A 72,089-nucleotide genomic window follows, 5' to 3' on the forward strand; every position below is an offset into this window, starting at 1 on the left:
TGCTAATAGCTCTGAAAATGGCAGCATCCACGTGCCTTGTGCTTCTGTCTGTAGCACCAGCGTTGACACTGCATGTCTGTCAGCATCAAAATTAATCCCACCATAGGCTTGTTCAATCAGATTTTGACACAGACAACTGACACTGAAAACAACATGCAGCTTGGTTTTGACTTAAACAATAATTTCCAATAGAATGGATATCCTCTCACTTGTGTAAGCTCCCCTTTTGAGTAATAGCTTACCTTCTGTGAAGCCTCTGACAACTGAAGAAAAAACAGGCTCCAATCTAGTCTCCTCTGCTGGTTATCACCATTTCTGGAATGCATAAGAGAAAATTATCTCTGTGACGTTGCTGAATATCTTTCTTACTGCTGCAAAGTGGAAGGAGATGTTGAAGACCTATATTTTGGGCCTTCTAGCAATGAAGACACATGGCCATCCAACAGAACACTGAAATCATCAGGAAATAAAAAATCTGTCAGAGGTTCTGCTTCTACCATTTCATGACAAGGCTGAGAGACTATTGGCCAAGATTTTCCCATCCATTGACAATTTAACATTCCTCTGCTGTGGGACAAGGTCAGGTATTGATGATCTGTCCCTATGATTTGTCCCTTAACAAATATCCTATATGTCCCAATATCCTATTACGTCAAATGACAAAAGCCCTTACACAAAATTTTTGCAGTGGGCATAATTAACACATTCAGTCATTAACACGCCTCTGGCTTCAGTCATGTTCTCTAACATCTCCTTGCTGCTCAACCCTGTCAGCAAGAGGAGGGGCTGGCAATATAAGGCCAGTGCTTTCCCCTACACTAAACCCACTATAAACCCAGTGCTTTACCCCACACTAACATTTCTCTGTGCCTTCATGTACATTATTCCTGCTCTGAAGATGAACTCTGAAATAAGCCTGTTCTGTTGTTTGCTAGTTTGGGGACAAATTGCATCCTTGATCTATGATCTCATGAAGGTCAAAGACCGCAGACATACCATGAACTGTCCAATGTTAGTGTAAAATAAAAAAATAACTGCGGTTAAAATGGACTTTGTAGAGATAGTGAGAGGATAAATTGATGACTGGAACATGCAATTGCTTTACACTCTCTTTAGCTTTAAATTTGTTTCTGTTCTCTCATGGGAAGCACAAATTATATCCCTGGCTACCATTTAAATGACATTTTGCAGATCTTATAAAGTTATATAAAAAACCTATAAAGTACACTTTTGGAACTCCAAGAAATTGCTTTCTCTCACCATAAATCATGATTTATAACTTTTCCCATTAAACCTTAAGGTTTCCACAACAGCTGTCTGGTTTTAATTGCACAGCCTTTTCCAAATTAAAGCATTAAAACTTGCTTGTTTTCTACTAATGTAGGTTTAAACTGATCTTTATCTTATTATTTCTGTAATATTGAGTAAAAGTCATCATACTGAAGAAATATCCAATATTTACATATTTATTATGCCAAGGGTCATTATAGTGACAATTAATCACAAGAATTTTCATTTTATGGTACTGCTTACATTCTGTTAGAATTGAATTGCCACAGGTAGTGGAATTAAAAGAGAAAATTGAACAGAATTAATTTTTGTGATAATTCCAAAAAAAGTGTGTAAGGCTGGATGGTATTTTAACTGTTTGGAAACATAGAATTAAATCTTTCCAAAGCAAGGAAAATTCTTTTAAGCCAGAAGTTGGTAACTCTAAAGGGTCATATGTTTAAATCTTCTCTTGATTTACACTCTGAGTGTGTTTATATAACTGCAATCTGAGAAATATCCTGGTAACATCAGTTACATTAATAGGGTTAAATGAGCTAAAAAATGTCAGATTCACATCTTAGTATAAATTTGGTTCCAGTGTTTCTAAACTTTGGAGATTTATTAAGAAGACATAAAACACAACCCTCTGCTACATCATCTATAGAATAATATTTCCTAGTCCAGAGCCTCAACAGATTTATTTTACTTCTGGGGCACACAAGAACATATTTCAATTCATGTCTAAAATTGTAATCTGTCATTAATTACAAACATTGAATTTGCATGTGTCTCCTCTACCTTATTCTTGTTCCTCAGCAGTAATCCAAATTAACTGTATCACTCTGATCAAATATGCCAGCCATCCAAAGTGATCACATGCATCTGAATTTTTTCTTGACTACCAAATGGCAAGTGAAGCAACAGTATATTAGAATAAATCTTATGCAAGCAATTTATTCACAAGTTATTTTACTAACTGGGCATCTCATGGGCCAGCTAGTAAAATAACTTGAGATCATACAAGACAATGGTTTGCTCTGGTTTTTTCAGGCTGCAGCGCTGCTGGGTTAAGACCATACTGTTCTCCACTCCTTGTCCATTTTCTTCCCTTCTCATCAACACCCCTCAGATCAGCACTCAGCACTAGCATAAGCTAATAGTAGAAGTGTTTTCTAACCCAGATAATTTTGCAGAAGCAAATTAGTAGGAGTAGGTGTGCTCCTAGTAAGTGGTGATAACTCTCACAGGTGATGATAACTCTCACAGATTATGATGTCATAGAAGAAGATATGAAACAACTTTTTAACCAGCTGAGCTTCATCTGGAACAATGCATTTGACTTCAAACTCAGAAATATTGTGAGTCAGCTATTTTGAGAATAGCTTTCAGATGCAACCAGAGATTACAAACAGTCACATATGTTCATTATAGATAATACATAACTGTCCCACTGGATAATGCCGTTATCTTTCTTTCTTTTTAATTATTCATTTGTTGGATGTTCATTATTAAATTAACTGAGCTTTTTTGTTTTCAAACAGTTCCAGGGTCAATCCTGGGAGTTTCACATATATTTTCTGAATATTCATACTTCAAATATGAAGAGTAGCTATTTCTAAAGCATTAATATTAATAAAGTATTTTATTACATAAGTGTCAACATTAGATGGTTTGACTCTAACTAAACAGTGATTTATAACCAGAAAGCTTTTAAGTTCTGGGATTTTTTTCACTTTGGCCTTCAGTCATTAAGGGTTCTGGCACTAAATGATACAGATGCCGTAAGTTGTATAATTTTTTTTGTATTTCAGTTTGGACAAATGGCTGGAAAATGAAACAGCTGTATTTTTTCTGCAAGCCTGGAGGCACTGATTCTTAGATAGAAAAAATTCTTATGATGGACAGGTTCAGATTTTAGGGACAGTCCTACAAACTGTTGCAGCAACAAATGAGCTTGGATTCACCTAAAGACCACTTAATATCAAAGATAAAAACATTACAATCACTTTGTGACATAATGAGAGTTTTCAGCTTCCTCTCAATGTAAGCACTACTTGTGAACAACTTATTTAATTGGAGAAGGTTTCAAGGAAATCAGAAGTAATTTGAGATCAACAGGAAATATTTTACACAGTATGATCTCAAAGATTTTATGAATGATTGGAATGCTTGAAAAAGGATGTGCACTCACTCTTTCTGTTCTAGGATGATCTTGCAGCAACCATTCCCTGGGCTGCATCCAAAGCAGCGTGGGCAGCAGGGGAGGGAGGGAGGGAGGGAGGGAGGGAGGGGATTCTGCCCCTCTGCCCTGCTCTGGTGAGGCTCCACCTGCAATGCTGCATCCAGCTCTGGGGCCTCCAGCACAGGAAGAACATGGGAGTGTTGGAGCAAGTCCAGAGCAGAAATATCAAGATTAGAGGGATGGAGCACCTCTCCCATGAGGAAAGGCTGAGAGAGAAGACAAAGTTCCAGGCAGGCTTTATTGTAGCCTTACAGCGTCTAAAGGGAGCTCATAAAAAAGATGGGTAGAAACATTTCAGCAGACTCTGTTGCAAAGGTTAATTGTTTTAAACTAAAGCAGGGTAGATTCAGGCTACCTGTAAGGAGAAAAATTTTTACAATGAGGGTGGTGAAACACTGGCGCAGGTTTCCAGAGAGGTGATAGATGCCTTCATCCTAGGGACATTCAGCCAGACTGGATAGGGCTCTGAGAACCAGATCTAGTTGAAGATGTCCCTGCTCATTGCAGGGGAGTTATTTTAGACAAACTTTAAAGGTTGCTTTCAAAAACTTTTCTATGATCTATCCAATTTGCTATTGGATTAAATAAAAATATCTCCTCTGAGGTCAGTTGCTGATGAGAGAGCACAGACCTAAGTATTTTGATCTTAATGTTACTTTTCTTCAAGTCTAAGTACAAAGAATTTGGATGCTATAGAAATGTCATTCTGAGAAATTTTTGAATTACATACAATAAGACTTGAAGGGATTATAACCTTTCTGGGAAAAACAGGTTAATGAGAAACTACAGGACAAATTATAGAAAAACTATAGAAGAGTAAAGTCTTTTTTTATGCAATGAGGCAGCAACTGTGATGAAAGAAATCTATCTCTAGGAGAAATTTAATGAGAAAAACAGTGGCACTAATACTTTGTTAAAGCTATAACTGCATGGTGTAATGACCACTGGGTAAAGTACTGCATTTTAAATTGAATGTGCTGGTTAAGTTCCACATGGTATAGGAATTGTTATGCAGTGTAAGAGGAAAAGTGGGAATTTCAGAATACCAAAACCAGTGGAACTTGTGGTGTAAAAAAGGAAACAATATAGAAGTTAAAATAGATTCATAAACATATTATTGCTGAGACCATCTAGATTACATATTGATGGAACAGCATAATGACTTAAAATTCTGGCTTTTACTGAGAAAATATATGAAATAATAAAAAAATCCATCTGCCCAACCAGAATAAGCATTCTCCAAGAATCATCCTTGATTTTCAATATTGCTTGGGCATTTTCAACTGTAAACATTATGTGCTTTAAAGATGGAACTTTAACATTATCTTCTCCTGAAACAGCCCTCAATTCATAAATTAATGTAAAGATCAGCAAGTTCAAAACATGCAATTGGACATTTGGGGTGATTAAAAAGACAGTTGATGATGTGCAGTAATCACATATGCTTCCTGAATTGCATCTTGTGTAGGCCATTTGCGAAGTTATCCAAACTGTTTAAGCACCTTTTTTCGGTGAACCTTCCAATTTGTACAAGCACAAGTTTTTCACAACTAAATAAAAAGAACAGAACATTTGGATCTGCATAGGAACAGATGAAAGAGGAATCTGGAAGGGTAATGCTTGGCATAGTTATAAACTCATGGATGATAAAGCTGTAGTGGTGAGGATATCATGAGATACAGCCAACTGACAAAGCAATGGAATAAGACATAAAATTTTATGTTATCAACAAAAGACAGTGTATGAGAACATGAGGAGGGCATAAAACAAAGAACGGGAAAAAAAGTTAAGGCCTTGGTGCTTTGTAAGAGCAGTAGATGTACATTTTTTTCTACCTGAATAAAATGTCACAGTAGATCATGAGGTCCTGAATACTGTGTTGGATTCTAGACAAGCTCACAAAACTGTCATCAGAAGAAATTCCCTCACACATATACAGGCAGAGTATTTGCAACATATTAAGTAGTGATTGCAAATAAAACATCAGCAAAAATACAGAACCTGAGTTCACTGGTGTAAGACAGAAAAGAAAGTATAGAAAATTATTTAACCATTTTACTTGCTGGAATTACATATGCAAACTTGAACAGCAGAAGAGATTCCTCTTATCTAAAATCTGCTTTGCAGAGAGAGAAGTGCATCTTTCTCTTTTCATTATAATTTTAATTTTCTACTTCGATTTCTACATATGGCATGCATGCACACTAAAACCCTCCGTCATGTGTTCGTGTTTTAAATACTAATTCAAACCAATGTAAAATGCTGGCTAAGAGGAGCCTTCTGTATCATTACTTCCACCATAATATAAATTCTCATGTGTACATTCATATATGAACATGCATCTTGTGGTTAATAGGCCAGAAAAGGACCAGAAATAATTTTGTATAGAAGTAGTTATTAGATATCAAAAATTATTAATAACAAATAATAAAATACTAATTAATAAGTAAACCCAGTTTGTAGACTGGCCTTGTATAAGATCAACACTTTGGAAGAAAGAATTTTCCATCTTCTAATTGTTGAATATTATTGTTTCAAGCAACAAAATAATTCATACAAAGCAACCCATTCATGAGCAGAAGAAAAGAGAACTCACTAAATAAAATACTTTTAAATGATCATTTAACTCACTCATATTTGATTGTCTTCTTGGATTTCATATTTGGAAATCCCATCTAATGAAGTTTTATTATTACCACTTTGTAGTGATTGAATACCATAATCCTCATATTTGTGCAGATCCCTAGTGCTCCTCATTTCTATTAAAAGCAGGGTTCTAATGAACCTCATGAGGTGTCACTAGGTAATTACCACTTACAGTCTGAAATGAAGCTCAGTTCCAAGCCATTTGCATTTATGTGCTAAAACTAAATTATTAATGTGGAATTTTACACATTTTTAGGTTTAATTTTTCAGTCTAATGAAACCATAAATTTCAAGCTTTCAAAAATATTCCTATCTCTTATTTAATTCAATATGTAATTGATAACATGCTTTTGCTACAGATGGAGAGGCCTTTTCAAATTTGAATTAATTTGGTGTTTTGCTGAGTTCGTAGATTAAGTGCTACAGATTGCCTGATATTCACTACATTAAATCTTAGCTTTCAAATTAATGGAATGAAATTTTGGAAATTCGCAAGGTCAAAAATATTTTTTGCAAAGGTGATAGCTGTGTTTTCTGCCCTTATTGAATGACTCCCACAAAGTGGCAACAGCTGGGAACAGTCAAAGGCAAAATTCTACCACACAAAAGTGAATAAACTCCAAGTTCATTTGCATATTCATGTTATACAATGTATTCAGGAATAATAATACACCATTTTAAAGAAGCAGATATGTTAGGTTTGGCTAGTGGTACGAACACCCCAAGCAAAAAGTTTACAACAGGTTTATCCTTAAAGTTCAAGGCAATGTACCAAGTTGTTAACACCAGACTGACACACAGTCTTCAGTGAGAGACTTTTGGGAGGAAATAAAAGAATTCCAAACAAAAAAGAACTTTACAAATAGCCACAAATGTAATTTTAATTTTTTTAAGTCCAGTATCAGTTCCTCAAATCTTGCACAAGTAGATCTGTCACTCATATATCTCTCAGTAAAAATAATGACCACCAAGGTGGAGTAAAAAACGCCAAACACCAACAATCCCACACTCTTTCTACAGCAGTATTCAGCAGTGTTGAAGAATGCTATTTTCTCTGCCTTGTATGAGTATTTCTCTAGTCTTCTGTTCCTCTCACCTAGGAAGGGTAAGCATATCTCATTACCTTGCCTATCTCAGCTTTATCCACCAATTTCTTCCAACGTGTTTCACTGAGCATGATGAGAGGTACAAAAGTGTTTCCTGCTTCATAGTGTCACTCATAAATGCCTGGCGCTCCAGTACACCTACTACTACACACAGTGTATATTTTGGGGCTATTTTATCTATCACTATTCAGAGATCAACTCACAAAATTTTACTAATGTGTTACAATATTTATTTCACAAATCAATTGCTTGATATTCAGTACTGTCATATTTTGCCTTTGACAGAAGAGAAGAGCTATCAGTGAGAAAATATTAAAGGATTAATTGCTGTATCCAGTTAGAAAATCTACAAAGAAAAAGTGTCTCAAAAATACTCATAGTTATAATTGCAGTTTAAAAAATTGCCATTGATGATTACAGTTAAAATGTACAAATCCCTTGGTCCAAATTTTCTAGTCATGGGGGTATAAAACTCAGGGTAAGACCTCATTTTTGCTCCATAATATCTGTGACAAGCTATAATGCATCACTGACAATCTAGTGATTCATGAAATGAAAACTCCTTCCTGTTTACATCAATGCAGACATTCCCGGGGGATTCTTCACAAAACACCTGTCCAGTTTACAGCATGCAAAACATGAGACATTTGCTATATTATGAAAGTCTCTTATTTCTTTTTTTTTCCTTTTTTCAGCAGCACTAGCCTTAGAGAAATTTCAGTATCTATTTCATAATCTGTCACCTGAATTTAAATATTCTCTCAGTGGGTGGAAACAGCAGACGGATAACCTCAGCACTGATGTTCTCTACAACTCAGTGAAAGACATGCAGCATGACATGTAATTCAAAAGGTTGCTTTGCATTTATTTCACCAACCTCTCCAGATTCTCTTCAAAAAAAACCTCTTTTACCTTTGGCAGAGCTACAGTTCTGAAGCACAGATCACACATATAAAACTAAAAGCATACTAGCTGATCCTAACCCAGAGAACTCAGAGACCTACTTGGCTTCCTATAAGCAGATGGAAAGAAATTAGCCACCTGCTGAGAATAATCCTAATGCACTAGCTGTGAGGAGAAAGGGAGGAAAGCAGCCTGGAGCAAACCAAAGGAGAATCATAAACCTATGCATGTCTCTAACTTCCTACCCTGCCTTAAAGTGTGGTGCCTGTGTTCACTTTGAATGAAATCCCTGCTCCATGCTGAGTCTCTGCTGAATTTCTTCTGACGGAGGAGATGCTGCAGCACAGCATCCTGCAGCTCCACCAGTCACACCCAGTCAGTGGGACCATTCCACAGCTGCACCACTCACAGAGTGTGTGGCACCTGCTGCTGCATCTATCTCATTTGGAAAACACTTCTTTGGTTTGGTTTCTCGAGCTACTGCAGTCCTTCTCTGGGTAGGCTTTGGATAGTTATTGGGTCTCAGTCTTCAGAGGGGAGCAGTTTTGGACCTGCATGCAGAGCTCGTGCACACCCCAGGGCTCATGCACACCTCACAAATGGAATCATCAATTGAGCAATGTTTATTTTAGGAGGTTAGCACATGCATAAACTCCTTTAGACGTTTTGGTCCCTTGCCAGGTTCTGTGCTGTCTAGAGGAGCTGAAGTGTTGTACAGTTGACCAATCTAGTTCACAATATATGCCCTGCATCTATTGTGCCCTATGTATGCAGCACAGCTGACCAACTCTCATAACTCATTAAAAAATAGAAAGAGCTAATTAAAGTTTCTGCCCACTTTTCATTTCTAGGGAACGTTCTTTCAACAATGCTTGAATAACTGACTGAATTGAGAGCAGTTTTTCTTCTGAAAACTGTAGAGATGGAATGATTGCAAATAAATTATATTAGACATACTGTTTTGATCCACCTCAAGAGCTCTTGTATTGTTTCACAGCCCTGTGAAATAGTTGAGAATTCATTCTTCAGTGCAATGGGACTACTCTTCATAATTGTGACAGTACTTGGCCCAGAGGGATAAATTTCTGGTAAAAACATTATTTCACTGAAAACTAAAATTTATGTTTCTTTGAAACAGAAAGAAGTATCAGCATATTTGTACCATGACAATCTGTCTCTGAGCTACCTATATTCCATGGACAGCAAATTAATATATTAGGAATTTAGTCAAAGACAGATAAATTTCTCTTCCACATTTATAATAATGTCCAGTATGGGAGATGAACAATAATGCAACACGAATTACTTCAGCCCCCACACAGAGACATATTGGAACATTTCCATTAATCTGTTCCATTGCACAAAGCACAAAACCATTCTCTTCCCAAAGCACGAGCTGCTACATCAGATTTGTGGTGAGAAGTATCCCTAAACCCACAATAACCTTCAAAGCAAAGCTGTAACTAGGATTAGGATTTGGGTGAGTAATTCTATACAGATTTAAAATTATGTGACAACTTTCATACTCTAAGGAAATCCAACTTTGGGTTTCAATTCACAGAATTATAGTTTTAAACAAAATATTTTATAAAGGACTTCACTGATTTTTTTTTGGCATAACTGAAAATTTGTTCTTGTAAAGACCTTAAGAATAAGTAAAATGCTGATAGAACTGAGAAGAGCAACACTTACAGATTCTACACTTCCCAGAGTTTAAAACATGTCATTTTTAAATGTATTAAACAATTTTCAGTTAAAAAACCCTCCTGACATTTTGTGTGCTATATGCAAGCAGAAATTCATTTGGACCTTTTGGAAAAAACCCCTAGTAATTAACATATTTGTCAGAATTCTCTACAGAAGAAACAGCTATGCTTTGTCCAGGAATTGGCCATGACTCTTGTAAGCATGCAACCCACGTTGTAACTAGGAAAAGGCAAAAGGCTTATTGTTGGTATGAGTTAGAAATGTAATGATATTCAATTTTCTCTTTTTTGTAACTTTGGAAAGCTCTTATAAAATACATTGATTCACAGTGCAGACAGCAGCTATGACAGGAACTTTTTTATCACCTAAATAATTATTCTTTTATACATCACAGAAATCCTCACTTGTAACATTATCTGTAGAGAAAATATATGTCTAAAAAATTCAACAGTCATGAGATTATGCTACTAAAGCTCTGCTGGAGGAGTGCCACTAACTAGTTTGGAAGGGGGAAGTGGAAAATACCTGCCTCGCCAGTGATGAGCAAGGGGATGTTGTGCCTAAACTTGAGGGAATGATCAATAATGGGATCCTTTAATCAGCCTCAGGAGGTGTTGTGGCTCAAAGAACCACCTGAAATGTTTCTACGCTAATGCAGGAAGAGTGAGGAACAGAAAAGACAAGCTTTGGCCCAGGGCCAGATATTTGATATCCCTGCATAAGAGAAACCTGGTGAGTGAGTCCTGTGATCAGAGTGCCATGCTGGATTGTTCTGGGGGGATATCCAGGACAGAATATAGCCAGGCATGGCACTGTGTGTAATAGAAGGCACAGGAGCTCACAGTAGGCATTGGCATAACTGAGAGCCTCTGGGTAAGAATCAAGTGGCAAACCAATAATGTGGATTTCACAGTGGTTTCTACTACAGCTCTCCAATTCAGAACAATGATGTCAAAAAATTATTTTTTGAGGAATCAGGAGACGCTTCCAAGTCAACTGCTCTTGTCCTTATGGAGGACTTCAGCTTGTCAGAAATCAACTGGGAGCATCACAGAGCTGGTACAGATTAGGCCAGAAGATTCCTAAAAAATCGGTCACGTATGCAGTGTAATATTCCTGCATCTTGTGGAAGCTTTGATAACAGTGTTTTTGTAGCTCTCTGAAAATAACTCACCTTGTAGAAGCTAAATCATTCCTTTTGGTCACTGCAGTACTGCTTTATCACCTTGAATAAGTGTTTTTCTGATCCTGTTCCTGCAAGTTACAGTGTTCCCATGAGCTTCTCTATGGATTTCTTGCTGTTATGGTGTAAGTTATTTTTCTAAATAGAAACTGAGAGATATTATTTATTTATTTTGGGTTTAGAAAAAAAACCCTATGTCTTAACTCTGCAGAGAAAGGCTTGCAAGGTCATGGCCTAGAATACATGTAAAATAAGTACAATGACACTGAAAGCTTTTTAAGTGCTGTATCGGAAATTACAGATCAGCATAAAAGACTCCAAATCCTACACTAAGATTTTTTTCCCTTAGGTTTGGATTATGTAAGATCAAACTCAGCCAGTATATAAACATGTGGAAGTCAGTAATACTTTCAATAAAAAATTCACTTCCATTCTGGCTTGATGTGGTTTATTATCTCTAAGTATGAGCAGAAGTTTACTATAGGTGGAAGCAGCCAGCTCAAATAACTTTCAATTTTGTTTTTCTTTTAAACTATCCTGTTTCTAAAGAAAAAGTCTATTCTAATGTCCCTATAACAGAATTAAGATTCAAATTATTTAAGATTAATTTTCTATTATTATTATTATATTCATAAATATTTCAGCTTTGGATGCATTTCTGTGTTTAATTGTTCCTTCTCATGTTGCAACTATACAAACATCTGTACAGATATAGTTAAAATCAAAAGATTGTTATTTATAACAAATGAAGGTGTTGAGCTCAATATAAATCGATCTTAGATCTGTGAAATTTATAGCACTGCAATATATATGGTGATACCATAAATTACTACTCTTTTAGAAACTTTAACAGGCCAATATTTGCCCACCTATTCATCAGCATATCTATTAAAAAGTCATTTGCAAAACATTTCTTTGTAGCAAAAATATTATTGGAGTACTCAAAACAGAAAAGATGATGATTCCTCAGGAACCTTATCTTGGACCTTCTTTCTTTTCCAAACTGTACAAGTTCTCACACTTATTGCATATTCAAGAAAAATGCATGCACAAGCCTGCAACATGACATACATGCAAAGAGAAAACTTGATTTGAAGAGGGACATCATGTGAATTTTTTTAGAGGATCAAAATTTACATTTTTTTTTCCTAACTTAGCATCGACTGGTGTTTTCACATGACAAGACCAATATAATAAACCATCTATGAATTTCAGTTTCAGAAAAGACAAATCTTTCTGTTAAATGCAGAAATATTCCTCATCTTATACAGAGTCAAGGATGAGAAGACGTGCCAGCTACTGCACATTTGCCTACTGAGCAGAAGTTTGCAATTTATAAACAATTATAAATAAATTAATTTGTTGCAAACAGTGTTTGCTATAAGCACCAAGCAGAGAAGTTCACAATGTTAAGGTCTATGAGCCACTAACTGAAACACTCACAGCTCTACTTATGGAAAAAAACAATCCCAAAACCAAATGGAAAAATATTTATCTATCTACATATTGTTGTTGCCTAAAGAGCATTCCATCAAATGGATACTTGTCTCCAGTTATTACTAGCCCATTCCAGATTCATCCCTTTTAGAGCTTCTGTCATGTATTAGATCAGACAAAGGAGGCTGTTTCCTTCTGGCGAGAGTATGATAGAATGACAGAACCATACTGCAGTTTCTTTAAAAACTCCACCTTCTTGTTACTTTTTATCATTCTGGGAATAAAATCATACCCTCATATATGGAACTAAAAGTGGTACAGATCGTTTGATTTTTGTACTGCTCTGATACTACTGCAGTGGATACAAAAGCATAAAAATATTTGTAAGGACACAGATATTGGAAAACGTGCTTTTGTGAGAAGCAAAAGACAGAGAATATTGGTTTATTTCAGGGATTTCATAAAGAACTGCCCGTGGATGATTTTATAAATCTGTCTCTAGGGATTTACTACCTTTATCCTCCTTTTGCTTCTACCCTCCACTTCAGAATAACCCTTTAAGGCTTCTAACTATTCAATTTCCATGGCACTTTGCTCTCTCTTTTCCAGAAACATGATATACTACAGCTCAGAAGCAATCCTTCTGTTATTTGGGTTTGGGTAGAGAGCCTGGACATATTGCAAAGAGAAACAAACAAAATATTGACTGAGTGCTGGCTTGGTTTTTTCCAATATTCTGTAAGGCAATTGAGAACAAACTGTACATCTTGGCACCTAGAGCAAGAAGCTGCAAACTCCTGTTTCATCCCCTGCTCCTCCCTAACTGGGAATGCTCTGGAAGTGCTTCCTAGAATACAGCACAGCATGTTTCTAAAAATAACCAAGAAAGGCACAGTAACAAAAGGCTTCACCAAAACACTTGGAGTCAGGGAAGAGTCCCCCAGCACCTACAATTTTTGTACCAAACCAAAAAAAGATCTATCTATACCAAGCAATGAATTAGTCTAGCACCTAGCACAATCCCATTTACAGTAACAATAGCTCAAATAAATACTTAAATATCTGGGGTGAAATTCAAAAAATGCAAAAATTTTAATTCTAACTATAATTAAAATTGTGTTATTTGCTACTTTATAATTTAATAATGGTTAATATATATTTCTGTCACTCTAAAAGCCTTCAGATCATTTATTGCTTTTGAATAGAGGTTGTCCAATACAAAATGACAGATAATCACTTGTATATCATCTCATTAATTTGTTATAAATAACTGAACACAGAAAAAGGCAGAGGGGAGTGCAAACTCTGCCATGCAATAAGGAAAATAGAATTCTATTGTTTTCTATTTTAATATTTGATTTATCAGGTTTGCTGATTCCTTTTAATTTTGGCTTAAATAGGGAAGGAAATGTGATGATGAGCAGCACAATACAAAGCATTACTTTCTTTGTTATCAAAGGATGCACAGGGGCCACAGGGCACCAACCTGTCTCCAGCACTAATTGTTTAGTTTTAGTTATATGTTGTCATGATACAGTATGGTAATATACAACAGGTAAAATCAATTTTTTCTGGGTTCTTTTATTTCTATTCCTTTTTCCCCATTTAGGTGTGTGTGCCAGGAAGAATGCCTTCAAATCAGAACACAAACACAATATGTCATTGTCTTTCTTTTCTTTTTTTTCTTTTCAGATTAATAATGTTTCTATTTTCTTATTTCTGCCTCCATTTGTTTAAGAAACAATTATTGTTCTTGTTGAAATCGTAAAATGGCATTGCTAACATCACTGGATTTTGAAGTCCACTTTTCATGTTTAGTTTTGAGGTGTGTTTTTAAAATATCTATAAAATATCTCTCTTTTTTGTCTAGTTGTGCAGGCAGATGACTGGGTGACTAGTGCCTTTGCAGAAAGTCCACATTTTCTGAGGGACAGTGTCAGGCTCTAGAGAAGTCATATTGTATTTTAAGCTGGTGATTTTTCTCTATTGCCTGCATATAAATCAGAATAACATAAAATTATTTTCCTAAAATACTGTAATTTAAGAATTTTAAAGTGTTATGGGCAGAAAAAGAGGAAAAAAAGAGTAAACTGTAAATTATTGAACAAATTGTACAAACCACATGTGGGGACTATTTTCCAAAGGGCAATCTTAGGTAGGCAGCCATTCAGCCATTCAGACTGGACCATACAGATAAAAAAATGTAACTTTCTAAAAAAAAATTTAGCACTTGGGCATCATTTTTCTCTTGAAATATGCTTGTAATCCTCAATGGAAAATGAATACTTTGTCAATGACCTTTCCAAAATCTCCTCCTGCAATATATGCTGCTTTACTGTTCTCTCATGATATTGCAAAAATCTTCTGACCTAACAGCTTTCCTCTGGAAGTGCTGATTCAGCAAAACTGGAATCAGCTGATTTCCAGTTTTTGAGGCAATGCTGATGGACATCTTGCCAGCCACCAACCTCCTCGTGCTAGAAGAAGTCCCAAAACATGGAGCTCCTTGACTTCATGGACTCCCAACCACTTATTTCATGGTGTCTTGGGAAGACATGGTCTCCAGTGTTTCCCACCCTGTGCCAAGCAGGAGAAGCAGCAGGGTGCTGCTGAAGAGCTGACCTGCCCTCTCTCACAGCTCCCAGCCACACCTTCTGGCTCATCAGCTGCCCAGGTAGCAGCAGATATAGGAAGCCTGGAAAGCTTGATGTCAATTTTGTGACAGCTTGGTTGTGTGTGAGCTGCTGAGGGACCTGACTTGCTGTTTATCCACTGCCTGATAAAAGGTAGACAGGAGATGTTTGGATGATCCACTCTTAAAACCAAACCTCACGTTTATATCTTAAAAATGGTCTGCACTAAAAGCTAAAAGCAAATCAGAAATTACAGATCTGTTTATATGCATGCCTTGTGAATCAGTTTTATAGGACTAGAGCTATAAACTCTTATAACAGGTGAAAGTTTTGTGAGCAGTGAGAAATTCATTTCAGCCAGAAGAAACTTTTTAAGGATGACAATGCAATTACAAGCGCAGCGACTCCTTGGAGAAGGCATTGGCTATGTCTGCAAGAGGCCATGGGGAACATGAAAAGCATAAGCGTTCTCAGCCACAGCTGTGTCTGCACTATGGCTAGATGAAAAGTTTTGAATAAAAGCAGGACGAGTATGACAGTCTTGAACAAAAGGAAAAGAGTGTGAGGACCCTGCTGTGCCTATTTTTGAAAGCCAGCATTCAGCAGACAGGGTGCTCTCAGGTAGATACCTCAGCTGCAAGTTACTTTAAAGGTCAGTGTAACAAGACATTAGGCATTCAGGGCAAAGCTTTTCCGACAAGGATTAATTAACTGGGTTTCAGAGATGGTGACTGAGTGCCCTTTTAGCAGTAAATTCCAAACAAGTCAACTGTCAGTGTCTCAGAAAGAAATTCCAAAGCAAGTCCTAGGTGTCAGCTTGTTTTAGGTCCCCAGCTCCTGGGTTAATTGGTTCCTGGTGCTCTCAGGCAGCCTTGCAGCTTAGGGCACAAGGTATTGTCATTCACTGCAGGCATTTCCAAAAAACTAAAAAATTCCACATCAGTTGTTAAAATATCTGGAAACCCCATAGAAGACAATGTGGTCTATGAGCTGACCTTTTGTTCAGATTTGTTATTTAAAAAACCAAAATAAGCAAAAGCCACCAAACCAAAACACATACATCTTAACAATAAATATTTGCATTTTTGATTTAGCTCTGTTGTCCATAACTTCAGAAAGTTACATCAATACTCAAAGCAATATGTAGTTCATGCTTCATACTAGTGATAAAAATACTTAGTGATAAATTCTTTAAAAAGGAATCTTATAGGGAAATCCAGAGTGTATAAATTCACAGAGCACATTTTACAATTTCACCAAGTTTCAGTGCTTGCCTGTTGCAAAACAAGACAGTGATTAGACAAGGGACATCATCTACAGCCTCTGTCCCTAAATGGATACAACTTTGATAAAAAGCTTAGCATCATTCATTATTTGTCAGTGAAACTCAAGACCCTGTGGCCAACCACTCCTGGGGAGGCTAATCCAAAGCCACACAGAGAACACACAATATTACTGCTTGCTTGGTTTTTCACAAAGCTTTTTTAGTGTGTAGGGAGCAGAAACCCACAGAGCCTTCATATACAAGGAAATAGAAGGAAATACAATTTGAGAAGCAGAGTGGGATATGATGAGACCTGAGCTTGGGAGCCATTCCACAGTCTGCAGAGGTATAACTGTGTAGCAAATATAAATTACTTGTCAATTTTGTGTTTAACATTTCTTAAAGGAACAACTCCTGGTGACAAGGATGTGCTCTTCTTCTCTCTCTCTACGTATGCATGTACATATGTAAAACCCTGCAAACTCTGGTGGAAGCTGGCACTAGAGATCTGATATTTCTTTTATACTGAAGATACAGTGGTAGCTAATGTACAGCCTGTTTACATTTCATTAAAGATGGCAGATTAAAAATAAGAGCATAGCACCCTGATATTTAGGAAAGCGATATGTAGCTGCCCAAATCAACAGGATTAATCACACACACAGCTATCTCTTCCCATTTTCAGTACACAAACAGTTCCTCTGCTCCATGTATCCCTATTTTGCTCAGCAGTGATTTGTTCGGAAAGATCCTGAACTGGCTATATAAATGCAGCCTATATATAGCCTGTAATAATAAAAAAGTGTAAATCCCAACATGAGTACACGAACTGCAAGTTTCATACAATTCAGTTAATAAAAAAAATATATTTATGACTACAGGATTTTGAGCAGGGTAAATGTTGTTGGATCTGCATACTTTGTATCTTTTCACTGTTTCTGAGATGTAGTCCATAAGCAAACTTGGGAGTGAACAATCTGCTCCCCAGCATTTTGCACAGACTGCCATCCATGCTCACTTTCTCCCTGCATCCTAGGTGACTGAATTAATACAGAAAATATGAGTTGGTTACCTTTTCTGACCATTACAGCACTTGCTCTGGGCTTCTTTCACCTCTCTGGCTGTTGATAACCTCTGAGTCACAAATCTGGATCACACTGTACTGCTTTTACATTCAATAACTTGGCATGAATGTCACTTCCAGCATGTTTGCAAAGGTGTTTGGAATCTCCAAATGTCTTTTAGTTAGAATTAGGAATGAAAAATTTCTGTTAAAAGAAAGATTTCTGAAAGTTACAACATTCAATTCTGTTCTCACAGACAAAGTCAAGTTACTTCAAAGTTTATCTTTGAAGATGAGAAGAAGAAGAGACAATTACACCTTAGGTTTGCTTACAGCTAATGGATAAACTATCAAACCATATCTTCAATGGATTGATGAAGCTGAAGTGTGGTTGAATGGCCAACCACCTTTTCCAGAAGTTCAATCCTCTCCTCAATCAATTAGACGTTTTAATTCTGCACCAGCTACAATCCTAATGAAACGGCATGATGTTATGTACATAGATACTACATTTATAAAATATTTTTAACAAAAATAATTCTTCAGAAATCTGTTATAATACAGAATACAGCATGTGAATTCATAGCACAACACTAAAATAAGTACAGAAGAACCCTTGTAGTGGTCCTAAATTTCCAAGGGGCTCCTGCAGCTAAGGACTGAATTTGGATTATAAATTCAATCACTGCTTTAGAATTTGATGTTGAGAACAGCTAAATAAAAAAAAAAAAAAACCACTAACATTATAAATGCTCAAAATGCATTGGTTTGTGCCACCAGAAATAAAGTACTCATAAGAGAGTGTTCTGCCTAAGGAAAAAGAACAGTGGCAACACAAAATTATTTTCAGCTGCAAGAGTAAAATAAATTCAGTTTTACCGAAAACATCCAAATAATTCCCTTATTGTTCATCACCTTGTTAACTGAAAAAAGATTTCAAATAGGATAGCAAAATAAACTGTTGTAATTGGTGAGTGTATTTTAGTACTTACTAAAACTGTAACACAAAGCGTGGCCTGCTTTGTAATAAATAACCTGGTTTGCTTCTTAACAGTGCCAAGACTCTAGGAAGACAGAAAGGTGAATCTGATGTGATTTGACTTTGAAAAAACATTTAAAGGGGTACAAATTCCACAGCCATCCTGTGTCACACAGTAATTTTCTCTGCATGATATTAAGAGATAATGGACTAGTCTTCTTTTACAGGGATATAAAAATAGTGCAAAGATAACAAGGGCCAGATATGTTGCAACTGATACACTACAGAATTAATCTTGAACCATATTGGTGTTACAAGCCACTGGGATGTGTTTTCACTTTCAATTTATAGCTCCTCTTTAGAGTGCCACTTCTCTTAGTCCTTAAAAGCAGGGGAAGATTCTGGGTGTGTTTATTTTTCTTTGTACACTATTTTCTAAACTTCAGTATATCCTATAGAGTAAGCTAAAGTTCCAGGAGCTAAATCAAAAGGTACTTGTGGACTTACTTCACCTGATTAACCACAAAATCTCTTTATTTTCTCTCTGGTAATAACATCAGCCCAAAGTATCATGTGGCTTAAATAAGGAGAGAATGTTGCAACAATATTTCATGCACACATTTCTGTCTGGGAAATAGAAATGTGAATCTAGATTAGACGTTTAATATTAATAGTAAACATTTTTAACTTTAAAACTGGGTTGAGAAAAATCAAATGCAAAAAGTCTTTGATGAAAAAAACACAGAAAAATCAGAAAATACCCTGGGGGTTTTTGCAACCATGCTAAGTGTCTTTCATAAGATTCATGGAGGCAGCAGTAGGAAACCAAATTTAAAGAGAGGGAAAACAAAGTAAATTTTTTTATGTATGTAGAAATTCTTGTGGGAATAAACATTCACAGCCAGTTAAAAACAAAAAGAATGGAATGTCTATACAGATACATGCAAATGTCTCTAATGAAAGCAGACATTTGGAAACAGTTAAAAAACAAAAAAATATATTTTTCAAACTTGACACTATACTAAAGAATTTACTCATTCTCTCCTGGCTTCCCCTTCTGTGGCTCCAGAGAAGCCAGTTCCAAAGAGGTCACTGGTTCCAACACAGCAAAAGTTGTTAGACTACACATTCTCTTGGCAAACCTTATTTTCCACTACTCTAAAACTTTGATCAACATTGTTTAATCTTGCAATGTTTACATTACGGTGAAAGAAATCCCTTAATTTTTATTCAGCATTCTTTATTCATCTCCTAGATGCTGTACCACACAAGCATGTAGCTAAAAAAAATTGCATTAAATATAAAAATTACATTCTATATAAAAATTACTCTGCTTAAACATTTTTCCATGTTCGGCCTAGCACACAAGGGCTGCTGAAGTCGTATCACATGAGGCTCTTAACAGCCTTGTGTGTAAAGGCTGATGGCATTCATGGTCTGGAATTGACACCAGATCCCTGAGAAAGGACAGTCTCCAACAGTCAGAGCAGAAGTTCCAGTCCCCTAAAACTCAAACGGTCATTTCAGTAGTTACACACCACCATCTTATGGCATCAAGGTTTGGATAAAAAGGCAAATAGCTCATTTTGAAGCATATGCAGTGCTTTCACCTGCAGCATTTTCAGTGTATACCTACTTCGGTGACTACTAGGTTCCAGTTCCTTTTAAAAAAAGGAGGCATCTTGCTTTTTAAAAGATGTTATATGCTCATCCCAGCCTGGGTATAATCAGTCATTTCTGTGTAAGAACATGAACAGCTGATGATAATAATTCTTTATTTCTAAATAGAATCAATTCCCACATTACCTACAGAAAGGCTTGAGGCTGTCATGAATCAAGAGTCACTCCTCCTTTTACAGATTACAGTTAACAACCTCTAGAAAGATTCAGCTTTGCAGGTGAGGACAAGTTTAAACTTGACAAATACATGTTATCCATAATAGACCATTACAGAGGCTTTTAAATTATAACCTGAAAATAATAAATAGTAGTAGATAAAAATGTCTACAACTTATTAAAAAAAAAAAAAAACAGCAATTTAATATGACTTTATATTTTAAAATCCTTACCTACCAGGAAGATTTTTTTTTTTCCAAAGAAGATGAGATTAAATCAAGTTCATAACAATAAATTAGTATTTCTGTAACTTCTGGCTCAAAATTATGAGTTTACAACTGTAAGTAATATTACATGTTTGGTGCCTGGATGGGATGATTATGGTTATCTAAAACCACACCAGGTCATCTTTAAGAAATGTGGCACTAATGAATATTTCATTTCTGAACCAAAAGTCATGTCTTGTGAGGGAAGAATGTGAATATAATGAGAAAAAAAAATCATTAGTCAGCAAAATTATTTCAAATAACAGAGTAAGGAGCTTATATTTTTAAAAGTGTAATTCACATTGAAGGTTTTAACTGAACAGCAGAAGGTCAGGAGTTTTACTGCGGTTACTTATAGTATATTGCTGGAAAGTCACTGATACCTATTATACTGGAGCAAAGAAAAAGATACCTTTATCTGTAGTTCTTACTATAATCTGTACTACTTCTTCTCAAAAGGCTTCGCTATTAAAATATATATGTATTTATAAAGAAAAACCAGAAATCTGGTACCATTACAGAATGCTTTACAGTGTTTAAGAGAGTGTCAGCATTTACTTTAGAAACCTTTGCATTCAAAGGTTTATGTCTGAGCCATAACAATCATTCCACTGTATAACTTCTCTTGTTCTCACTGTAGGAGTCTGTTCCCCCACCCCACTCTTTCTCTTTTGCTAAATAGCCAGATTTTCTTTCTCTGCTGAAGTTACAGATATATATTTTTAGAAGTACTCTTTTATGAGTGATTTTCTTCCAGTTAATTTCCCTTCACTATTGCACAATCAGGCATTTTAGATATAATGTAACATTTTCACATAAATATAAGATGATCTCTCAGCTTTCAAAGACACAGGTTTTTGTAACTAAATAAGTCAAGCACATTTAATTCTCAAGTTCTGAGCTTCTGTTTTAGGTCACTTGATTCATTAAAGAGTAAAAAGTCCCTTAGTTGTTTCTCTTTGTTGTAGATACAAGCCTCCACAGCGTCCTCTAAAACAGTCTGCCAACACATGTAGAAAGATGAGAAACAGAACTACATTTTCATTAAACATGTCCAGAAAAAAAACATATCTTCACGCTTACCTTGCCTCCTTGTGTGTCTGTGATACAGAGACAGGCCATAAGACTAACCTCACCTGTTCTTAGCAGACTTTGGTGTTCCAGTAGTACCAGCATGTCTGGTAAGCTTGATCCACTCCATATTGTGAAGAAATTTCATTCAATTTAATATGAAATTCTTTAAATTGCAAGTCCTCAGTGGCAAGCAGAATGCAGAATACATGGCTGCCAGCCATAGTTACCTTCCACACCCATGTTCCTGCATATGTGTGTTACCAATTTTGCTAAGAACTCAGGTCCCTGTTATCCAGAACTCTCCCCCAGCTCTCTCTGACTGCTCTATCCCAATCAGCACTGAAAGGCAGACACCAACCCGATTGTTGTTGGCTCAGCTGGAAACAGCCCTGTGGTGAAACAAATACCTGGCCTATAGCATCTCACTCTTTGCAAAAGGTTTCACTTGTCAGCACCCTCCTTTCTGATTTTCTAGAGGCTATTCTAAAACAAAGAGAATAGCCATGAAATTCAGAAAGAGCTGCCTGAGTTACATTTGATTAGGCAGAGGGAAATGGTGAGAGGAGGAAAATGTTCTCACATGAAAAGTTCTCATCAAAGACAACCACTCATGCGGCTCCACCTTGTGCAGCCTCTACATGAGACAATCTCATGTCTGCTGCTGGGTGAGAGCCTCAGACACCCTGTGGGTCTGAAGCAGGACACAGAGGAGTTTTACCATGCATTCATTCCCACTGCTGCATTCCTGACTGATCTAACAGGGCACCGGTTTTTCCTCAAGGAGAATGTCGATGTAATATAATAAAAAGGATTGTCTTGTTTTGGCTGTAAAATGCAAAGATAAATTCACTGACACTCCCAGAAATAATGCAGAGGTCTGTTGCTTCTTTATGTCTGAAGGGAAAACACATCACATTTCCACACAGTGAAGCTTCCTATTTTCATTCTTTCCTATTTATTTATGTATTTATTTGCTCTCAACCATCAAGTTGCCTCAGCTTTCTCCCCTGGGACATGACACTTTCAGCTGGCCTGTAGAAACTAGTTCTGTGTTCAAGACAATGATGATTGAAAGCAAGTAAAATTAGGCTATTTAGTTGTTTATGATATGTTGACACTCTCCTCAATTAAGTCCTCTTAGGAATAAGAGATTCATATGTCTATATGTGTCTCGACATTTCTAAGTAACTATCTGGACAACTGACATAGAATCAAATAGACTGATTGCTCTTAGTTTTCTATCCTCATCCCTTCCTGTAGTCCATGGCAGAGTTGGAACTCCACTAAGGTATCAGATTTACATATAATATTTCTAAAAGCACATATGAGGCTCAATGAATAAAAGAACTAACAAGATATTCTAGGATCACATTGCTTTTCATTTAGTGTGATCTACAGTATCGGCACAGCTTGAATTATTTTTGCACAAGTATCACTAACTTCTAGAGTAATATCTGTAAATCAACCCACCATATTTTTTCTTAATTATGAAATGATGATAGAAAAATGACAGAAGCAACAAAATACTTTTAAGGCCTATGTGTGATCATTATTATTTAAGTAGCTTTTAGTTCAGTCATTCTACTCACAGAAATATATGTACACCAAAACAAACAAAGCAAAACAAACCACAACCAACAACAACAAAAAAAATCAAACACTTACGACTTTTTTCAAGGTTTTTTCTCAGTAATTGAAAGACACCAATCCATCAGTCTGTAGCACATGGAACAAGAGAGCACAGTTTCATTAAAAAGACATCATCAAATGGCAGGGGAGGAATCCAAAGAAAGTTACTGGTTTTAGAAGTCCTTGGATGAGGCCATGTATTTTTATTTCAATACTTAATAGGTCATGAGCTATAGCTTCAATGCTACAATATTTCTAAAATCACAAGAAACGTAAACCTGAGTATTTCTGCTAATAGATATGTACAGTGATTATATCACAACTGGGAAAAAGGAAAATCAAAATTGAAGCTGTTGCTAAATTTCCAAATTAACATGCTGGGATGAAATGCGAGCAAAATTTACTAATAATATTCTTATGAAATTTGAAGCTCAAAGATAGTTTTACCTACAGACAAACTACATCCACTCTCTAGGAAAGCCAGCCTTGAAATCAGTATTTCTGGATAATTTATTACTGGCAGCTACTTTTCTAAAATTGCTATCTCTACTCTAGAAAAACAAGGATGTGTTAATCATACAGTCAAAGAACACATCGGCTGGCTGAAATACAAGAAAGCTTACAAAACAACTTTTTAATTTTTTGAAATATTTTCCTAATTGCAGAGATGAGTAAAGCAACAAAGGAACCCAATTTCAGAGCTAAAATTTTCCTGCACTAATATCAATTGACATTTTTCTTTTAGCAAGTCAACAGCCAAAAGAGGCTGGTTCTGTTCTGAGCCATCTGCTTTATTGTATTTAAAATTACACATAATGATTATATGAATTTGGACATTTAACATTTCTGGCTACTCTGAGAGAAAAATGCAATTTCATAGCACAACTTTTCATTTATAGTTTGGCTTATGCACTGACAAGGGAGAAAACAGTTGCTCTGCAGCAGTTGTTTAGGTCCCCAACCATAAAGCGAGTCAAGATTTTGGAGAATTACATAGAAGACTTCAGGATTGCTTCAGCCTACACTAAATTACCAATAACAGCAAATGAAAAGCAGCCACAAATGAGATATTTTTACCTCTTTTACCAGGGAAATGATTCAGGACCAGTGCTCAGTTCAATGAGATAAAATAAATTTATGGTAACCATCATTAGGGACTTGGTACAGGCAAGACTGTGACTTTCAAATATTTATTTCTACAGAGAAATCGTTGCTTTGACATCTAGCCAAGTCCAAAGGTCTGAAAACACTACCAGGTCTTATATATGAATCTTCCTTGTCTTCATTTTCTGGATTTCCATTTTTCTTTGTTAGTTTTTCATCCTCTCCACTCCAAATATCACCAAAAGTAGCAAGACAAAGTAGCTCAATAGAGGACACGGTCAAAAAATGCATTCTAGTGCATTGACAGGAATAATGCAAGTGAAATAATTTCTAGCCATTTTATTCTTCATCTTCAATTAAAGTAACCCTAGAAGTACAGCAAATCAAACAACTTTTTTTTCTTAAATTGAAACATCTCTGTAAACAGCTTTGATTTTAACTTCTATTTTGATTAGTGTATTTATATCAATAATTAGTGCCCTAATATTTCTTTGGATCTCACCAATCCTATTCTTACTTTTAATTCCATTTTGAGTTTGATGAGATGCTACGGCAAATTAATAAATTTACTGTTAATAAATGAAATTAATCACAGAACAAGGACTTTCACTGTATGGATATACTGGTAGTTAGTAACTTTTTAAATCATTGGTTTAACAAATTTTGCTGTTGAGTCAAAAGTGGGCAGAAGGCACTTAGGACTCTAATAAAAACCTGCTAAGACACATAGGATATGGCTAGATCCTTGTTGAGGATTCAAGGAACGTTGTTTGCAAGAGTTGATGCAAACAGTGAACTGTTGCTTGAGAAAGCATCTCTCCATTAATGTATGCTACATATCAATCCCATATTTTTAACATTTACATGATTACATTTAAATTTCCTCTTAAAGGTTTCCTTGCCTTTGTATGACTAGCATATTTTCAAGCAAGGATTTTTTTTTCTGCTGCAAGGAGGTTACAGAGTAACAAAAGTTGTTTTTGTTAGGATTTTGAGACACAATGAAGTTTATTTATAGATTAAGAATCAGATTAAAAATGTTGAAGTAGGGGCCTTTTACTGCTGCTACGAGACAAAAGAGCTACAAAAATGAGCTTTTCTCATAAAATATGTATTGATAGACTGTTTCAGATATTATATGCATTATAAAACACTATTACATTACAGTAGTGGAACTACAGTATTGTGTGACAAAAGAGAAGATAATGACTAGAAAAAGTATTTCCAGTACCCATTTTAAAGTGCTTAAGCACTGTTTTGGAAAAACATTATGATCTTTATCCTGATATGCTACACAGTGTGAATGTGCAAAGGAGTTATAAAACTTCTCTGGATAAGCAGCTAAGGGGATCCCTTAATGACCAATTGATGGCAGAGATGTCACTACAACATCGGCTTTGTGGCAGTGACATTTTTGTGGAGACTTGATGGCACAGACATGCCAGAGTGCCACTTTGCTGTAGCTGTTCCAGCCTGTGTAATGATACTTTGAGTACACTTAGAGACTGACAATATTATGTGGTATCAAGACAAGGCTAACTGAAGATTGGCATGAAACCTTTGCCCCTGCTGCACAAAGTCAAAATGTGTTGAAGCTGTTTCTGAATTTATTTTGACTTTGCAGTAGAATCACAGTAGAACTGAGTCAAAATTCCAGACTCTTCTCATGCCTCTTACTAAAATAATATTACTTAAACTTTGTGCTTAAAACATCTTCTTAAAAGTACCCACTACACAGAGGGAAGAATTAGAATAGTGATGAAAATGTAATCTAAATGCAGGAACAAAGAGGATGCTAAACTACACAGAATAATCTCGAGGTTGTTTCCTCATTTGGTTTTTGTGCTAATGTATCATAACATTCAACTGTCTCAGTGATGTTACTATTTCATAACTCATCTAAAAGAAGAAGTAAAGAGTAACTTGAAAATGTTGCTTAGAAAAACAAATTATATTTCTCTCTCAGACATATTGTCACTGTTTTAACAATTTGCAATCTTCTACTGCATATTTTCCCATTTGCTACACCATTATTGTGGACAAGCAGTGTGAATTCATTAGCTTTATGAAAATGATAGTTACTATGCATGATTTTCTTCCGGTCCCTCAGGACTGAAATGAAAGTGAGATACTGCATCTCTAAAGGCTTCCCTTTAGTAAATTTCATAAATAAATACCTTAACCAAATGTTTGTTAAGTTGGAACTAATGTATACTGACTAATTTGAAGAAAATCTTAGCAAAATTGCCAAGAAAGGATGACCCAGCTCCTGAATTTCCAGTGTTACTCTAGATGATCTTTATGTAGTGATGAATTTGTTCAGAATGCTTTTGGTTTTATTTGCCTGTGACTGTAGACTTGTTGACACTAGAATACTTAGTATTGTTCTTATGGTTAATATTTTTTTAACCAAAGCAGCATGTTGCTCAGAGTTGTATCAACTTGGAAAGTTTCTGACTGGAAAGTTTCTGAAGTTGGATATTTTCTGAGAGGAATACAGAGAGATCTGAATAAGAAACATTTCTGCTTCCACAACACACATTTTGACATGAATCTTTCATGAAAACAATTAATTATTTCCATTATTGAGCAAAAATAAATGTGAGTCATCAAAACATTTAGTCCCCTTTTTCAGTGAATGGCCTTGTAATGACTGAGCACAGTTAAAAATAAAACCACTTTGAACAGTTGTCAATAAAATCACTGCTGGTATGAAGAAATAAAGTTTCATGTAACATGACATTTTATATTTTAAAAAAACCAATATTTTCCAATTTCAGTTAAAATAAGTCACTACTTTCTGAGGAAACTTGTATTACTTTCATGAATCAAATCTAGTGTCAAACTTTCAAAACTTCTTTTACATATTATTTCATTTCCCTTAACTTTTGTTCAGCTACTGTAGAACAGGAATTTATTTGATGGGGTGATATGAATCTTGAAAGCCAGAACTAGTACCTCTCAGAGATGGTGTCAGAGAAGAAGCCATTTAGCTGTTTTTGGAAATTGTCTGGATGACTTAAGGAAGGAGGAGAAACAGAATATTTCTGACTGCTCAGTTAAATTAATAATTTTAATTAGGTGTACTAACCTTTTTCTCTTATGAGGAGTGTCTTCTGGCCGTGTAACTGAGCAGCATGAACAAGACAGGCAGGAACATTTTCCTAGCAGACTTAAGAGCCTCTCCCAGCCCCCTGCCACATTGAAGCAAGCGCCATCCACATATCCTAACCTACATCCTGCTGTGCCAGAACAGAAACAAGTGTAAGAGCTTCATGAGCATACCCCAGCTAGGTTTGCAGTCCTGATATGCGGCGAATGTTGATTTCCAGGTCATTCTCTGATGTCCAGAAATCTATACAAAACCAATTCTTGGCTTCTTTTTTTTCTGAAGCTTTTGCTTTACTCTTACTGTAACAGCACCACAGATATTAATTGCTTACCTTTGTAGGCATTTACAAAGTCATTAGTCATCACAATACAACCACATTCACTGATGCAGTGGAAGAGACCAAGGAAAAACTCAACCCAAAAGCAAGTAAGACATCCAGATAAACTGGATGCCCACCACCACCATTAAGATTAACAGTGAATTTCCTTTTTTGCTTACACCACAGCTGTACACATGCTTTCAGTTCCATTACCATATAATTTAAAAGCTGTAGTTTACACATCTGTCTCTGGCAGACCTCAGGCATGAAGGGATGGCTAAAGCAGGCTCTTCCACACAAACATCTTCAGTGCTCTGGGCACTTCTGCACCTCAAGGAAAACAACATGGGGCTAAGAAGGTGTGGAGACAGTAATAACATTAACAGGGACAGATGAGAAAGACTGATATTGTTTGATGCAAAGAGAAGGATGATGGGGTATGTTTGAAGGTCTGTAAAATCACAAGGGTGAGTGAACACAGAACTAATTATTGAATAAGCCCAAAGAGAAACAACTAGCTCTTAATTTATTTATCATATCAGTTAAAAGTTTTTAAAAGAAAATATTTTGATGCAGTACCAAGTGAATTTCTGAAATTTGTTGCCTCAGGAGCCTCTCAGAGACAGCATATTAAAAAATTCAGACAAATTTAAAGACAACAGGGCCACAAACAGATACTAAAGTGAATTATCAAAAAGTCACCTTCTAATATTTTAAATCTAATAATTGTGGATTTATAATTTCTCCGATTTCAAGAACTTACAAGTTCTTACAATTTCTATTCTGTTCTTACAACTTTTTAATCTGGTTTTCAAGAGTTGTTTGAATAAAGCCCTGAGTAACCTGCTCTCACCTCACAGCTGATAGTGCTTTGAGTAGTAAATTGCATGAGAATCTCTCCTGAGGTCCTTTCCTGTCTGAAATATCTTATGATCTTAACTTGTGAGTTGAATAATTTAAGAATTCAGGAAAAATAAGATCATTATTGTTCTAGTGTGAGTATTGTCCTCAGCAGAAAAGCTTCATCAGAGAGAAAAGCACAGCTGTATTGAAAGGCTGTACTGAAAAGACAAAGGCTGTATTGAAAGGCTGTATTGAAAAATTAAAAATCTGCTACAAAGTTTAGCACATATTAAAATTAATGGGGCATATTTTGAAACTGCTTAAAGTCCATTCATTGTCACTGTAATAGTTAAAATGGGTAGAGGATAAGTTTTAACTTGGGATTTCAGGAGCCTAGCTAGAGGGCAAATCTTAGCCCATGGAAATGTTCCTTTTTCATTTGGAAGGAAAGCAGTTGAGCTTTCTTGCTTAACAATAACCTCATTAATAAAACTCCACAGTGAGAAAGTTGTTTGTGCACTGATCCAAGGGTAATGCAAATGGGGAAACCAGGCTGTCCATGAAATGAAACGCTTTCACATCTTGTGGAAACAGGATCCATAAAAGTCTATCCGTGTTTCCCAGGGAGGGACTTTTCTTCTTTGCCTCTTACCTGCTTCTTTTTCTCCTTTTTCATCATGTTATTAAACAGTAAAGTTAAAATAGATAATCAACTTTGTTTCTGCTTCTTAGTCTAGATTTTTCTTGCCTGGGGGCTTCCTGAGCTCACAGTAGGAATCACAAAATCTGAAAGTGGGTCTTGAAAAACCCATAACTGCTTTTCCTACTTTCCAAGCCCATTCATGCATCCTCATGCATGGGGTTTGGCTGTTGCTATTGCCACATTCAGTTTGGAAAATGGCATCCCACACCCACCTCACAGAAAAAGACAAAAAATTGCATGCATATTTATCAGAATAAATATGGTTTTACTGAATTTAGTAGTAACACTATCTGACAGTAGTCATATTTCTGCAAAGGACTTGGTAGTACAATTCAGCGTGTGTCTTGTGAGGAATGAAGGGGAAAAGATTTGATTTTCTCCTTCCCTGCTTAGCCTTTATAAAAAGCAAGAATTCTTCCTAATGCTATGCAGCAGCCCACAGTTTACTCCACAGCCCTAAGAAACTTCACATTATTCAACTACTTTCTAAAAAGCTCAAATATGAGTCGGGTTCAAAGTGATACTGGGTGATAGAGAGAAAATCAACAGATTCTATCACATCCAGAATATAATATCCCAAATTATCTTCAATTTTGAATACCAGCATCTGCCCTTTCCATGTCAATTGTTCACTCTTAGAGGCTCATGACTGAAACATTTATATCAACCATTTTATTTCCTCTGGGAGTGAGTCACAAGCTGGTGGTGAAAACTGGTGTCTTTCCATTGATTTTAACGGAGCTGTTCCAGCTGGCACCATCTAAAAATTTCATGCCTTATCTCAGATTCCACACTTCATATGACTTAGTTCATTATGAAAGCAAAACCTTGTGGGAAGAAGCCATGACTCTCTGCTCCACTGTCTCATTACTAACACTTACAGAAGATTAAGTTTTTGAATTCATTATAAGCTGAGTACTTCAAAAAGAAAAAAAAGTTAAAATAATAATACCAAAAAGAAAAAGAAATATATTTTCCAATTTCACTGATACCATACAACGTTAGAGAGGCGTGAAGAAACTACTTGAAAAAACCTATAGAACAACCCAAAATTTACACTTCATTTTTAGATAATCTCCAAGTTTGTAGGATAAATATGAAATGGAAGAGAAATTTGGACATTTCTCAGGCATTTGGACAATTTCCATGATGTTTTCTTCTGATTATGACTATTGATGTAGAATTCATTATTAGGGAAAGCCTTTATATCTGAGACAGATCTTAGATACAAATTTAAGAGAGATTTAAATTCCCCAGCACTGAAATATCTATTTTTTTCTTGTTTGTTCATTTTAATGAGGTATATACCGCTGATTTAATTTCCTATAATTCAACTTAAGAAGTATAGGGAGAAAGAGGAGTCTGAAAACCCACAAAAATCACAGAGCATAGCTGGAAGCCAGCTCCATATGATGTTTGTAAAGCAAATGGATTAGACAGTGGAAAAGGCACTCTGCAGGCTAGAATGCAGCCTACGGTGAGGGATAAGTTTGAGATAAATGTTCTAACTACTTGAAGCAAGATCAATGAACAGGTTTGGAGTCTGCATTCCTCCTGCCACAGCCTCTAAATACAGCAAACACCCCTCTTTAAGAATGCACTTATGTTCACATTCACTCCACATCCTTCCTTTGACCTTCTTAACTTCTCTTGACCTCTTCCCCTTCCACACACACTTAGGAACCAGAGTACAAAGCACTGCTCCTATAAGGGCACTTCCACCAAGTTAATTAGAAGTACATCTGATACACAGATGGTGTGAAACTCTTCAATGTCCCACCCACATCAAACACCCCTCAGTGCACAAATTATGCCTCAGCATCTGACCAAAGAATGGAGCCCTTAGTATAAAAGATCAAAAGCCTTTAAAATTAAAACACAGCAGAGGAGTGAGGCTGAAGTGATGAAGGATACTGCTTAGAAATTCTGCAACAATTTCTGATGAAACCCCCCGATGTTCCCTGAAGCAAGATAATACATAACACAACCAAGCAAGATATTCTGACAAAAAGGAAAACTTCTTTCCTTCAAATCATAGAAGTGGTTGTGTGGGAAGTGACCATGAATATCCTCTAGCAGTAAACCCCTTGCCATGAGAGGACTAGAGACTGTCACACCAGCCTGCTGCATGCAGGTTAGAGCCCTAAAGGGTCTAAAAGTGACTGCAGCCAGAGGCTTTCCTGGCATCTGTCCTCACCAGCTCCCAGGGCTGCTCTGGTGCCTTGAGAGGCATGGCTTTTTCAGTGGAGAGCAGCGCCAGCCCCTACCCCAGACAACATCCCAGTACTTGTCCCCAGACCAAATCACTTACTGAATAAGAAGATATTGCTTTCTGAGCCAGAAATCTTCAAAGACAGCAGTAATTGAATTCAACACTGATACAAAGGAAGAGAATAAAAAGAGTGATCATATCTCCTTTCAATTTCTGTGTGGTACTCGTGTACAGGGTATGTGCCTTCCAAACTTACTGACAGTGAAGAGAGAGAAAAGGAGGAAATAAAAAACATCAATTGCTCAATGTGCCACCACAGTCAAGAAATTACCACATATCCATCTAAAATGTCATCTCCTCCAGAATATTATGTGCAGCATTGATCACAGGGTTTCAAAAGAAGTTTCAAACTGGCAGAGGCTAGGAGAAGGAAGCTTGAAATTCTGAAAAAAAAATCCAGAGAAATTAATAAATGGGTGGGAAAACACTCAGTAAGCTTGGAATAATTTTAATTTAAAAGGTGATACAAAAATATCTCTTTGTTTTGATGTAAGGACATCAGAATAAAAAACTCATGCAATGATAGTCTGGAAATGGTTGGGAGCGCCTCATTTCCATTTCTTGTAATAAATAGATATGAAAAAATTCATAATAAGTACCTTTTCTTCCACATAGCAGAATAGAATTCACTGTTCCTTGAAGCTACTAAGGCCAAAATCTTAGAGATCCAAAAAAAAGATATCCCCAATCAGCATCCAGAATTCTTACAAGTGTCAATAATCTTTGTTTTGGAATATTTATAAAACTGCAGGAATAAGGTTAAGAGGTTTCTATCCAGCAGAAGTTTAAGACCTAGAGAAACAGAAAGGAAAAGAGAAAATTTTTCTAAATTAAACAACCAAGAAATTATCTTTTTTTCTGTTGCTACAGGTACAGTAAATAATATCTTTCCTAAGGTCAGAATAAAAATACTGGACAAGTTAAACCTCTGGTCCACTCACTCCAGTACCTCAACTCCTAAAATAAAAGGAGATTAAATTTGTCTAGAATAGATGAGTGACGTTACTTTTTTTGAACAGAAACAGATTGATAGCAACTGTATCTTTCAAGCAATCCTGCTACAAAAAACATACTCTAAAAAATAAACTCTATGTTCTCTTACTTACGTGATGTTTCACTTTTTTATTAAGCAATACTTTTTGTGTTATTTCATTCTAGCACCTTCAGGTACAATTGTTTTGGGATGATTTCTTTTTTCTGTATTGAGTTCACCAGTGCCTCATATACTTTGTCTTTACTTTGGCTCTGTTTTTATCCAAACTTTATCCTAAAAAGAGGTTTGTTATGTAAATTATAATTCACAGTGCATACCTTATTGTACATACTCATCTATACCTTGCAGATATTGGGCTTTTCATTGTTTTAATGGCAGCATAGTTATTGAATAAAAAACTAAGAAACGTCTTTCAGTAAGTTAAGCAAACATTTATGACCTCACTTTCAAAAGTTATATCCAAATAAATATGAAAAATAGAAGAATACATTATCATGAATTCCACAGTTATTGACTGATATTACAGTATGCCTGTGATAAACAAGGTTAACCAGACAGCTCAGAACACTATTTTCATACTCTTCAAAATTGTGTTCTTTTATACACTCATTCATTTTAATGAAATGTAAATTTAAAGTCTTATTTTCTCATTTTCTATATATCATTAAAATATTTTTTTCACACGGCCATTATAGCCCTTTATTTCCTTTTCAATTTAATCATTCATTCTTTATCTGGCTCCAGTGGAGGGCAGCGAGGATGACTGGGGGCAGGAGCATCTCTCTTATCAGGAAAGACTGAGAGAACTGGGCCTGTTCAGCCTCAAGCAGAGACAGCTGAGGGGAGACCTCGTTGATGCCCATCAGTGTCTGGAGAGAAGCTGACAAGAGGATGGAACAGGCCCTGCTCAGTGGTGCAGAGCAATGGAACCAGAGGCACTGGGCAGGAACTGATGCACAGGAAGCTCCACCTGAACATGAGGAAGAACTTCTTCACTGTGCAGTGACCAAGCACTGGAACAGGCTGCCCAGAGAGGCTGTGGGGTCTCCCTCACTGGAGATACTCAAGAACTGTCTGGACCCCCAATCCTGTATCTTGTGCTCTGTGATGACCCTGCTTGAGCAGGGAGGCTGGACCAGACTTACCCACTGTGGTCCCTTCCAGCCTCCCCATTCTGTGAATATATCTGGCTTTCAAGAAAAAAAAAAAAAAAAGACATGAAATAAGGCCCATTGCACCAAATTTCCCAATATTTTTTGTCGTTATTATTATTATCTCTGAATTACAGTTCATTTCTTAAATGGAAGAAGAAAATATCAATTGCTAGTGAGAGTCTTATATATCCTGCAAAGTCTTATAAAAAAAAGCCACTAGTTTTCTAAAAATAAATCATAAGAAAACATAATAGCAAACACTGTTACAAAGCTTTCTTCTTTATAGATCCTATTTTAAATCAGCTAAAATGAAACAATTTTCCTGTGCAGCTGTTATGAACCATAATAAAAATCTTTCTTACATTAATATTTAAGTGGGTACAGATTTTACTTTATTTCATGCTAAATTTCTGAATGTTTGAAAGAGTGGCCTCACTGCCTTATTTCCTTAATGAAATATCATAAAGCTTTTATATAAATAAAAGCTTTTATATAAATAAATAAATAAATAAATGTAGATCATCTAATTATTTGTTTTAGTTTTCTTTTTTAAGCAGGCAAAGCAATCTCAAAGACTTGAGTGGGGATTAGAAAGACAGAGGTGTTTTCTCATTTTTTCAATGTTAACTTACAAAATTTTTTAAAAAGGCAAACCAAGAACATTTCATAGATGCTATTTTATTTTAATGCTACTTTTTAGAATTAAATACTTTTAAGGAATTAATTTGGAAAATTTTATGCATGGTCTTTGCTAGTCAAAAAAATTAAACTGTAAAATTGCATTCAAATAGATTTGTTTACAATATTTTTATTGTTTTTACATAGATACATAAGAAATCTGCATTGTGTTCACTGAATTTATCCAGAATCCCACCCTGCATTTTCTCGGTATAAGTATGTGATTTTCAAACAATTTGGTCACATTCACATGATGAGAGTTAAAAAGTAATGAAAGGATGAGAGTATCTATTGTCTCACAATAGTTGCAAATGAGCTTAGATTGGACTACTGAGAAATCTTCATCTCACTCTAACCAGTTATAAAATCTTCAGTGCAGTGATGAGACCACAGTCTTCAACAGTGTAACATATACATTACACAGAGTTGCATAACATGTAATTTGTATAAATTTGGTTTATTCAAATTTTTTCGTATTACATTGAAGATTATTTCAAGGATATCTTTCTAAAGATCTCTATCTCTACTTGTTAAATAATATTTCTCTCTTTGAGTGGCAGTCTTCATTGACAGACCTTCCTGAGACCTTATTTTTCACCTACATTGCTACTTGAATGAACTGTTCAAATTATAACCTGAACCTCAGCAGCTCAGGTTTCTGCAACTGTAAAAGAAACATGCTCAGTACAAGAATGAAAATTAATCACACCGACTTATCTTCTACTTGCTTTCTAAAACTCATGCTTTCCTACAAATTGTAACTCAGCAATTTAGGTACACAAAAATAAACAGTGCCAGGATGCTCCCACACCAGCAGGATTTCAGGTCAGAATACTCAGCATTGTGAGGTTGTAAACTAAACCACCTTTTACTATGCACTTGAGCCAGATTATGAACATCCAAACTTAATAGTTATTACTTATCAGGTATAAGAGAAGAAAAGATTTTCTTTGCTGTGGGACTACAGCAGAGTTCCTGCCTTGTTCAGCACCACAGCACCCCACACCATGCTCAGAGAAAACAAGATCCCTCTAAGCAAATTCAGTAAGGGCTTCTCAACTTCTGCAGAGAAAAAGAAGCAGTTCCATGACCACAGGAGGGTCAAAGGGCTTTCAAACTTCACAAATCTTCTGATCATTCCTGCTACAGATATGGAAGAGAGCTATAGATATCACAGAGAAATAGATACTGTGGGAGAGAAGAACCAGAGTTTTAGCCTGCCAAAAGTTCAAGGTTTGATAAGATTGCCCTCTGCAGACGTATCAAGAGGCAGTGTATCAAAAAGAGAAAAATGTAATTTCAAATCAAGGATAATGTGACACAAGGGAAAAAAAAAAGGCCATAAATTGGGCATGAGGAACTGAAATCCTTTTGGAAATTCAAAGCAAGTGCCTTGTTACCAAAATAGTGGGAACTGCAATCATCAAATTGCTTTTAATGTGGATTTTGATGAAATTACTAATGGCATTGCATGAGGTAATTTGGGAGGGGAGAAGGAAGGGAAGGAGGAAGGGAGGAAGTAAGTGTGGGGAAGGGAGGGAGGGAGGGAGGGAGGGAGGGAGGGAGGGAGGGAGGGAGGGAGGGAGGGAGGGAGGGAGGGAGGGAGGAAGGAAGGAAGGAAGGAAGGAAGGAAGGAAGGAAGGAAGGAAGGAAGGAAGGAAGGAAGGAAGGAAGGAAGGAAGGAAGGAAGGAAGGAAGGAAGGAAGGAAGGAAGGAAGGAAGGAAGGAAGGAAGGAAGGAAGGAAGGAAGGAAGGAAGGAAGGAAGGAAGGAAGGAAGGAAGGAAGGAAGGAAGGAAGGAAGGAAGGAAGGAAGGAAGGAAGGAAGGAAGGAAGGAAGGAAGGAAGGAAGGAAGGAAGGAAGGAAGGAAGGAAGGAAGGAAGGAAGGAAGGAAGGAAGGAAGGAAGGAAGGAAGGAAGGAAGGAAGGAAGGAAGGAAGGAAGGAAGGAAGGAAGGAAGGAAGGAAGGAAGGAAGGAAGGAAGGAAGGAAGGAAGGAAGGAAGGAAGGAAGGAAGGAAGGAAGGAAGGAAGGAAGGAAGGAAGGAAGGAAGGAAGGAAGGAAGGAAGGAAGGAAGGAAGGAAGGAAGGAAGGAAGGAAGGAAGGAAGGAAGGAAGGAAGGAAGGAAGGAAGGAAGGAAGGAAGGAAGGAAGGAAGGAAGGAAGGAAGGGAGGGCTAACCAGGATATCAGCAAATAGGAACATTTGATATTTCATTGTTTACCTCACGAACTACAATGTATAAAGTTGCTGATTCAGGCATCTTTTACAGCTTGCTAAAGATGTAAATTTGCACACCGCTGCTGCAATTCATCTGTCAGTGTCCCCATTCTGATGTGTATCATCTTCATCTTTTCAAGGAACATGCCAAGTAATATAAAAAGCTACCCCTTCTTTACCATATAGTTTACAAGAAAAGGCTATGAAGGCAAAAAAGTAGCAGTTCTTATGAGAAGGAAATAATAGATGTCACTATCTTTGATGGTAAGGCAATACAGGAAGATTTGGAGTCTTAAGGGCTTAAATTTAAAGCTACAAGGGGTTTTTAAAGTAAGTATTTTTGTAAATGTGTCACTCCAAGCTTTGTCTTCTAAGGTGATCTTTGAAACCTTATTTTTAAATAAATACAGGATAAGATGTTTTATAGATATGTAATATAGATAATGGAAGTTTTATAATTACTGTAGACTAAAAGTGCAAATTGCTCTTTTAGTCTACAGTAATTATAAAACTTCTTGGTCTTCTTGCTCTCTAGTATGTATTTTTTTTGTATGAAAGCTCAAGGTCTTTATAAAAACACAAAGATGCATTTTGGATGCTCTAGAAATAAGGTATGTAAGTTTTGCAGCAATACAGCAGTCCTTCAGACAGTATTCTAAAATACAAATCTATTTTCTAGGGAATTAGGTTTCTTTTCCATAAAGCATGCTGTACACAGGTCTTGGGGTCAATCATTCTCAATCTTCATTGAAGAAATTAGATTATCACATTTATTGAATGATCAAATTGATGATTAAAATTAATTAAATGAGAAAGAAATTTTTGCAATGAATGTAAAATTGAGGATAGAAAGGAAATATATTTGAAATTATCTATAAAATGAAAGTATGGCCATATATCAGGTAATACTAGAGACAGTCAGTTTATTGATTGTATTAATCACATCCAGAGGACAATTTCTAAATAGGTAATTAAACAAGACTGGAGACAGAACCTTCCACTGTGCTCCTTGGCTCAGTGCTCACTCTCTTATGGGTCTTTTCCCATGAGACAGCCCTTGCTTTTGGCACCTCTCAAACTGCCCTTTTAGAAATCACTACGTACAGTCATAATGACCCAAAGATGTGAAAGCAAACAAATTTATCATTAAAAAGGGAAATCCTACAAAGGAAAAATAATGGAAATGTCTTTGTTCAATAGCTGATGCCTTTAAAGACACCTAACCCCGAGGAATAATTACACAGACTTAAGTTATGTGAATTCAGGACAGGCAAATAGCATAGAGGGTTTTTTTTATAATTTTATAACTATACAGAAAGGTCCTCTGAAAATTGTTTTTCATATCTCTGGACCAAATCTTGAAACAGACATGCTGGTAACACATATTAAAATCCCTGAAGAAGCGAGACATTATAATTTTTACTCAAATTGTATAATATTCATGCAAACAAATTTTTAATCTAGTTTTGAAAGTGGCATTCATTTTTATGGATACAACTATTGGTTTGTTTTTTTTTTATTTATAACATTTACTGACGAGCTGGAACATTAAAAGAACTTGGATGTCACTTTTTTTAAATTATTATTCTCTAGGTTGCACAGTATAAAAAGAAAAATTCTGCTTTTCCAGCAAATTTTAAATTCATGACAGCACCTCTTCAACACACATTTGCACAGGTAACATATATTTCATAGAAAATTAAATATGCCATTTGAAACTACTCATTTTGTAGAATTACTACAAAATTTGTTACTACAAAATAATTTGTTTTTACTGTTGAGACATCTTCTACTCTATCACCAAATCTGATCTTTATGTTTTCTTTAGCTTGATTTGGGGCAATATGGTTTGAATTCATGATGTCTGGTATAAGACACTGGTCATCAGAAATTATCTTAATTGGTCCTTTAAGGTACACTAGAAAGTGTGATTTTGGGGGTTTTGAACTCACTAGTGATATTGTCATTGATCTGAATAGGGAATGGGTAAAGAAGAGTAGTTTACACCCTTTTAAGAGAGAAATATACAAACAATCCATAAAGTATTGACAATTTCTATATTGATGAAGGAATATGCACTTCACTCACAGAGAAGCAAAAGCAAATTAGCTTCAGATTCTCAACAGGATCAATGAGTGATCAGTTACTGATCAACCAGAAATAATAATCTCCAACGTATTTCTATGAAGTGGAAAATGAAACTGACTCTCAGTACCCTATTTTGGATTCTTGGCTTAAAGATTTTTAAAAATGTAGCTTGTTAAGTGATGTGCATTTTTGTGCTGAGGGAGCTAAGTATCATCATGACTTAACCACCAGAACTTAAATAATAATTTTCAGTGTTAAAAGCCATATTGGCAACTGTTTCAAATCATATGTAATAGTTGGAGGTACAGCATTGGAAGAAAAATTGTGGAGAGATGGCACAAGGAAAAAAATTAAGATGGTAAAAAAAAAAAAAATATTACATAATTTCAAAGTCAAGTATTCAATTCAAATAATATATTCAAATCATAGAACCCTATAAAAAAGATAAATGCAAAAGAACCTGGAAATTACATAGCAAAACTTTTTTCTGCTGATAAAAGTCATGCACCTCTCTTGGTGCTAAATTTTACAAGTGGGGAGAAAAATAATCAGATTTATCTAAAAATATCTTTTTTCAAGCTTGAAAAATAAGTCAAGTATCCCAGATGATAACTGGAACAGAAGGAAAAAAAAAAAAAAAAAAAAAAAAAAAAAACAAGTAATTTTTTTCATTGCTTAAAAATTCTATTTCTTAATGAATCTTTAGGTGTCAACAAGCTTTTAGAAGCACTGGCATAAATAATAAATTCAAAATGATACCTGCCATCAGTAGCCCCAAATGCATGTCTGACTTCTTCTGCCCTCTTCTTTCCCCATCTTAAAACAATTAGCAGTGGAGTAAATGCCCCAGCTTTTCAGAGATCTCCTGATTGTATTAAGGGCCAGTGTAACATTAGGAAGGAAAGCACAGCTGCAAGAACAGTATTCCCATACTGAGACACAAGACAGATGAAGGAAATATACGGATAGATGTTTCTTGTGATGGAAGGAATATGCTCCTCCATTGTGGTACAATCTGACTTCATGAATGTTATAGCTCTTTCAGCTGAGGATTAAGCTAAAACATAACTTCTGTCTTTAGTCAGCCTTCTTCTCTCCTTTTCATCTCCTATCTCCGTCCGCAGAATCTGTTCTGATCAAGTAACTGACAGAACTGTGAATGAAGAGGAAAAAGGATCTAAAGAGTAATGTACTGATTCATTCCTTGCTATCAAAGGTTTTGCTAATCTCATACCATTTGACTGTTTTAGCTAGAAATTCCCACTTTACCTAACATTTACTGATGTTATATATTCATGTACACATATCACTTTACCAGGATCACAAAGTTTTTTTCCAAATAGAATGTACACCATGCAAGAATTTTTTTTAATCCTAGTAATCATAGCTAGCTCTAAGGTGTATATTCAGGGGCTATAGTGATTTTACACAATAGTTTGTAATACAAATTTGCACCTACTTTGAACTGCAGGTGAAATTCAGTAAGGAGAAAATAATGATCCAAACTGGAATTGGAACAGAGTGCTAACAACTCCATTCTTGCAGAACAATAGTGACATGCTTTTGGTTTTGTCACTTATGGGAAAAATGTAATCACCTTTATCATATGGAGTTCCTTACTCACTGCTGAGCCATAAATTCAAAATTTACCTGAATCAGCACAGAATTTTGTTTAAAAACCTCAACAGTTAAATCTTGATTTTCTTTATTGTTTTCTATCCTGGTTTTACCAGAGGGAAACATACATCTTTGATTACTTTTATTCCTTTCATTTTTCTTCCCCAGGAACCCAGCCTGTTTGATTACAAAACTGGAAAAATATAGTCCCAAATGGTTTTTAGCAATGGAAAAACCATTTTAGATGGATCTCAGAAGCTAATCCCTGTTCTCTGCAGCAGCACTAACATTTGGTTTTTATGTGCAAGGATCAAGTTGTCATTTTCTACAAACACTGTCATTTAAGTGACCTTGACTTTCCATGAAAAAATTTTGTTTTGTTTTCCTGAACTGAAGAATCATTCCTTTCATCTGGAAGCAGAGCCTTTGATACTGATGAATGCCCTTTAAGAATTTTACATGTATATTTCACAGTTACCCGTGTGTTAAAATCACATCCCTGAGAAAATCATAATTGTAGTTAATCTCAAAATTAACAAAATCTTTAAACATTAGCAGCAATTATATTGAAAAAAATAGATTCTTATTGTGGCAGTAATCAATAAAAGACCCAGGCATGCTTTTGCAGTTCCCTTTTATCAGTTATTCTGTCTGAATCAGATACATCCATTGCAATTATCCTATAGATCATAAGAAATACTGAAGCTACAGCCTGAATACAGGCAACATACATTATTTAGAGACAGGTTTTCAAGATGTGAGTACTAAATAACTGGAACTGCTATACCATGTTTCAACTCGAGAGGAAATAATGGAGGGTAATACTTACCTCATCATCTGCACATAGGAGGTGAAGAAAAATATTTCTGTGTCCCTCAGCTACTTTCTGAAGGCTTTAGAACAGCTGCAAAATAGGTCATAAATAGGAGTTTGTCAACTTTCTTATTAAACAAAATCAGAAGAAACAGGTTTCCACGGAGGTAACACACATCAGAATGAAACATGCTGAGGTTCTTCAGCAAAAGCTCATAACCATTTCTATCAACCCCATCTTCTGACTGGATTGTGTCACCATGAAGAAGCTACTGTAATCCACTCCTCCTCTTTACTTAGTGGGACTAGGACCCAGCAGATGCCCTTTTTCTCTGCCAGGACCTGTTGTGCCAGGTCATGACAGCACTTGGAAGCTGGTGCAAGGAAAGCACCCAAAGGAGCTGTCTGTTCAGGGATTCATCAATTAGAGCAAGGGGATGGAGCACAGAAGATAGAGTATTATGAGTTATTACAAAATTATAATAGTTGCTTCTGCCTTTTATAGCATTTAACACAAGACCCTCATCATTAAATATTATTCAACTTTTCTGTACAAGAATTAGGATCAATATTACAGTAATCCAAAAAACTATAAAAACCTACCTCTGTGATTGTCCATCAAGATTTTTACATATTTTCCAATCATCACATTAAACTAGCCTATTACCTTAAACAGTCACTGCTACAAGTACTTTTCTTACCACTTTCCCACTGCCTTGGCGCTCTCCTAAAATAACAGGGCAAAGTTTAGCAAAAAAGTTATAAATAAAATCTAATCAGCCCACCACTGAGTTAAAATAATTGTAAGATGTAGAATAGGACTGAGTCAGGGTGTTGACTGACTTTGCTTAATTGTTCCCACTGAAATCAGAAGTAAAATTCCTACTCACGTCTCAGGGAGTGGAATTAGTTTTACTAATTTAGCAGATTAACTACAACTGCACCTTTCCTCCTGCATTCTACATTTTTTCCATTCTAACTGCTCTCCTGGCCTGCTTTTCCCTTGGGGTCAGTTGTGCTCTCTGACCTGCATCTGTCTAATATGACTTCACTTGGACTGTCCCTAACCTAAGCTCAGTTATTAATTCATGTTTAAATTGATATTTCTACATTAAACATCAATTCATGGCTATGCAGGTAAGGGATTTTTTTCGGTTATTTTCAGTTTTTCTTGTTCTCACATCTCCTCAACCAAAAAGTATATTAGAGTAATTAACAAGCAACACCCCTATCAAATTTGTCCCTGACAGGTGAATTCTGAAACTTAATGATGGATGATCTGACATAAAATGAACAAAATTTAGATTATCAATTCTGTTCCCTAGGATTAACTCAACAATGAATACATATTCTGTAATAAAATCAACTCAATGAGTGTTTAAAATATTTTTCTGCTAAATAGAATGTGCTAAATAATTCTGACTAATCTAAATCCCAGAAGATTAGCCCTCTGGTACAGATTTCTGAACTATGCCATATATTTATCTTACCTAGACAGTGCTAACACTGGAACCTTTCTTTAGCCTCTTGTGTTCTCTCTTTTCGTTTTAGAATGGTGATACTTCCAATTGAAAAAGATTTTCATTTTGCTGCCACTTTTGATTCTGCCTGTCCAGATGTACACTTCAACACGACACACCTTAACTAATCTCCATGTTTCAGTTTTAGGTTTACATTTTCCAAAAAGAAAAAAAATCTTCCTTTTGGGCTTGACTTCATAAATGTAAATTATTTTCCTTGTATTCAGCCTAGCATTTTCCAAAATGTTAGACTGAATGCAAGGAAAGTAATTTTTCTTTGCAATTACATTGCAAGTCTCATGCATATAGCATACTAATCTTCATTTCATTACACAACTGCAGTTATACAAAGTACTTTAAGCCCAGAAAAACAATGATTTGGATATGATTTCATGCAGAACAATTGCATTTACAAAACATTTCCTATTTATTATAAGTACACTCTAAATGGATTAATTTTGGAGCTACAACTAGAAAAGCTGCTGTTAAAACATTATTTTCTAACTAAAACAATCTGCAGCATGTATGCCTTTTTTTGTCTAGTACATAGCAACTGAAATAATGTTTTATGTAGAATGCTTGTTATATTCTATCACCTCTTGCTCTCAGTAAGTAAAGTTGAAGTAGAGAGTGAGATTGCCCTCACCTCCTGATCCAGCAAATAAAGAAATGTAGCACTTCAACTGTTAGGAGTAGTCTCTGCCTGAAGTAACCCTAGCAATTTTCTGTGGATCTACTGGTAGTTAAAACTAAAGTACTCAATAGATAAGTAATTTCCACTCCTAGGGTAAGATTTGGGAAGAATTAGAAAAAAGGTTTTCTGGAATAAACTCAAGCAGGACATTGCAAGATGTGTTAGAGTAAAATTTATGACTACAGAATGAAAATTGAGATGTTTATTCAAAGATAAATTTAGACTGGACTCAGATTAGGGATATTTTGTTGACATTTTTTATCACACTCAAGGCCAGACCTGAGTGATGAGCACGTAAATGGCAAAATTCAAAACACAAGAGGTAGGCATACAAAACAAATATGTCTCAAAATCTGTATCAGAGGTTTTAAGACGGATTCTTATAAGAAAGCATCAAATTAACTACAGATAACTTTCTGTAAATTCTTAAATTCAAGAAAAAAAGAAATATGGGTTTATAATTATAAAATTAATTCTAAAGCACTGGAGCAAGAAGAGAATAAAATTTTTCTTCACATTGTCACCAGCACAGTATTTGCTGTCCTTAATAACAGGTTGAAACACCACATTTGTGAATGTCAGAGATCTTTAAAAAATCATGAGGTTTTGAGGACAGCATTAAGTCCTCTGGCAGTCTCTGTGTTTGCTTTTTGAGTTTTCCTTTTAAAAATATTCTTTTTTACATCTGGATGAAACTTGAAGCAGATTTATAGATTACAAGGCTAATATGGAGCAAGAAAAATACTAAGACAGCTGAAGCTGACAGAACTCTTGGGTTAGTAAGCTCAAAGAGGATTTAAGGCAGAATATGATGATACACTACCACACAGACAAAAGGGTATCTGATTTCGCAATCTTCTGACTAGGGTGATAAAAGTGGTGAACCTTTTTCGTTGGCCTTCTCCACAGGGTGAAAACTGAAAAAAGAAAGATTAAAATGCTCTGTTTTTGTCCAAATGGCCTGGAGTTATTTTATTTGTGGGGAATGTTCAGAGTCTGTGCTGAATCTTTATCAGTAAAGAAAGCACAACAAATGAAAAGAGTAGAGATGCTGAGAAAAGCAATCTCTAAAAAATTCATGATGAATTTCAGAGTCCAATGTTTCTCAGCCCAACCTTTTGCTGTTGCCACTGCAAGACATAATCCTACTGGTAGTTATGTTCAACAAACACTCACAAAGAAAATATCCATGGGAATGGGATTGTGTTCATCTGCAGTTGTGCCTGGGAAGAGGGCAGGTAAATCACCATCAGTCAGTAATCAAATGCCAAATAGTCACTGAGGACAATTTCAAAAAAACAATCTTGTTGATTCCTGCTCTTTATCCAAGTCCCTATTTGGTTGTGAGAGTACAAGCTAATTTGGGGCACAGTTCTAGCAGTGGAGTCCTGTAAATCTCCACTTCATGGCCATAAAAAAATGTCAAAAGCTAAACATGGTAAACCATTTACTTATAACAAATATATTATTTACATCGACAAGGTTCTGTCAGAATCTATCACACATTCTACAGTATGACAAAAATTTATTGAGCATTAGCTGCTATATGCAACACCAAATGGCTCAGACAAAATCCTCAAAGAAAGATAATCTTCCATACCATCTACCTATCAGTTATTTGAGGCTTAAGTGCTCCAAAGGTCATACACATTCTCCTTTAATGAGGAAGAAGTTACCTTATGCACACATCTGTCCTTATTCAGTTAATGAACCTTCTCTTCAATTGATTAACTTGTTGACATATAATATCTTGAAGACCTTACAAGCTATATGTCAAATGGTGACATGTGCACATATAATAAAACACAGTGCTGGCAGGAGTGAAATACAAACTTCAGGGTCAGACAGCTAGCTAGACACTTGATAATTTCTAGCTCCAGCCTTAAGAAAAAATGGTTTGGGATATCAGCCACAAGTGCTATTGAATTTATCAACATTAATTATAAAATAGAATACTGTGTGAACACAAATGCAAATAATCAAGGTGACCTTGACCCACAGTTGAGGTGGTAAGAACAGATTTATTCCACCAACTTGCTGGCTGGAGGATTTAATGAACAAGCTGGGGCACATACACTGCGAAGCTCATTCCATCTTATCAGGGGCAACAAGCATGTCTGACCTATTCCCCTGCCTCAACATGTCAAAGGGTCTGGCACATGCACAATTTACCTCCATTATTTTATCTGTGCTTTTTATGACCTCTGCCTTCATCCCTCTCCCAAGACAGGAAGCTCAAGCATGCCTTGCAGAGGGCCTCCAAGTCTCTGTAGACACCTATGTTACCTCTACACAGAAATTATAATCCTCAAAACAGAGGACAAGCAGCACTAGGCATAATATATGGTTTCCCACTCTGTTATGTGCCAGGGCTTGGCATTCCCAGCTATAAGTCACTGAGTAAATCTACTATCCTCCTTGCTATTCTTCCACTTTGAATTCTTTCCTCCCAACAAATGCTATTACCTCTGGGATACAAATAAGAATTTTTTTTTAAAGTGAGCAAGGCTGAAAACAGTGGTGCAGAAGACATAGAAAGAAGCATCTTATATTCTCCACAACTACCATAATTTAGGAAGGGAAAAAATCAGAGGAGGAATTTACAGTCAAGGCAGCTGCAGTGAAACAGGTGGACAAGGTGCACCAGCTGTCTGCATAAAAAAGTGCAGGGAAAGAAGAATAAAATATTCTTTGAAAACAAACCCCAAAGAACAACTGTACCTTGTGATCATTCAGGTGATGAGTGAATGCTTTGTCCATAAAACAAATATATTCCCAAGAGCCAAGGTGGCATGAACACTACAGACCTAATAGAAGGGTTTGGAAAGGATAAGACTCCTTCAGAACTTCACATTTCCGCCCTGCTGTCAGGAGTCATTCAATAGCAACTAGAATTGTATTCTGCCATCTCCATTTCCAAGACACTTACAATTTCTCCATCCCAGACACCAGGCCTGCAGACAATTAATTTAAGTCAACTCAATTAACTACTCACTAGCTAAGATCTACTTTGAGTTTCAGTGGAAATAAAAAGCAACCCTAAGAGTAGTGAAAATCCTTTTAAACTGGTTTCTCAGTGGGGGCCCCACAACAGAAATGAAAGCTGAAAGTGTGAATACACTATTTTAGTGAGGCACAGATCAGTCTAGTGGAGGCTACTGATGTGTACAGTCTCAAGCTACCAAATTGTCCTCATTGGGAACAATAGGTCAACTGCCTCAGGAGCACACTGGGAGATGGGAATTGCTGTCCTAATATGATTTGGTGGTTCTCACCGAGTTTTGAATGGTAGAAACATTTACAGTGTGCAGCAGTCTGTTATACAGCTCCTTTGGTAATTCAGCAGGAGCCGAGTGCAATTGCTTCATACAAAGGCAAGATGATGGGCCATTAATCAGGAAATCGGTGCTGTCAAGGTAGAGGAGTGACTATTTTTAAGGTATTGAGGATAGCAAAATACCTCATATTAGCCATGCTATCTCTTCAATCGAACTTCAGGACCAAAAGCATATACTTTTGAAAGGTTGAATGGACAAGAAATGCAGGATGAGTCTACAAAGGTGTTTTCCTTGCAGTGAGAAATTATGTTATGGGCAAATTCCTAGGAATATTTACAGAAACTCAGCTCCTGCAGTCAGAAATAGAAATCGTAGAAATAAAAGAAAGTCCTCCCAGGCAGTATTGGATGTAAGGATAAAAAAGAGTACACCAAACCATAAAACTACACATTAACTTCATAGTAGTGGGCACATAATCAAAGCTGCCAAATAGACTAATCATTTTTGAGGATGATTATCTCATACAAAACAAAACTAAGAAAACAATATAAATCCAGTGATGAAGTATAAGGATCTTCAAGTTTCAACAAGACCCAGCAGAGAGTGAAGATGCTCATTGCAGTTATTTATACATCAAAATAATCCAAGACATATCATGTTAATTTCCAGACCTAAACTCTTATTTTAAACTAGAGAGTTAGATGCTTAACCACCTCTCCCATTGGTCTCATAAACCAGCCACTTGTTTAACTATGTTCCAGCATTTTCTGTGCTGTCTGAAAGTCACATACAAGGGGAGCAGTGAGTGGTGGTGCCCAACAGCATGACAGCACTGCTGGTTTACACCTCATTCCTTCAGAACTAAGATGACCACTGAGAAGGAACATCATGGCTGAAGTTTCCCTTTGCTGCCATGCCACTGCCTGTCTCATTATGAGATTTAAAACTACTACAAACAGGGCAGCATTGCTTGATCTGCATTTTGTTTTTTGAACTAATCACTGCACTGAATTCAACCAATTCAGGTTTTTCAGAGCTGATAAAAATGCGCACAATTTTATTACTGACAGTTTTTTTGTTTGTTTTTTTTTTTTTTATATAGGAAACCCCTAGACACAAAATAAGGCTAAAATGGAAAGGACCAAACTACAGGCTTACCTTCTGGGACACACGATCCCAGGAGCACAGGAGAGGTGATCTTTCGATCTTCTGTCGCAAATGTACTTTCCTGTTGTGTACAAGGCAGAGTGCTAGGTGACACCAACAGTGTCACAGATGGCACAAAAACCAGCATTACACATTAGCCACTTTTGTTCTGTTAATGAATGTGTACAACTCCTAGTTTGGCAGTGTTCTTGATAAAATCTATGTTGTCACAGCAGTAACAGCTTGCAAGACTGTTGTATTCTTAGACATGTCACACATACTCTTACCATTCTCAGGTTAAATTTAGAGATATTTATATCGTGCCTTACCTGATTTATTAGTTCTTTCCTTACTACTACTGTTGTACTCATAAACATCCAGAGTTTAAGTTCTAAAATACAATTTACCTCCTCACACTCCCTGGACATCCAGCTTGTAAATTAAAAAGTAATTTGGCAGCTATGCATTCCATTCTGATGAAATTAATGTTATAGCATCACGATTGCATTTAGCCATGAATCAATTTCCAAAATTTTTTTTTTCATTATGTACATGGAAAAAAATCAAATAATAACAAAACAAATAGGTGAAATCCATAGCCAACAGAGAATGACCAACATTTGATTCTGATAATTAAAAATACTGAAGAAGAGTTATTTATCAAACTGTGATGGGGGGAAACCATTGCGTTAGAAGCCAAAGTATCTTCATATTTGCAAGAGGATATATTAAAAAAATCTATTCCTGTTTTTTGCATAATTCAGTTTTCAACAGAGATAGTCCCAAAAATGGAGGGAAACTCCAATTAAAGGACTGCAAGCAGCACAAGATTCAATTGCCTCTAGAAGTGATAGGAGTTTCACTGGATGCATAGACTCTATCAAGTCAGTCTTCCTCAGTATAATGGCACCTGCTGACAGACTTTATTAAACTACATTCTATCTTAACTGCTGGTGAATTATGGTCTGGGGAACAATGACAGGTAATATTTTGTACTCAGTATTTTCTATACATCACTGTACTGTCATTGGTTGATTATAGTGACTGATTCTATTTAACAAAGTCTGATGATTTATTGATTATTTTTTTAAATTCACAGACTATATTTCAGTGGCTAGTGACACATTCTGTTGTCATTACCTTCAGCTAATTAGCACTTCTGGATTTATTTTTTTACACAACTGACTGGAGATGAAGCACAACAGGCAGCAGAAAATTGCTGCATCCCTGGACATGCCCAAGGCCAAGTTCAATGGGTCATTAAGGAACCTGGTCTAATGGAAGGTGTCTCTGCCCGAGGTAAGGGGGGTTGGAACTCAATAAACTTTAAGGTCCTTTCCAATATAAATCATTTTGTGATTCTATGACAGACACAGATACAATGGTTCTGTGAATCTATGACACAAATAAGACTGCAGTTCAAATGCTTTGGACTGAATTTAAACCTGGTGCTTTAGGCACTGGAATTCTTCTGGGGAAGCAGAGATCCGCTGAATACGTCACATCTGAACATGGCTTCTTAATATTAAACTATGCTGTTCTTGACTTTTTTTAAAGATTCACACTGCCTAAATAAAATTTACCTCAGGACAGTAGGTCAACAAAGTCTATGAATTGAGTCCCACTCAAAATACCACTATAACCTAAATGGTCTTTTATTAATAACCCTCTATAGAAATGAAAATTTTTCACCCCCACCACCCCCTGCCAACGTATCTCGCTGTATCTTTAGATATTTACTTTTCTGAAAAATAAATATAGGATTTTTCATGTTAATTCATATAGTGGGATAATCTAGGACCAAAGGCATCCAACTACAATAATCAAACGAAATGCTTAAAATAGGTAGGTTTGGTATTTGAAAGGGGAGCAAAAGGAAAGCATCAGCAATATCTCAAAAAGCATTCCTGTCAGTAGCAATGAGAAACCTGTCATTATGACTAGTAAATGCTTCATAGCAGAAAATGGTTTATATCTCCCTCCCTTTTCCACTTGTATCTGTCTCATGGAATGAACTGCTGATCCCAAAGGAAACATGATCAAAGCCTAAGCTTGGAGTTTCCATCTTATCTTCCATACATACCGCATCATTTTCTCTAACAGCTGTTGCAACTGCATTGTGCTATGTGTTATCTTTTCTTTCAAGAATGTCTATGAATAGGTTGTTACCTTATGTTTTCATTATATTGCTTTTCTTCTGTTAACTCTTAAACTGGCAAGAAAAATAAGTATAATAGAAGCTCAACTTACTGTGATCAAATACCTACTCTTTCCCATTCTTGTTTGCTCTGTCTTACTCAATAAAGGTACAGGATCACAGTCAGCTTTATAACCTCTAGGTATTTTCCTCTAAAGCTGAAGGATGGCCACAGGCAACATGCTTAAATCCACAGGCAGTATCAGATCAGTAGAAAGCACTTGATATACCAGCTTTATTGATTTTTTTTTTTTAAATAAATATTCCACTGGTATAATATTGCTCTATTTGGATAACAAAAAAAACCCCATACTTTATTGCAGTAGCATATTCTCAGCTGCGTTTATACGTAACATTTTATAGACATAGGAAACCTTGACCGTTTTTTCAAAGTTACTTGCAATATTTAAAAGGAGACAAGCAAATGACACATTTATGCTTGCAGTAAGTTTTTTTCTTTTATCACTATAATATACTCTGGTTGTGATGGCATGTGATGACACATTTTACCAAAGCCAACATCAGCTGGGGTTTTTTATTATTATTATTATAATTATAGATGAGAAGAAAAAAATACACAAAATGAAAACAAAAAAAAATTATAATAGGGAAACAAATGTGATTCCTTTTTTATGACATGAAATGCCAGGAAAGGAGTTAGAGACAATTCTATAACGTAACAAACACAAGAATGGCTAAGAGCCTTAGTGTTTTAAAGCTACTGGTAAATTAACTGAGAGTCAGCTGCCAAACTGGAAAAACCTCAGAATATTGCACATATTTCTGGTCCTTTTTTATTTTTTTTTTTTATAAATGTTAATTTAAATTGGATTGGATTCCATAGCAGGACTAATACAATGATTAGATGACTGAAATTTTTTTTCTTTAGCTGAAAAACAGATTAAAAGAGCCTGGCTTGTTTAGTTTACAGAGGTAAAACAGAAAAGGGAAGCTGATAAAGTTTGCAAATATTGAAGTAACGGAAGCAAATATTAAGATGAAAGTAGAATTATTTCATTTATGAGAAGTAATTGTCTATGGTCATGCTAAAATAAATTCTGCTTATAATAACTTAATAGAAAAGAAGTGTACTTTCCAGGTCTTCACAGGCAGACCTTCTAAAATGGAAATTAAATGTGGAGGGAGCACTCATGTTCTTTGCAAATGAGAGAAAACCTGGCAAGGGATCATGGAGAAAAACAGAAAGCTTGGGTTTAGAAGTCTTTCCTAGCCATCTTTTTACCTCAAAGGTAAGGTTTGCAGGAACAGAACTGTTGTTTGAATGTCTGATCTCCTCTGCTTTAATCTTGTGGAAAATTACAGTTGATGCTTTTGCCTTTCTGTACATCTCAGATCTATCCAAGTGCATTTAAAAGCATCGTATTAACTGTTATGGGGGGTAGGTAAATATTAAGTAACATAAATATATCTGAAAATGTAAGATTAGGGAAGGGAACAGAGCCTCAAGTACCTCAAGAAGCCCACTCTTTGTTCTTTATATCACCTTTTTTCTTTCCTTTTCTAGCTGCATCCATGATCTGTAATGTTAATCGCCAACCCTTTCTCTCTCCCAACCCCAACCATGTGTGCTCTCAAAGATTTGGTTTGATGTTAGGGGGTCAGAGCTACAGAGGGAACCAACACGAACACGTCAGTCTCTATCTCACACTCAGTGCTAGAATTCAGCTACCATTTGCTAGTCTGACAAGGAGAAAAAAAACCCCTTCTTTCCTTCTAATCTGTGAGCAGCTGACAAGTTTCCCTTCCCTCCTGCTGTGTGGTGGTGTGTGAGGCTGTGATACAAAAAAGTTCCCCATCCAACTCAATGTTAGCCACAGCTGATGTTTACTTTCCAGGGCAAATAATCAATTATCAGCTCTACTAAGTTTTCCAGTCTCAGCATCCCTGTTCATATGCCTCACACAAACAGAAGGAGAATCGTTCCTGGGGTCACAGGGACAGATTGCCCAAACTAATTCATGGAAACTGAGAGACATAAACCACTGTAAAGCAATTTGTGTGCAATTTTACTGAAACAGAAGGAAAGTCAAACAAAAATGGTGTTCTTTGAGTCAGGCTTCTAGAGCTTTTGAGTCTTTTTGACTTCTTCAAAACAATAATTATCAAAGATATCCAGGCAATCATTCTCTTTCTTGCCATATTCTCTATCTATTGGAAACTGAAGTCAAATCAAAGTGCTGAAATCATTACTTTTTTTACCATTAGAGACTAATGAAGTAGCATTTCTAATTTTCCAAAAGCAAATGGAGAAAAAGAAATAGTAGTGCAAAAACACCATTTATATAATACAGTCCTGCAACTCAAAGCAAAATTTGCTCTCTAAAAGAGTATGAACAAACTTGGAGTATAATAGATTTAGCAGTCCATGCAGTTGTACACAAAGTATTGTCTTTTCCCTAAATATTCTTTAAAAAAAATAACAAAACCCACATAATTTAATTATTTTTTAAATTAATTTCTTTCAAGAAGCTATAGCATCTTATAGTGTTTACTGCAGAAGAAATTACTTTTCTAACTCAGTCTATAAATAATGGCAATTAATTTACTCTAACATGGGATAAGATGGAAAACAGCACATAGGGCAAATATGCCAGAAACAGATGAAAATTCAGCCAGGTTTTTTTTCAGGGAAAGAGAAAGTTCATTTCCTTTGAACATTGTTTGACATTAGCCTGATGAAATCTTTTCTGGATAAATGATTTGGACTAAGACAACTCTTTCTTCCCCCTTCAGTTTACCACACTATTTGTGAAATTTATTTTGTAATTGTCATCTCTGTGGCTCTGAGCATTGCAGCTGTCCAGTATACAAAATGCCAGAAGCAAATTTACTGCTCTAAAATTCTACAAAAGTAGAATCTACCATTGAAGTTAAAAGAAACTAGATCTCTGTCAGCTGCCATGAAAAATAGTAACATATTTGCATTTTTGTTCAAAAGTGACCTTTCTCTCCCAAATTTTCTATAACCTGCTGGACACATTCTGCAAAAGGCTTAAATTTCCCTGTGCAATTGCAAAAATATCAGCAGCTGGTATTTTACAGCTTCTGCTTTAATATGGACATCATGTAAAAAATCAGGCTGAAATTGGTATACAGAAAAAAGGCGCACTGCTTGAAGACTGTCAGGTTAAAAAATCTCTGTAATACAAACAAACTTAGAGTTCTATATTGCAATCTTATTTTGTGTGTTGAACTTCTCTGTCCTTAATAATAGTGAAAATACATCCATATGAAGGCTGGCAGAGGATACAGCAGGAAGGCTTTTACCTCTACAAATTACTTTTACACCTTACCTTTACACGTGTCTATCCAATGTTTGGTATTTTTCAGAATTATTACAGTTTCCTTTTCTTTCTTGCTTATGTGGACTTTGGGAACAGTCACTAAACAGGTGGAACAGGATGCTACTCACAAACAAACATATAATGAAAACACATGGCAAAATACAAGCTGGCAATGGACTCTGCATCATGTTTTTGTTGAACACTGATGGCATTGCATTCTAGTCAGCAAGGATCTCCCCACATATCTTAAGGGACTCTTGTTAAGACCAACTGGAAAATAAATTTCAGAAACTCCTGCAGAACTGCAACAATATTCAAGACCTTTGTTTAGATTAAACAGGAATTACATTTATTTTCTGTATTTGCTTTTTACTCCCTTTTTGACACCAAAACTACTGACATTTTATGATCTGCTGTTAGCTGTTGAGAAAGCAGGAGGATGACAGCCCTGAGGGATTCTGAAATCCAAACTGCTTGACCTGAAAGGTTTATGGTGACCTATGGTCCTTCTTGTCTCCCACTTGCCCCAGAAAACAGGATGAATAACAAATAATACTTCATAACTGCAGGGTTTTGCAGGTGCTTACAAGGAAAGAACATAACAGCAGAGCTAGAACCTGAAAGCAAATAAATCCAGAAACACCCTGCAATAAAACTACCTCAGAAACATGGCTAGAAGATCACTATGGCAGCAGCATTTAAATAAATCAAGAAGGAATAACTGTATCTCATTTTTTATATTCTTTTTGTTATTTCTGCTAGTAGTATCACAGATGCTTACTATTATTTTAGCAGAACAAGTTTTAAAAAGAATACTTCAATCACTACAGTGCTTTTCACATAGGCACCAAGTCAAAGGTGTCTTTTTCTGATAGCAAGTTCTTGGATTGAGAAAGAATTCTGTAATTAAATACTTCAGAGAGATGTAAAATATAATTAGAAACACAGGTATATATTTAGAGAAATAGGAATTCTATGAGTTATATTTTGGAAACCCAATGTACTTACAAGTCTCTGTATTTATGTGAATCTGCACTTTTCTGATTCCTTTCAGGAAAAGGAATGAAATCTTGTGATTTCAATGAGAACCAATTGGGCAAGCTTTAGTCCACTTCCCTACACTTCATGTCATCCCATTCACTTTTCTTGTTTGCACTTTATTTTGGAATTTTCTCTTTTTTTAACATTTAATTTCTTTAATTTCTTCTCCTCTCTCTTTGTTTACCTTTCTTCCTTTTGTTTTTTTCACTGCACCTCATTTCATCTCAGTACATTTAGTTGTAGTCACTCCATTTCCAAATTTTCTGGGTTTTTTTTCAATTGCATTTTATTTTATCATATCTCCTTGCCACTGTTTGTTACACTTTGCTTTCTGATTTCAAGATTTCCTTCCCTTTCCTGAAAGGAAGATTTGCAGGGTTTCATAGGAGGATTAACAGCAAAGACCCTGTCTCCACGGATCACAATCACACTCAACTATTTCAGTGCAATGCCAGCAACAAATAAAGGTCCCGTATTAAGTGCTATTGTTTTCGAAATGGAGGGAATGGCTTTTGTTTCAGACACTTCTGATTGTCAATCTAAAATTTAGTTAGTCTTGACTCCTCAGAGTCTTAATATTCTACCAGATTACTTTCTGGACTTCTGAAAAAAAATATTGTTACTAATATGGTTAAAATATGCAATCTGGATTGTTGCTTTTTAATCTGATGCATGCTGCTGGACTCTGCATTTTTAAAAATCATTTTATGTCAAATTGAAGATATGTGATAGCTTTCCAATATATAGGAACTGCTTCTCCAGGGTCTTTAATGTGTCCTATAATGCAAACATACGTCTATTTTTACTGACCTAAATTAAAAGGTAATGAATTTTAGTGCAAATGATTCTTGTGTTTTCTAAAAACTGCTGAAAATAAATTTTAACCCTTCTTAAAAGTAAATTATAGTTATCTTTCGCCATATAATAAAAATGTTGACTTCCCTCTAGATCATTTTAAATTTATGTCTAACATAAAAGATTTAGAAACAGAGCCCAGCATGGCTGGGCAGGAGAAACAACACACATCAAAATTCTGAATGTGTCTTTTTTTGCCTTGGTTTCCAAGGGTAGGAAAGCTGTGCTTGGTCTTTGAAACCTCCTGCCAGGTTTACAGTACTACTGGCACAAAAAGAGCAGGACAAGCTGTAGTACACTGGACAGGTACAGTGACTAAACTGGCCACATTTGAACCAATAGTTATCCCAAATATATTCCCATGTTTGCAGTCTTCCCTAATCCTGAGTGGGAATGTCTTCTGAATGGGAATCCCTACTGTCAAAAACGTGAGCACTGTACATGAGCTGTATTGCCTAGATTCTCTTTTTCAGCTTCCTGACGGCTACATGAACATTGGAATTGCAAGTCCCATCTCAGAATATTCTGTGATTCTGTAAAATTTCCTATTAATCTGTTTTCAATTCACATAACCTACACACATATCTGTCAATTTTTTGTCTTTTCATGGGCCACAGTTTAGGTATGACTAGGTATATGCTGTTTATTCCAGTGTTTTGTAGGTGCTAAATCCCTTTCTATCTCTATAGGAGATTTTCTACAGCCTTCTGTAGGAGCTAGATTTAAGACATACCTCTGCACACAACATTTTTAATTGACTGTTAGAACATAGTTTATTTCTGGGACACATAAAACTAGGTTATAATAATAGTCTTGAGATCATTAAGGTAGCTGTGAAAGAGAAGTAGAATTTGGAGATGCTAAGACAGGTCCTATAAGTAGGATACCAATAGGTATTATTTCAAAATCTTGTTTGCTAGTAGATAGACTCCTACTTGAGTTAGCAAAGGTCATCCCCAATTAAAAACAAACTACAGTAAAAGAAGTCAATAACAGTATTTTAAATTTCTTTCATTATAAGAAGAAAGTGAAGATGGAGCACTTTGAATCTATGTCTAAACAGCTCAGTGAAAGGTAAAGTAAATACTATAGAGCATGCACGAAATCCTTGTTTGATTATTTTCATAAAAATATGAGAAAATTAATTAATTAAACAAAGCAATTAGTTGCAAATTCAGACACCAGAAGGCTCAAAATATATCAAATAGAAACAAAATATAATGGACCAATTCACATAATTGGTTACTTGTTGGGATTACAAAATAACCCATATATAATGAATTAAAGGCAAAAGATGAGCACATAAGGCTTCAGCAGGCTATGAGAAGAGATTGATCATCTTAAATTATGGGCATGCCAAAACTATATAATATTCACCTTTTTTGCAATATCAGAGTGCACAAGAAAATTCTTGGCTTAATACAATTTTTCTTCCATATAATTACTTCAGTGTCTGGGTTCACGGAGAAAATGCTTTTAGTAGGCAACTATTTGGCAATTTCTTTCTTATTTTTTACATTTTATTGTTGCTTGACTCTATTTTTATCAGTGCTCTTTTCTGTTCTTATTGTGGCTTTCTCTCATGCAATAGTATGATCAAAGGCAAATCTATTCTATTTCTTGAAATGTTTTCTCTATATATAAATGGAAGAAATTCACTAGGCTAAGGGGGGAAGTGATTCGGACTTACTTAGTAATTTTATTTATTTATTACTTATAGATATCAAAGTGTTGACTGCAGCATGATTCGTTGCTTCCTGTTAAATCTAGCTCTATGTTGATAAACTATTAAATAAGCACTTTATTTTAGTATTGAATGATGTTGCTACCATTTGCATCCCGGGTTGAGTACAGGTTGGAAGGTTCTTACTGCATTTGTAATTGGTTCTATATTAATATTTAGACCGATTAAGAGACCTCTATCCTACACTATTTAAATAGCTGCCTTCTCTTATTATTGTACCTTGTGCCCTGCCCAAACAAGTTCTTGCTTGGCTTATTCACAAAGGAAGATTTTGCTAGAAAGCCATCTGTGAACTCTATAGTAAATCCACTTGTACTCACAGAGGGGGGAAAGAATGAGAGAAATGGAAACCTGGAAGCAAGGTTCATGGCTCATAAATCCATGCTGCACAAATAGGCAAAATTTCAACCATTTCTAAGAATCAACCTCCTGCCCAGAAGCAGAACACCAGGGTTCTACTTCTGCTGGCTCCCCAGTGTAGATGTTACACTACAGGAGTAGTACAGGTAGAACTAACAAGTTTCCATATGATCTTATGCATATACCAACAATATGCAACATGCTGACTAGGTGCTGCCTAGGAATTTGCCCTAACAATCACTGAAAAGAGATTTCAGTTCCTTTATAGAATAGCTTTTTCTGTGTTTTGAGGGATTTTTTTGTTTGTGGGTTGTTGGGTCCTTTTATGATTTTTAATCTGTCAAACATTCCCAGCATCTTCATATAAAATTCTAAACAAAGACACTCTGTATATGGTGAGTCAAGGTGAGTCTCCCTACTGCATAATTGATAGAAGTTTCTTTGTATCTGAAATGATGACATCTTCTTTTAATCAATGTGGTGAAACTAGAAAGCCACTACTACATTGTAAGAAAACTAGCACAAAGAATAAAAGCCTATACAATCAGAAAGAAAGGGTCAGAGGTATATAAATATGAATATCCACTCTAAGTAAAAAAAGACCTCTGAAAGAATAGACACTTTAAAAATCATACTTTAGCAATATAAAATGTTTTGATTCACTCACTAAAAATATTATTATTCTGCCTACAGTCTCCATCAAAAAGAGAAGGTGTTTTTCAGAAAGTGCAGCATCCTCCCATGTTGAAAAGCTTGTTTGAAAAAAAGACACTACAAACAATTAATTAACAGTCATTATTTCTAGGGTCAATCCATCACCGTTTTCCAAAGGGGGAAAATGGACTTTATCAAACTATTGCCTATTACATCATAAGTACAGAATAAGGATAGTTAAGGTTGAAAGGCACATCTGTAGATATATTTTCTCTAAAACACTTACTTTTTGCCCATGTAAATAATAGTAGCAACTGATCTTTGCACTTCCAAATAATAAAGCATAAAAGTCAAAACCAGGTAGCTTTGCCAGCCTGTGTAATTTTCCTCAGGGTAAGCAAAGTTGAAGTGTGTTCCTGCAACGATGCATAGTACATTCAGAGCACAGGAAAAGATAAGGGGATACTCAGAGCAATGTTGCTCCAGAGGAAATATTTGAGGATGTACCCAACTCTTTTATAGATTTTTCTCCTTTTTTTTTTTTTTTCCCCAATTCATCGTGCTATTTCTCAACATTTTTTCCCCTCTTTTCTTTGTTGGGACTCATTTTGTTACATAAGAGTACTGACCTTTGTCACCTTTTTCCTGATTGCTACACCACCAGATCTAAAGATTTACTCTCTAGTTCCCCAACAAAATCCTTTTTCATGACCTATTATTTTATGAATGAAGAGTGGATAACAGTGAAATTCTCCATGTTAATGATTATCATAAATTTTGTTGTTGTGTAGTGATGTAAAACAATTAGATAAATATACTCATTCCCAAATATGCCTAAAATGGGCAGTGAAAAATTAGATGAAATTTCAAAATTCAGTGAAACAAAAAAGAACTTAGGCAGAAATTTCAGAAGAACAATCTCAGTGATAGGAAACTATTTTTCTCAGCTGTCTCAATATTGATTTATCAAATCATTAAAACCATATGAAAATCATTGCATGGTTTAGATTTTTGATTTTACCACCAAGTTAGATGATAAACTATTGGGCAAGTTATTTGGGTAGATCAGCACTATCTGCTGTATAAATGGAAATTATTATTTCATGTAGCTAAAAAATAATAACAGTTATCCTTACACGATCTCAGGATTTTCATATGCATATTTCAGATGAAGGTCACCTTAGTGTTAAGCTCTATGATTTTATTGCCCTGTAAAACATTCTTTGTAGAATCATTATATAAATCAAATTGAATATTACCTATAAATAAGGCTGATAATTCCCAGAACAGTAAAATCAAAATGTTCTGAAAACAGAGTGATTTATTTTTCCTAGCTTCTTACTGAATCCATGGACCACAAATCTTTTGATAACAAAATCTTAATGAAGATGTGTATTGCTAATAAGTTTTCATCTTCTTAAATTTCATTCCCTCTTTCATTTTCTATTAATTTCAAATACATAAAGATCTATAATCAAGCAAATCTGTATATGCAGAGTCACTTTTTAATTATGGTACTGAAATAGTATAATCGGAGTTGCAACAAATATTCAATGGTAAAATAGAAATTTCATTTCTGTCTCTGAATATTATTCAAATCCTGTTGCAATCTTCAAATAGGATTATCTTTTAGAGGGATTAAATAAATGACATTTCATAATGACTGATTAAACAATAAATTGAACAGGACTTTTTATTACTGCACAGAAAGTTACTATTACTCTAACATCGTTATTATGATTGGAAGAAGGGCTTTTACAACATCACATTATTTGAGAATGTCACAGGGTTAATGGCAGGATCAGAGTTTCCATAAGAAATTAGACTTTTCAAACACCTTTGAGGCTTTCCCTGATTTGAGCTTCCAATATCATTCATGGCTATATGGGATGTCTACTCTGAAAATATTGTCTGTTCTATTATGTAATTAAGCAAATTACATAAAGTTCTACATGATTGTGAGAAAATGCTTTTATTTTCCTGTAGTGGCACGGTGTAGGCTTTATAACCTCACCTCTCTAAGAACTATTCCATGGCTCATTTTCATTCCCTCACTCTTAAAAAAAAATAATAAATTGTAAATATTTTCCCAAGAATTACATTCTCTGTGCTCAGAAAAGATTCCGTAGTTTCTGTTTGCAATAACATCTTTAGCTGCCGATATTTTTTCTGGGTTCATGGTCAATCTACAAGAAAAGAGAATTTTAAGTGGTCCTTGATTCACTTCTGAAGACTGAAGTAGATATGAATATTAAATCATTGCTGTGTACATATTTAGATCTTTAGCCATGGAAGCAAACACACGTGCATGATACACTGTCACGATATGACGAGCAACAGCAGCAGCAATTAACTTCTCTGGGTTCACTACTGTGTGAAAAGTCATTAAAATGCATGAAAAGGATTCACGACTACTTCATCCAGATATAGCAATCATATTTTACTTTCCAAACTACTGAATTTCTGGAAATCAAACGATACTTTAAAATAAGCCACGACTCAGATTCTAATAGACTGGTTGTTTCCTCTGCATAACACGCGGAAAGACTTCTTCAAGGCCTGCTATTCTGAAGATGCAGGAAAGAGCACACTGAAAACAGACCTCAGCAGGTAACAACACATCTACCTGCCCAGAGGAAAAAAACCCCAAATTCCTCCTTTATGAGCAAGGGTAGAAGGATTTAAGACACCTCATATTTTCCTCATCATCCTATTCTCACCCTGCAGAATCTCCTATGGTGCTGGAATAACCTGAGACAGAGGTAGGAAAACACAGGAAAGGGCCAAGGACAATTCCCCTCTCCTTTTACTGTCTTTCCCTGAGGAAGCTGCTTGTACAAAGCTTGCTATCATCATCCACTGCAGAAAAATGCTCTGAAAAACATTTTATTGGCTTTGACAGCTTTCAGTGAGAACATAGTTTTAGATTTACCCACTGATCTGAGCAACAAAAGCAGATCTTGGTCTCCAAGTAAAGTCATAATTTAGGTAGAACTGGGGTCAGCAACTGCTTAAAATTAAATCTCCAATGGAATTTTCACTGCCTTTTGGTGTTCAAAATAATCTAACTACCAATAGCACGCCAGGGTCCTCTATCCCAAATGTTTAGCTCGTGACGAGAAGCAAGCATCTCTAACTCGGTTCTATACCATTTTATCAGCATTATCCTGTAAATAAAACAAAAGAACAATTGAACTTTGTACAGTACAAAGTTCATCTGTGGGCAAAATACACAAAGCTTGATAGAATTGTGAAAATACGTTCCTTTTTTTCCTCTTTAATGTTAAAATTCCTTGGATTTTAGAAAAAAAATTAATGGCTACCAAAAAAAAAAAAATAAAAAGCCCGAAAGAGTAAGTTCAGTCCGTACTCATTCCGGATTCATCTTTTATATTGGAATGGAAATTAACTAAATTGCTTGTCGTAAATAGCTATCAATTGTATGCCCCACTCTCCATTTAGGAAAAGGTTTATAAAAGACACAGAGAATCAAACGTTCCTTTTCCTTCTAAAAATCATATATTTTGAAGCTCAGTTAACTATCCAGTGAATTGTCTTAATCCATAAGAAATTATAAAGCCTGTTCTTTTAAGAGGCTTAGGAAACCATTACAATGTAAGAATTTGCTGATTTTTAGCAGTTCAAAATAAAATTTGTTTGGACAAAAAATGCACAAATTGATCAATGCAAAGGTCTGGATCTTCTTTTCAATACACAGAAACAATTCCTCTAAAGGCAATATTCTCCTCATAGCATAATTTTATGTTCCCAATAAATACTGATCCTAAATCCACCCTGAAACATTAGTATACACCTTTGGACTGTAGAAATGCTTGAGTTTTATCTGGAAGGGTTTTGAGAGTGCACAGATGGCTATTACCGATTACCAAAATGGGGCTGTGCAATAACAATGCCAGCTGTGTAACAACCAGTCCATCTCTAAAAGAGATTGCAAATTCAAAGAGGTAATCCTTTCAGTAAACGCCTGGGAGCTGCCTCAGATGAACTGAGGCTCAACATTAGGAGGACAGAATTCTTTTACAAAAAGCACAGAATGCTTCTATCATATTTGCCATTAAAACTGTGTTTGCATAGGTGGTTTAGGGAAACTAAAGGGCTCAAATATCCTCCTTTATATTACAGCGATTACACCACTCAACACTCAGCTCTGTTTTATTTTAATCTTTCTAATCTGACCATAAAAAAAGTAATTCCAGAGAGGTTAGATCAGTGGAGAGAGTTACTAGAGGGGCAGGCTGCTTTCTAGACCATTAATCCTAGCTGACGTCCACAGTGCTTGAAAACTATCTCTTGAGGAATATTTGCTAGTTTATTTGAAAATCCATGATGTCTTTGCATATCATTGAAGCAGTGGGGGAAAAAACCACAAAAACTAAAAAGAGATGCATTCAAAAGCCAGTCCCTGAATACTTGAACTTTGACACTATTTTTTTTTTCTTTCTTTCAAGAGGCAATTATTCCCTGCAAAATTTGGCTTCTCTTTCATTTTCTTTCCCATCCCTTTTGTTCTGGCCCACTGATACATTTAGCATTTTGAGATTCATATTTCACTAAATGCCTTTTTGATAACTCCTGAAAGAGTTATATATGTTTGGTATCCTAGAGTTCAGTGCAACAGGGATTGACAATACTTGCAGAGAAAGTATTTTGATATCAGCCACAATTAATTAAAGTAAAATTCTGAATAATTCTATCATTGTTATGAATACAGGACCATCTACATCAAGGTGTCAATAATGTCACAGAAGCCTGAACAAAGTAGAAATTGATATTACAGCAGATACTGCTTTCTGGTGTCTCAGCTGAAACACTGAAAACCAAATAAGCTATACATATATATAAGCTTTTTTCTCCTACATTCAGATTTAAGTAAAACTCTTATTCCATACTGAAGAAATGTAGAAGTCACTATATTTCTCATGTTTATACTTAAATAAATACATGAATGAAGCAAATTTTCTTCCAGTCTTACTGGCTTTTTTTCCTCTATCATGAAGAACCAGATCTCATCCTTACTCAATACAAGTAACCTGATCACAGCAAAGTATCAGTATTAACAAACAGCAAAAAATAACCTGGGTTAAAGACTTAGTTAAACTCACAAGGAGTTTAATCAGCTGGGGTTTTAAAATTTTTAGCTTGTGCTTGAAAATCTTAAGTAAAATTTGTCCTTCCAGGACTTAATGAGAGTTTTTCATGATATTTGAATTGAATCGACAAAAATAACTGGGCTGTTTGTGGCATGGCAGTATGATCCTATCCTTTCAGAGGCTACAATTCATAAATCTATGTTTAAAGGTAGAAGACAGAAAGTAGTTTAAAAAATCTCCATCAGATCATACGTAAAATACGTGGCTCAAAGAGATAGGAAATGTTCTTATGGGTGGCTAAGCAGGGGAATTGCCTTGACTACCAACATCTCCTTCTAGAAACAGAGATGGTACTGAGCATAAAACCTTTCAATAGTTCCTGCAGCAATGTCAGCTGGAGTTCAAGCAGTACCAGAGACTGCCAGTGTCCTTTACAAGGCAAAGTTACTATCCTGTTAATGATCTGTTTTGTTTTCCTGATAATGTCATTTCTCGTGGTTTATGTCTGACATACCACTATTAAGGCATAAAATCAAAGGTATTTGCATTTGCAATATAACATTTTAATACTAGTCTTTTTCCAAAAGTTCACATATTTTTTTTCAGTGGAGGAGGTCATTATTTAGTGCTTCTATTAGGGTAAACCCAGGCTTCTGAGCTGAGCTTTTTTTTTGTTCAGATTTAATGGCTCTTTTATAGACAATTGTATCATAAATTGTTTTAACTATTCTATTTGGTCCTTTTTTTTATTAAGAATTATTATTTTGCCTCTGGCTTAGGAACTTTACTTGCTTATTCTCCAGTTTTCCCACACGAAGGCTCCTAATATTTTATGAGGTGACATTTCTCATGGTCTAACCTTCATCTGAGAAGTGAACTCTTTCTTAGTTGGAGGTGGATTGTCCAGCTAGGGCAATTACATGACATACACTGAAGATTACTTTAAAATAAAGTAAAATTAAGTACACTTATTTATTTCTTCTAGTCATGCCAGAGAGAGAGTTACCAGAGCTGAAATTATAAATACATTTTTGGAAGTTGCATTGAATTCATACCATTAGGAAATGGCTTTTTGTTTTCATATGGGTGCAAACCAGTCATTGGGTAACTCCCTAACATCTGTCAAAAGTATTTCATTCACTGGACATAATGAAAGTAAAACCTCAACAAAATTATTTGGAGACCACTATACAGTGCATTCTCTAAGCTAGATAGATGGTAAAAAAGATAAATTGCTGGTTGCCAGGTGGATAATTTAAAGCTGGCCAGGGCACATGATGAGAAAAAATGACTCTTGCGACATGTTTTGTAGCCTAAGTTGACAAACATTGGGTATTCCAACAGAAAATCCACCTAAAAACAGAGCCTTATGAGCAATAGTATTTTTTATCTATTAGCCTAGTTCATTTCCTCCCCATTTGCTTAAGGAGATAAAGGTTGGAAAATTAATAACTTTTGGTAGAAACTGAAGGAAATGCTTGCAGGAAGAAGCAGGGTAGGAGATAGAATTATTGCTAAATAGGTGCTGGTGGTACTTATTTAGTAAAAATTAAGCTGTTTATTTGGGGAGAATTTTTTTTTGTGGTTTCTTCACAGAAAATATATTCACTAACCTGTTTACATTTTACACCTTGCCTATCTGTTTTCCTGCATCTAAACTGTGACATTTAATTGTTTGATCAAGCATAATACTTGTATGTGCATTTCATCCCACTCCTTTAGCAACAATTTCTGAGTGAGGCTGGCTTCTATCTTCTGCAATTTCATGCATTTATATATGTGTGTATATAAATATATATATTTATACATATAAATATATATATGTGTGTATTTATATATGCATGTTTCAAATATGGTATAGATTCCACTTCCCTTTTATCCACTAAAGACAATTAAGAGCTATGAGACTAGAATGACACTCCTTCACTTTATGTCAGAATTTAAAGGGATTTTTTTGCAACAAATTATGCCTTTTTAATGCATTTCAAATTCAACTCAAATAATATCAAATCCAAAGATGTAAATTTTTTTAAATTTGCTGCTTTCTTATTACAAAGAATATAATGTAAATAAATTGTATATTTATAGGACAGAGACTATACATAACAGTTCAAGTGAAGAGGTGCTTGCTTATAGCTTGCACAACAATATTCTCATAAGTAATGGGTACTATTTTCATTTAGACATCATCAAAAACACTGCTCTCACCTCCCCTTGAAACTGATGATACTTTATTTGCTATTGGTACGTCAAGTTTTTGTATTGATATATAAGTAGGACGTTTAAGATTATAGATATATCTACTACCTTATGTACCAAGTTATAGACTTAAAAGACTCAGCTGGGCATAATATAGATCCAAATCACGACCAGGAGTTGAAAGCAGAAATAAGATTCTAGGAAAAGAGCCAATAAAAATTTTTCTCACAAGCATGTATATTCCTTGTCTTATACAGCACTTCTGAGCTGTATGAGAACGTCCCACATTTCAATGAATTTCAACTTTTGGCCAAGCATCCAAAGCGCTCTTATACCAAATTTTTCAGAACAACTGCAAAACCCCTCAAAAATTTCACTAAGAGCAGCAAGAAAACAGCTTCCCATTTTGTTCTTATTCTGTTATCCTGGGTAAAAAGTTTGCAGAGCAACATCAATGGAAGAAAAGGAAATATGCTATTGTCTGAGACAAGTTTGAAAATACCTGGAAGTGCACAGGTAATGTTAAAAGCAATGACCTAAGCCTAAAATCCTGCAATGAAGAGCATCTATATTATTGCCTTGAACTAAAAATTGCTGCAGTTGAACCAGGACTTTTGTCCTGAGTTCCATTTCTAGTTATAACAAGTCATAAAAGAAATGCCTCAGTGGTACTTTCATATCTACACATGCGCGCACACACACAGTAATAATGGTATGCACTCCCAGGGCCTAGCAGGTTATTGAAAGGAAAGTTATTCAGCCCAGGCCTGATGAAGGGAAACTACAAGATTACAGCGCGTGTGATGTCCTGCAGAGAGTCCAGGGATGTCTTATTTAGCAGTGTGCACCAGCTGCAGCACAACTCTGAGCTCAGGTTCATCTGTCTTCTCAGCAAGGAAAATTAGGCAAACAGAATCTCATGCTGCCACAAATCTAATGCTTTAAACCAAACCACTAGAGGTAACTCTACTAGATGTAGGATAGTGTACTCCACCTATCTAGAAGCATGAGAAACCTCCTCCATCAATACCTTCTGCAAAGATGTCACCGCCAGTACTCGCAGCAAGGCATTGCCACTGAGAAATCATTCCTATCTTCTCTTCTGCCAGATCTTCCACCAATAGAATCTCTGCTGTTGTGTTGTGTTGTTTAATTTCCCCAGTTATTTTCCTATTTTATGTATTCTCCCCCCAGTTCTGTGAAATGGTTCCTCCCTCCCCTGGTTTTCCCGCCACTGCCTTCCCGGTCGGTTCGTTTCCATGGTTACCCCCTTCCCCCTCAACAGTCAATCGCCCCTGTTATGTAATCTCCCCTCCCTTATTCTCCTTATAAGTAAGTTTTTCCTCCTCCCTGGGCCCAGTCAATCACCCCCCACTCCTCCCAGGCTTCCAGAATCTTCTCCTCTCTGGGGGCTGTGGTTGGCTGTGGTCCCGGGGCCCCTCCTTTATGTTGTATTTATTGGTTAGTCCCCTATGTCAATTATGTTTGTACCCTTCCCCGATTGGCTAGTTGGGCTCCCCTCCTCTCTCCACCTCTTCGTTTCAAAACTGTACCTCCCGCCCCTTCTTGCTGCCACTTGCTGGTTGGCACCCTCCTGTTCTGTACCTGCCGTCGAGCCACCAATAAACCGGAGTTAGCCCCCAGCCTGTGGACACCTCTTTCTTCGTTCCTCTGCGCTCCTGTCCACACCGCGCATCCAGCCCAGCCTGAGGCCACGACGCCAAGGGGGGCTGGCAGTGTATGCGCCGGGGGTGTCGGCCACCTCCCTTCAGCACTCAGCTAGCCGGACACTCGGGCCAAATACGCCCTCGCGCACTCTGCAGATCACAATGGTCTATTGACTTCTTTGAAAGCCCTTTCTTTACCCTATTTTAATTTGTTGCATCACAGAAGACCATGTATTTCTGACCTAAGAACGGGGGAAAACGATATCCAAGCAGTTTACATATATAGAACAATAGAAATCGCTGTGTCTCTTTCATGTATGGCTAGGATGTTTTTACAAATAGCTCATAAATCATAGAATGGCTTGGGTTGGAAGGTACCTTAAAGATCATGTAGTTCTAACCCTTTTGCTGTGCACAGGGACATCTTTCACTTAACCAGGTTGCCCAGGGACCCATTCAACCTGGTTTTGAACCCCTCCATATCTTCTCTGAGCAAACGGTTCCAGAGCCTCACCACCCTCACAGCAAAGAATTTCTTCCTAATATCTTACCTAAACCTTCTCTTTTTCAGTTTGAAGCCATTTCCCCTAGTGATGTCTCTACAGGTCCTTGTAAATTGTCTTTCTTGTAGGCTCCCTTCAGGTACTAGAAGACTGCAATAAGGTCACCCTGAAGCCACCTCTTTTCCAGGCTGAAAAACCTAAATTGCCTTAGCCTTCCCTCATAGGAGTGGTGCTTCATCGCTCTAATTGTCTTGTTGGCCTTCCTCTGGACTTGCTCCAACAGGTCAGTGTCCTTCCTAAGCTGGGGACCCCAGAGCTGGATGCAGTACCCAGGTGGGATCTCACCAGAGCAAATCAGAGCAAAACGGAATCACCTCCTAAATACTCAGTAGACTTTCACCTTAACATACACCTTTCTTGTCAGTTTTATGACGAAAGAAAGAACAGAACAATCAGAGACATTATTTTCTAGCAAATCTTTTCTCATATATTGGTCTCCTCTCCCCTTGGTCTCTGACAGCTCATTCAAATTAGTAATTATCAGTAGGTAATAGCATTTAGGAGAAGCTCACAGTTGCTCCACTGACTTAATGACAGATGATTTTCTCCCTGTGAAATTCCTGAGCATATGCCCTCCTCGGTTTAGGACTTGGCTTCTCTTGGCAATGTGAAAGGATACAGATGGTTTAGATTGTAGCCATCTTCTCTGAAGGATGAGCTATTACTCTTAATGATGATAAAAGAGCCTTATACTGTTTCCTCTACCACGGTAGAGCTGTTAAAGTCAAATAGAAAAGTCTGGTTCCATACATTATTTTCTCATTTTCCATCCCTCCAGAACACAACTGGTCAAGGAGGATGGCTGTCCAAATGAGTCTTCTCTTCCAAACCCCTACTGAATGTGGAGTCTGTGCTTACTAGATAGGAAGCTTTAGATGTCAGTAAGACCACACTGCAAACTAAAGCCAGTAGAGAAAGATCACTTGCCTTTTGAATCATTCAAAACTCATGATGAGTTAGACACTCAGTTTATAAGCCTTTCAGGTTTACAAAATACTGTTTTTCTGCTTTATGATGCATATAAATAAAGATTTTTACCTGCAGAGAGATATTACAGTCAGAAAAATTAAGGGCTTTGCAAAGACAGGTTCAAGGTAAAATTTTCTTTCCCACTGATCACCCCATAACAGACAACACTCAGGTTGTAGGCGACAGAAACATGGAAGATTCTTTTAAGAAGCTTGCAATGCTATTGACCTACTATGCTTTAAAACTACCGGTCCCATGTGCATAGAAAGATATTCTTGAATCTATTCTTTGAAGCAAAAAAAAAAAAAAATTGCTATAAAGGTACAAGTTTTATATTCAATAATAAATATTAGACAATATATAACTTTCCAGTTTTAGTTAAGTGAAATATTTGATGCTTAGTAGAGCACATATCATTTTTTTTAGTTTAATAACCAGTTTTCCTGTAGCAAGGAAATATAGCAATGAATACAAATATGTTGTTGCACACAACTAACAACAAGTTTTAATATGACAAGAGTTCACTAAGAGCCTGGGCACAGAAAAGTTGCAAATATTTTTCCCACATGTATTATTTTATTCTACAATATCAGCTGGTAAACATTTATTTCAGAGGTGAGGTACATCACACTAAACACTTAAGCTATACATCTAGGTTTCCAGCCAAGTTTTTAGGTTTTCCATTTTCTAGGGTTATAAATAACTGCAAATGTAGTAACTTCAACCATCATCTTTGATTTACTTCACTTCTACCCTATTCACTGCCAGCTCTTGGACGAGTTCTAGCCATTACATGACCAAAACTTCATATGCTAGATTTATATCTTCTATCCTTTCTCCTATATTCTATTTTTTCCACAAAACAATTTTTAGCTAATGACAATTTCTTCATTTTAGTCAAAGTAGCAGGCCTAGTTATTACCTCCAGCTTTTATGCAAGATCATGGCTTTTAAGAGTTTGTATGAAAACAGGACCTCAATCAAAATATTGTGTGCAATTACATCACTCTAGACTGTTTCCCAGCCCTTGTGAGATGAATTGGAGAAAACCCCTAAATGCCTAACCCCTCTCACTGTTCATCTTTTATGACACTGGCTGCATATCAGTAACCTAAAATATCTCATTGGTCTAAAAACAACTAATTTATGGTGAACTTAAAATGCACACATCCAGAAAACAAGGATAGCACAGATTTCACTCTATTTGAATCAGTGAAGCTCTGCAAAATAAATATTATTCCTGGTGGGTTTTTTGCTTCCCACTGTATATTTGCTAGTGTTAACTCAAACAAGTTACAAGGAGGAAATAAGATATGCAACAGCACAAAGGGGGAAAGACACACTTACCATGTAACAGGGAGGAACTTAATTTATTATGTTAATTCTTTTTATTTAAGAAAAAGTATTTGAATCTAGATGTGATGACTTCTCCTGAATCAACTACTAAAAAACTGACACCCAAAGTGTTTGTCAGACAAACTTGTCTGCTTTCAGGGAGGCTGTGATTCTGAGGCAGTGCAAAAAGTTTTAGGTATCTCTCATACAAACCCAACAACAAAAGTACACCCCTGTCTATAATCTAGGAATTACATTTTTCTAAGATGGGTCTTAGATAGGCATAATTTTAAAAAGTATCTTGTTTTGTGCCAAGGAAAAATTGCTGACTTTACTGTCTTTCATACATCAGGATGACTTTTCCAGTAAAACCTAGGGACTGTAGATGGCAATTCCTCTGCAAATTTAATTCCTCTCAGAATTTACTGGCCTTCAGCAATTCCTCCACAATCTTGATTTGCTGAATCCATTTCCACTTTGTTTTACAAATATATTGTTAATCCTTTCCCAGCAAGTTCTTCTTGTTAAGACTCTTTTCCATGCTGAATGGATTCCATCCTGATCAGATACGAACAATCTAAGCTAAATTTCACATACAACAGCAGCATTTGGTTCTCAGGTTGTCTCAGCCTATAGCCCTGCCATGACAGCTGCTCCCATGATAAATGATAGGAGCTTACAAACAAGGCAGAGTTGCAAAGGACAGTGGATTTCAAGGAACCATTTGCTGAGGTATGTGCAGATAGAGCAGCTTTTTACAATGTCTAGGGTAGCATTTACAGTGCAAAAAATGGATATGAGGTCCTTTAGCATTCCCTAGCCATACTGATGTTCTCATCGACTTTCACTTGTCTCCCCTTCTCCAGCTTCTTCTCATTCCTCCCAACACACATACACAAGCACACATAAAACCCTCGTCTGTTCACAAATGTTTTCCTAGGAAGTTCCATGATTCTGGATAAACACACAAGAAGTAAATTACAGGAATAAGAAGAATACTTGTTAATTGTTAATGGCACTGGTGTTGGATTCCAAAGAAATTTCTACTGCTTTCCTACAAAAATGCCATTTAATATGTAAGCATGATGACAAATCTTCTGACACAGAATCTAATCTAATTCCCATGCAATAATTTAAATGTTTTAACCCCTGTACTGCCTATATTTTGAATCCAAGACTGTGGATTGTCTTAATAACTGGATGATAATAAAATAAAAAATTCTAAATTGTCAGATAGTTAAGACATCTCAACATAAAAAACTACATCCATACCTGAACTCCCTTCAATCCAAAGACATATTTTGAAAGAAAGCGCTGTCAGTAGTTAAAACACTAGAACAGACTTGAGAGTTTGAAAAACTTGATTTCCTCTACTGTGCAAAAGAAGATACTATTTATGCCTGAGAAAAACAGAGTGGTCTCTGTAACCTGAGGACTCAACAGGGCTGCAAAACTTTCCCCCTCAAGGAAACACCTGTTAGGATTTAATCTTGCATTTATCTCAGAGTAAAACAATGCAGTATTCTTTTCAAAATGAAAAGCAATTCTCAAAATGTAATCAGACACAGGATTTCATTCTGTTTAATTATATAAGCAGTCACTCAAGGTAAATGAAATATAACAAATAAAAACAATCCTTGCATTTCAACACCTCACAGAGGGACAAGAAAATATCCCAAAGTCAACCAAAAGTATCCTACTAAGAACAAATATTTTTATGTGTAATTTTATAGGTCATTACCTTCCATAGTTGAGTAACATATTGATTCCCCTTTCAAAGTCTTCCATTTTCTGGGCACTGAAACAGAAAGTAAGAGAAATTTACACATTGACATGATGAATATTCACACATTCTAATCTGAACAATCTATCTTAGGCTGAATCTTATATAGATTGCAGATCTAGATCTAGATTGCAGACCCTGGAGAGAAGAAGGCTATTGTTTTGTGCATTTCAGAGAAAAAAAATGTATCTCCTATCCTGAACATCTGGAGAAATGAAGAACAAGCCCCAGTGGTGCAGGACGGACAGGGAGAGCTGCCTAACTTAACCACATTGATGATTTGAATATACTCTATTGTTTTCTTTCCTCACTGCTTTTTACATAACCAAATGCTTTTGTCAGCATATCTGTGACACCACAACCAAACCAAGGAAAACTCCTACTGATCACTGACAGTTATAAGTGTGGCACAGCAGCACTTACAGATACATGGAAGTTTCCTGAACACAATATCTTTTTCCATTGCAAAATTAAAAAGGAAGAAAAAAATAGAATGTTCTGTGGAACACTTTCTG

The sequence above is a fragment of the Melospiza georgiana genome, chromosome 5, assembly GCF_028018845.1.
Source record: "Melospiza georgiana isolate bMelGeo1 chromosome 5, bMelGeo1.pri, whole genome shotgun sequence".
Taxonomy (NCBI): domain Eukaryota; kingdom Metazoa; phylum Chordata; class Aves; order Passeriformes; family Passerellidae; genus Melospiza; species Melospiza georgiana.